Source organism: Cupressus sempervirens, chromosome 1 (assembly GCF_028749045.1).
Source record: "Cupressus sempervirens isolate cs-2001-9-10 chromosome 1, ASM2874904v1, whole genome shotgun sequence".
Lineage (NCBI taxonomy): Eukaryota > Viridiplantae > Streptophyta > Pinopsida > Cupressales > Cupressaceae > Cupressus > Cupressus sempervirens.
The window spans coordinates 870,837,104-870,909,192 of NC_143118.1; positions in this window are offsets into that span (position 1 = coordinate 870,837,104).

Sequence of the window (72,089 nt, forward strand, 5' to 3'; positions counted from 1 at the left end):
TCTTGATTCTTGATATATTATCCAACAATTGTGTTTGGATAATGTCACATAGATTAACATCTTCAACTTTTACTGCCAAGTAAGCTACATGAAGAAATCCTACAGATACTGAATCTATCCTAGATCCATGATTGAATTTGCATCCCAAAATTTTGCAAATCAATCTTACTCCATCATCCTGAATGTTGTTGACCTTCATGTTTCTGCCATCAAAACATGTGTTGAGATTTGTTTCAACTATCTTGTGCACATTCTTTATGTTCACTAGATTGCATCCTTCATTGTTTAAGCCTGTGACTTCGTGAATTAGGTCATTATCAATACATATGATAGAGTCTCTTAGCCATAGAAGATCATCATGTACTCTACTCAGAATTGTCATTGTCCATTCATGATTTTCAAAGTCAGTGTAGAACATATGCTTAACTAGGTTAAGTCGTTCTAGGAATCCATGTTCTGGTTTTAGTGACAAAACATTTTTACAGATTTTCTCCAATTCCTTATGAATTTTTGTATCACCTATTCTTTCAATTTTTTAATGAATATAACCTCTTATATCCTCAACATGAAGAACATTTTTCAAAACCTACAAAAATGCTCCAATAGGGTCATCAAGCAAAGAGACAAATGGGTGTTTCTTGAAATTGTATCTAGGGCTATTGCTCACATTAAAAACTTGTTGTCTTGCCATTTCTAAAATTTTATGCTCAACAAATTCAAAAAAATACCTTAACTTCACATATTAGGGTTTTCAACGAATTCACATGTTTGCAAACCTCTTTAACACTTCAAATCTTTCTTTGATCTTGCATTCAAGATTTTGCATAAACAAATGATGTTTGCAAATAAATTCATGTCCTTTAAATCTTTCACAATTTTTAGTTCACATTAAATGCAAATCTTCCACTAGTTTTATATACTATCTCTATATAACAGAGAGTTTATTCTTCTTATATATCCTTATCCTGATCATATTTAGTAGTGTGCACGTAGCTATAGACTTTTCTCAATATCTAGTACATACTATTAATTGTGCAACCTATGATATTCTTTCTAATGCCGATTATAAATAACTGACGCTCTACTTCATTTATAATGCTTAATTCTAGTATGAGGAGTCACAAATAATAAGTGATTTTACTATCTTGTTGGATACATTAGGATGAGCTTCTTCCTGAACTATGTGAGAGCTTCTACCTTCTCTTGCTTTTACAAATATTTCCTTAAATTCTTCTATCAGCTCCTTCATTTCTTCATTCAAATTGTCATCATTTCTTCTATTATTCCTTCTATAATTCTAATTCCTATTTAGGTTTCTCCTATCCATTTTGTAGAACTTTTTTGTGTATCCAAAGTTATTACATAATTGAGATATAGGTACATTTCTTCTTTGTTCATTATGTTGGTCATCAGGTGCTCTACAATTCCTTGCAATGTGTTCAAGATTGTTGCATCTATAACAAACAATTTGTCTTCTTTCTTCACTCTCATTACTATGAGATCTTTATCTATTGCTTACATGGTTAGTGTTCCTAGACATTTTACTATTTGCATCATCATTATCAATTTTAGGTTTCTTACAATCTACTGCATAATGTCCATATCCATGACAATAATTTTTTGAAATAGGTTTAAAAGACTTACCTTTGCAATCATCTCTAGTATGTTCAAGTTCATCACACCAGGCATGGGATTCCTTTCTTCTGATATCCTCATCTTGATCAAATTCTTTCAATTTCTTAGAGTGAGTAACATTCTCTTTGTCTTTAGATGTATCATCTATTTTGCTTATGCTTAGATCCTTTTTGACTTCAGGGGTATCGAGTTCTTTTCTCTCAATAGATTTCTTGGTGGATTGTCCAAGGAAGAATCCAAGTCCAATCTTGTCATAAATGGGTCTCTATATAGATACTTGTTCTTCAATCTTTTCACTACTAATATATAATTTCTCAAGTTGTTGTTTGTTTTGTACCAACTCACCTTTCACAATAGTTGTATTTTTCTAATTTTGCATGTTCTAACTTGATAGATTCCAATTCAGATGTTACCTTTCTTAACTGGGATATTAGATCTACATTTTCATCTTTTATATCAAAGTCATTCTTTCCTCCATTTTTCTTAAGACTTAACTTGAGTTCAACTATCTTTAACTAATGTTTTAGGACCTCATTTTCTTTCTTTAGATCTTCAATATCGTCATCACTAGTTTTCTCACAAGGACCTTTTAGCTTCAGATCACCTATCTTGTTCTTTAGTTTACCAATGTAAGCTTTTGCATCTTTGTATCTATCTTTAAGTCCATCTCTTTCATCAATAAAGATATCAATCTATTCAAGAGATTCTTCAAGATTCTTCTTCAAGTGTTCCATATCCATAGGGATCTTATTCAAGCTATTAAGCCTCTTCTGAATAAGTAGACTTTGATACCAATTGTTAGAAATAGATAATACTAAGGGGGGCAGGGGTGAATTAGTATTTTCAATCTTTTTACCCACAACTAAATTTAGTTAATTACTTTTCCACATGCATAAAAAAGAGAACCACTAGTGCTAAACAAAATAAACAAACATATAAGAAGAGAACTCATAACACCATATTTTGTTAACTAGGGAAACCCTGGCCAAGGGAAAACCCCGGTGCGGATGAAACCCACAAGATGATTCACTATATAAAGAACCCAATTAAGGATATTAACCCTATTAGGAGTCTATGAAGAATGTATAGTGTCTCAAGTCCCTGTTAGGAGACTACACCTTGTTAGAAGCCTCAACCCTATTAGAAGTTGCTTCAACCCTATTAGGAGTTGGTAGATCATATACAAATGTGTGCAAGAAGAGCCCACTACCCTAACATGCAACTATAAAAACAAGTTCTTCAAGAGAATAGATATACATACAAAACTAGATCACTTGGTGAAATTCACAAATCTTCTAAATGTCAGTAACTATGCATAACTAGATTACTTGCTATACTTCACAATTCTTTGGATTGTCAGTTCTTCACACAAAGGGTAACTGTGCATATATCAAATTGCATCATATCTCTCATCACATATCATTACTTTGCATGGTATTTTTTATTATTCGTATTGCACACTAACTTTGCAAATGAAATTCTTTATTTATACCAAACATATTGGTAAATTCTTCCTTAGTTAGCTCACATATCATTCTTAGAGTTGGCTCATCAAGGATTAATAATAAAATAATTATTCAAGTCGTTTAATAGATTCTACTGACATGATCTATTCTACATTGTATCATCACTACATGATTATTTCCTTCATAACTTAAACTTGGTTGGTTGTACAGACATGTACACTAGTATACATCATCAGTATGACATCATGCATCTCTAGTTAACTGTGCAAGAGAATATTCCACTATCATCAAATCTATCATGTTATTGTAACACTATCTAATACTTAGATAATTTTCCTTCACAAATAATTATGATTAATCTGCAAAACAAATATGTTTCCATAAATGAAAACCATATAACTTACCTTATCTAATTGATTGGTCATATTGGCAACAAAACATAAAGCCCATTTTGTGGCTAGAGGATTCTCTCAAAAGGAAGGAATAGACTTTGTAGAAACTTTTGCACCAGTTGCTAGATATATCCCAATCAGAGTTGTAATAGCCATTGTAGCAACCAAAGGTTTGAAAATTCATCAAATAGAAATGAAAACTTCCTTTCTAAATGGTACTATTAAGGAAGAAGTATACTTGGAGAAAATTGAAGGATTTTGGACTCATGATACTACCTCTTATGTGTTTAAATTAAAAAGGAATCTATATGGACTCAACAGGTTGCTTGAGCTTGGTATAAAAAGATTAACAAATATATAATAACTCTTGGATTCTCCAAGAATGATGTTGATGCAAATCTTTATTTTAAAGTAACTAAAGGTGATATGTTGATTCTAATCCTTTATGTTAATGACATATTGATTACTAGAGAATACCATCTCATTAATCAATGTAAGAAAGAATTGACTTCTAAATTTGACATGAAGGACTTAGGGATTATTTATTACTTCCTTGGATTAGAAGTTTGTCAGAAGTCAAGAAACATCTTCCTACATCAAAAGAGGTATATAATTGATATTCTAAAAATATTTGGAATGTGGAACTATCAACCTATGTCAACACCTATGGAAATAAACTTACAAAAGCTAAAGGAAATAACTGCTAAATCTAAACTTATCGATCCCACTTTATATAGATAGATTATTGAGTCTCTAATGTACCTTGTGAATACTCGACTTGATATTGGCTTTGTTTTGAATTCATCAAGTCAGTTCATGTGTGAACCTCAAGAAGTACATCTTGTTTCTTTGAAGCATATATTAAGATATATTCAAGGTACTATTAGTTATAAACTTAAATATGAGGATATCATCTTGTTGTTATATGGATATACTAATTCTGATTGGGCTAAAAATTTAAAAGACTGGAAAAGCACATCAAGATGTTGTTTTAGTTTAGGATTACAGTGCATGGACACCTAGGTGGGCTCATGAAGATCTAGGGCCTATGTTTGTTTAATTTTATAGTGGTTCTAGCCACACCACTAGGATAATAAAGGGATTATTCTACTCCTAAGTTAAGGTATGTGAAGTGTGGGAAGCCTTAGTATGCCTTAGTTGCTCCTAGTTGCATGATTAGGTAAATTAGGGAATTTTTGTGATTTGGAGAGTAGAATGGAAAAATAAGTGATATAAGGTCCTTCTTACATCTTTTAAGTCCTTTTAGATCTTTTGGTAGCCTTTGGAACAAGTTTGAGGGAAAAACTCATAAAGATGTAAAAGTTGCTAAAAAAATTGTAAATGTTCTCATTGACAACTATTTGTTGCAATCGAGAAACTCTGTGGGTGTGGCTTGGTAACTATCTGAAATAGTTAGTGATGCACTGGGAGGAGTATTTAATTCCATCCTCAACATTTTGAAAGGGTTGGAAGTCTTAGTTAATTTTTTTGTATGGACTAGACAATAAGAAGAGTTACAATTCTTGGTTTTTGAGAATTTTGTCATTTTATTGATTGAAAATGGAATTGTAGAATTTGGAAGTGTTAGGGAAATTCATTTTAAGGTTCTGTATAGTACTAGTTTGTGATTATTTAGGTTTCTAGTTGGTTAATAAAAAAAATTTGTTTCCTATCTATCTATTGTTTTGAATATGGAGGCATAGATCCTCTTCCCACCATGGAACTTGCATGGGCCTTTAGGATTAGGAAAATGACCAAGAGGGGCCCTAGGAAGCAAGGGAGAGATTTTTTTGCCGATGTCCTAGGCAAGCTAGAGATGCATGGCTAGGGATCATAGTATAGAACATGGGTGTTTGGAGGGATTGAAAGAAGAGATAATGTCAATGAAACTTTGGAATAGGGTAGAGTGTTGAAGTATCAACTACTAGGGAATGAAATGGTGGAAGATATTTGGAGGGAAAATCTTACATCTTATCAGATAGACATAGTCTCTATGCAAACCCTAAGTTTTAGGCATTGTTGTAGCCTGTATTGTACGAATGTTTTGGGGGCCTGAGACCTCAATAATCATTTAGTAATTTGAAAAGGGTATTTGAATCAATGGTTAGTTTAACCTATTATTAAGGAATTTTTTAGGCTCTTTAGGATTTTCATGAAATGGAGGGCTATTTGCTTGTAGCCTCATTGCAATCAATTTTGTACAATTTCATGTGATTCTTGGAACTCAATTAGGGTTTTAATACCATTTTTGGTAGTAAGTCTTAAAGGTGATCCTAGTGCATTATGAGATTCTCTTTCCTTCATTTGGAGTGATAGTCATGGTGTTGGGGCAGATTGTGGAGTTACTAACGAGATAGCAATAAAGGCCAAAGTAAGCATAGGAAGTAGAAAAAGGGTTATTGTTCTACCTAATTGGCGTTGACTAGTTTAATAGAGTATGTCCTTATACATAGGATCATAAGGAGAAGTAGGGTACAAAGAAACCCTATTAGGTTAAGAGAAAGACCTAAGAAGACCCTAGAAGAAGTTGGGGTAGGAGAAAGACTAGTTGCTACATCAGATCAGCTATGATCTCATGGATTTGCAAGAAGAAAGCTTTAGTCACTCATAGTTCAACTGAGGTAGAGTACATTGTAGTAGGAATGGGTGAAAGAGAAGTAGTGTGGCTTCAAAAATTTCTTGTGAGTTTATTTTGGGAGCCTTTGAAATCCACCACTATTCATTGTAATAACCAAAGTTTCATCATGTTATCTATGAATTTAATATTTCATGATAGATCAAAGCATATAGAAATCCCTTACCACTACATAAGAGACCATGGTGGAAAGAAGAGCTATCCAGTTGCAATATATTAATAAAAGTGATCAAATAGCTGACATTCTCACCAAGCCTCTTCCAAAGGTGAAAGTTTATCATTTCAGAAAGAAAATTGGTTTGGTTGAAATGTGAGTTTATGAGATTGAGTCTCAACTTTGTAAATTTTTTATTAATATAATTAAAGGTGTTTAAATTCTAAATTCTTTTGTCATATGTGTGACTCTATGACTTATGGGCCTATCTTATGTACATTATTCAAAGGTGATGATCTTTTATAAAGAAATGTTGACTCTAACATTATAAAGTGATGACTTTATAATGATTAGATTACTATCATAATTAATATCATGTGACTTGATAGTCATTTGGACAAGTCATGATAGTTAAAAGGACATATTGATAGATGTCATGTGATGTGATATTTATAGAAGATCATTATGCTGACTTATCATTGTGGATATTATGAGATGTAATATCTATGGATATAACATGATCTATTATGGTAGACATCACAAGACTTGATGTCTATGCACACACCATAACTAGAAAGAATATCATGAGAATTGACTTTTTTAAGCATATCACTTTTCAAAATAAGAACTTATATATATGTACTTTGTCTTCCCTAGCTAAGAGGGAGTGTTAAATTGTGTAGCTTTAGTCAGACAATATTTGTGATCAATGATACATACATACATACATACATACATACATACATACATACATACATATATATATATGTATATATATATGTGTGTATGTATATATACATATACATGTATATATAGATATATGTATACATACATACATACATACATACATATATATATATATATATATACACACACACATATGTATATATATACACATAGTGGCTCTAGTGGCTATATAAATCTCCAGTCTCGACTTGTAAGTAGGAGCAATGAAATTTCATAAAAAAATTTAATATAATGTTGCAAAAAATTTTGTTTAGTGAAACCATACATAAAAAACTGATGATATTAAGCAAAAATACAGGGCACAAAATTCAATGTGGAGGTCATAGATGAAGATACAAAAATTGGCCTTGAAGGAAGGGTATAAAGTCATGGCTGCACACCTACGCGAAGAATTTGTAAGCCTTGCCCAAGAATCCAATTCACCAAATGATATCTCACAGGTAAATTGGTCAAATGAAAAGTAAATGAAATTGAATAGTTGATCCTTTTCTTTTTTGGTATTAGTTTTGAACGTAAATTGACTACATAACAATGTGCATAATATTTTATTACAGCCTTCATATCCTACCATAGAACCTACTCGTGACAAAGGCCATAATGTGCATTATAGTGGTGGAGGTATTAATTTCCCATTGGAAATTAATTATGCAATTATGAATACAATTTAACCTCTTCAATTGCAATTTGATGTGTATCCTTTTTTTGAATATTTCAAACCATGTTGAACATCATGCCGAAGGAGTGGAGCATGTTCCAAGTGTTCAACATGTTGACATGGTGGCGGATCAAAATGTTAATGTACATGATGTGGCATTGTCAGGGAAGAAAAATGCATGTTATGTTGTTACTAGTACTTAATTATAGACTTGTAACAGTTAAAAAAAGAAAAAGAGTATGCCAATTTATCCCATTCACTTGTTCTTGCAACAGAGCCCCCTTTAGTGCAGCAACCTCCTGCTCCTCCAAAGAGAAGGAGCCATCATAATTTGACATTACACGTGCCAGAAGAGGAGGAGAATGATGCAGATATGGATGCTCCTATGAGCACTTTTCTTAAGAGAGCTCAGAAAACCAAAAAGAAGAAATGATGTTTTAAAAATCTTCTTTGATAAACCTTGTTGGGTAATGAAAGAACTTTTTTTTAAGTAATTATATATGAATGATGGGTATTAATATTGATTTTTATTTTATGTTAATGAATATTTTTATGTCTTAATGAAGTCTTGATTAGTATTGTGTATTAATGAATTTTATATCATATTAATGAACATTATGTGATTGTATTGATTGAATATTATAGTTCATAAATGGATGAATGAATGAGTGAAGTATGTAATTAGATGATAATGGGTACTTTAGATTGATGTTAGGCGAAGGGGGATGAGGCCAGATGGGCTTCCACCTTCATGTCGTTGGCCTTGTTAAGTAGAGAATATTATTGTATTCTTGAAACCAAGTGAAGCTCAAACTAACATAAAATGGACACTTTGCATGTGGTAGGTATAAAATGATCCATGACTACTGCTTCCCATAACATGAATTTGTGAAATACATTTTGATATCACCAATTTCAACACTCTATTCTAAGCATAGGAGTGCCCTATATTCTTAGCATGAATTTTGAGTAATGCCTCAATCCAGATTGCCTCAGAAGTGGCTAGAAGAAGCCTACATGAGTTTGAGACTATGAACTCTCCCTGCCTTGGCCAAAAACTTGCCAACTCTCTAGTAATAGGCCAAACTACAGAGTGGTGTGGCTAGTTTGCAACCAACCAATGAGGTCACAATTAAAGGAATAAGCCTTCCTTCACCAAGGATTGCCAAGAAACAATCTCAAGTGTACCAATTTGGTCAATGCTCCAATCCTTATTGAGAATCTTGTCCCAATCAATCTCTAGATGAAATAGGGACACAAAGTGACTAGTCAAATGGTGAATAACACCTAAATGTCTAACAATTTCATCCTTATATCTTCCAAGGTCACTCCAATGAATCCCAACCAGTTCCATTACTTCTTGTTGAGAAATCCCAACATTGACACCCAACCAAGATTGATCCCCAAGACCAATGCATCACATGAAGAAACTACATTCCCAAGTGCCATAACAAGAATAATGCACTCTTAGTCTATGATGCAGAGGTGGTGTGTGGTATCCATCTTCTTCATATCGGATAGAAAATCCATTCGTTTAGCAATGACTCTTTACTCCAATATCCCCTCAAGGACTTACCTTCCAAGCTACCCCAAGTGCACTTAGAGTTTCCCAAACACCATAACTTCTTCCAAGGCTTCAACCTTCATTCTTCCTTTGTGAATAATCTCCTCATCACCTTTCCACCATGTTCCATCCATCCATTCATTATGGACAACTAATCTCTTACCCAAAATTCATATCTAGCCTTAAAGCTAATAGCCCTCACCAGTCATTAATTTGGATTTCTCTCCAATAGTTCCCAAAAAACTAGGGAAACTAAACCCTAATTAATATACCCTTTTGGTATCTATACATCCTCCCTAAGTTTCAATATCAACTCTTTTGAACCATACCCAAGAACTGATACCCCTGGCCTATCCACACTAGGCCTAATTCTCCAATTTTACATAGCAACCCACAACTCCACTCAAACCTACGATTCCAAAGGGTGAAATAGTCCTTCTAGGGGTTGAGAAACAATAGATTTTCAAGATTTTAAGGTTCTACCCTTTACACAACACATTTTCCACCAAACCCTTAGTTTTGGGGTCACTATTCTAGGGCCTATTCAACAGAACCTCTAACCATATCACCAGAACAAACTAATTGCATAAACACTTCATAACTGATCCCCCATACGCATTTGATCACCAAAAATCTTCAGTCCCAAAGTAAATTACTTTTAATATGACTGGTGTAAATTACTATTGTTTGCTATTTTCAATGCATAATTGAATTTTAATCTTTTCTTGAGCATGCCAAGCTTCATTTTGGTTGTGTTTTTAACCTCTTGATCTCTATCTCATGTTTGCACTTAGTTGTCAGTTGGTTAAAAGAAGAGCTCAACATCTCTTATAATATGCCAATCAGGTATTTTGCATTTACATTTTTACGTGCTAAGAACTTGGTAGACTTTTTTATTAGCCTTATTTCAAGTTGCAGTATTCTGATTCAGTTTGCATGCACATTAAATATTTAGAGTATGGAAAGTCAGAACTAATAGATATGGTGTTGTTTTAAGTTGTTAGAAGACTAAATTCTTGGAGTGCCTTTATGTTTTGGCGAGAATCAGAGTTGGCCTAGAGGATTTGATTTTGTTTTGAATGATTTACATTTTCTTAGTTAGCATTGAAAGTGCTAGGTCTTTTTGTAGCCTAACCTTGCATGTGAGCATATTTGTTTAAGGGTATGTGCAAGATTATGGTGTACCAAACTATGGCCTTAAGTGGCAGTGAAAAATCAGCAAATCAGGTTTATGTCAACTTGACACATAATTTTGAAGTGGTTATGGACTTTATATCAAAAAGTTGTAAGAAAATAATTTGTAGAAAATTGAATGTAGTTTCTAAACTACTAGGCCTTATCAGGAGAAAAAAATAATTGATTGGTCAAAAGTTTGAATTTTAATGCAGCACTAAGAAAATTTCAGGGTGAAAATAAAAAGTATGTGTATGTCTGACCACCTTAATCAAAATCAAATCATAATATTTTTTTAATATAATTATAGATATGAAAACTAGACTCATGCCCGGATGTGATGCATATTTTTTGATATTTTTATTCCAAATAAATAATTAAATATGAATTTTCTACCAAAACTTGTTTGGATTAGAAAAAGTCCCATGTCTGACCACCCTAACTAATAGAAAATTTGATCAAATTTTTCTTTTTTGTTTTTTTCTTATACTAGGCGAAGTATAGAATGTGACGCAACTTCTAGATTTAAAAAATGTTATACCGTTTGAAAGTTATAGCTATTTTTCATTCAGTATGTCAATCAACACTTTACAATAATATTCATTGATAATTAACTAATAAATACTTATCAAATTCAGAATTTGAAAGAAATTATATTGATGGAATCTAGAGAGCGATATTAAAAAACCCATTTCGTTTCATTCAATTTCGATCAAAATAACATTGTCAGATGGCTACCCAAAGTCTGAGTATCACTAAAACTCTCTATAAACACGTCTTTGGGGTTGACCGGGCAGGCTTGGTAAATACCAAGCCTGATCAGATATCCGATTCAAAATTGGATATCCGATTTCAAATCGGATATCCGATTTGACATCGGATATCCAATATGGCTCGGTAGTCAAATTTCAAAAATCTTCAAATTTTGGAGAGAAATTCGACTTAAACGTTCTAGTTTTTTATTTTCAAATTATTTCACTTATATTAATATATAAAGGCATATTTTAATATATTATATATATATATAATAACGTAATGTAAACATACAAGATATAATCTAGTAATATATAATAATATCTTATGTTAATCTTATTACAATCTATAAATATAATATATATTATTATTATTTTTACTAAATATAATAACGTAATTTATATATATATAAAATACGTATTATATATTATTATATTAATATGTATAATAATATAATATTTATATAACAATGTAATATTTTTATTAAATATAATATATATTATAAATATTATTATATTAATATGTATGTTATTAATATATTTATATAATAACATAATATTTTCATTAAATATAATAATGTAATATGTATATATATATATATATAATTATTATATTGATATGTATATTATTAATATATATGTATATTATTAATATGTATATTATTAATATAAATGAGTCAAAGGGGGTCATAGGGTGACCTATAACCCTCTTTGACCCATTAAACGATGATATATGTCTCTAGGGGTCCTAGGACCCCTAGGGACATATGTCGTCCTTTAATGGGTCAAAGGGGGTCATAAGGTGACCTATGACCCCCTTTGACCCATTAAACAATGACATTGTCTCTAGGGGTCCCAGAACCCCTAGGGACATATTCGAATGGGTATTATGGGACAAAGGGGGTCATAGGGTGACCTATGACCCTCTTTGACCAATTAAATGATGACATATGTCCCTAGGGGTCCTAGAACAACTAGGGACATAGTCGAATCGTTCATATGGGTCAAAGGGGGTCATAGGGTGACATATGACCTCCTTTGACCCATTAAATGACGACATATGTCCCTAGGGGTCCTAGGACCCCCAGGGACATAGTCGAATCATTCATATGGGTCAAAGGGGGTCATAGGGTGACCTATGACCCATTTTGACCCATTAAACGACGACATATGTCCCTAGGGGTCCTAGGACCTCTAGGGACATATTCGAATGGGTAATATGGGTCAAAGGGGGTCATAGGGTGACCTATGACCCTCTTTGATCCATTAAATGACGACATATGTCCCTAGGGGTCCTACGACCCCTAGGGACATATTCCAATCGTTCATATGGGTCAAAGGGGGTCATAGGGTGACCTATGACCATCTTTGACCCATTAAACGATGATATATGTCTCTAGGGGTCCTAAGACCCCTAAGGACATATTCGAATGGGTAATATGGGTCAAAGGGGGTCATAGGGTGACCTATGACCCTCTCTAACTCATTAAACGATGACATATTTCTCTAAGGGTCGCTGGACCCCTAGGGACATATTCGAATTGTTCATATGGGTCAAAGGGGGTCATAGGGTGACCTATGACCCCCTTTGACCCATTAAACGATGGCATATGTCCCTATGGGTAATATGGGTCAAATGGGGTCATAGGGTAACCTATAACCCTCTTTGACCCATTAAACGATGACATATGTCCCTAGGGGTCCTCAGACCCCTAGGGACATATTCAAATCGTTCATATGGGTCAAAGAGGGTCATAGGTTGACCTATGACCCTCTTTGATCCATTAAACGATGACATATGTCCCTAGGGGTCCGAGGACCCCCTAGGGACATATTCGAATCGTTCATATGGGTCAAAGGCGGTCATAGGGTGACCTATGACCCTCTTTGACCCATTAAACGATGACATATGTCCCTAGGGACATATTTCATCGTTTAATGGGTCAAAGGGGGTCATAGGGTGACCTATGACCCCCTTTGACCCAGTAAACGATGACATATGTCTCTAGGGGTCCTAGGACCCCTAGCGACATATTCGAATGGGTATTATGGGTCAAAGGGGGTCATAGGGTGACCTATGACCCTCTTTGACCCATTAAACGATGACATATGTCCCTAGGGGTCCTTGGACCCCAAGAGACATATTCGAATGGGTAATATGGTTCAAAGGGGGTCATAGGGTGACCTATGACCCTCTTTGACCCATTAAACGATGATATATGTCTCTAAGGGTCCTAGGACCCCTATGCACATATTCGAATGGGTAATATGGGTCAAAGGGGGTCATAGGGTGACCTATGACCCTCTTTGACCCATTAAATGACGACATATGTCCCTATGGGTCCTCGGACCCCAAGGGACATATTCGAATGGGTAATATGGGTCAAAGGGGGTCATGACCCTCTTTGACCATTAAACGACGACATATGTCCCTAGGGGTCCTAGGACCCTAGGGACATATTCGAATCATTCATATGGGTCAAAGGGGGTCATAGGGTGACCTATGACCCCCTTTGGCTCATTAAACGATGACATGACATATTTGATTCATTCATATGAGTCAAAGGGAGTCGTAGGGTGACCTATAACCTCCTTTGACCCATTAAACGACGACATATGTCCCTAGGGGTCCTAGGACCCCTAGGGACATATTCGAATGGGTAATATGGGTCACAGGGTAACCTATGACCCTCTTTGACCCATTAAATGATGACATATGTCTCTGGGGGTCCTAGGACCCCTAGGGACATATTCGAATCGTTCATATGGGTCAAAGGGGGTCAGAGGGTGACCTGTGACCGTCTTGACCCATTAAACGATGATATATGTTCTAGGGGTCCTAGGAGCCCTAGGGACATATTCGAATGGGTAATATGGGTCAAAAAGGGTCATAGGGTGACCTATGACCCTCTTTGACCCATTAAACGACGGCATATGTCCCTAAGGGACCTAGGACCCCTAAGGACATATTCGAATAGGTAATATGGGTCAAAGGGAGTCATAGGGTGACCTATGACCCTCTTTGACCCATTAAACGAAGACATATGTCACTAGGGGTCATAGGACCCTAGGGACATATTCGAATGGTTCATATGGGTGAAAGGGGGTCATAGGGTGACCTATGACCTCCTTTGACCCATTAAATGACGACATATGTCCCTAGGGTTCCTAGGACCCCTAGGGACATATTTGAATCGTTCATATCAGTCAAAAGGGGGTCATAAGGTGACCTATGACCCACTTTGACCCATTAAATGACGACATGTCCCTAGGGGTCGTAGGACCCTAAGGACATATTTGAATTGTTCATATGGGTCAAAGTGGGTCATAGGGTGACCTATGACCCCTTTTGACCCATTAAATGATGACATATGTCCCTAGGGGTCCTGGGACCCCTAGGGACATATTTGAATCGTTCATATGAGTCAAAGGGGGTCATAGGGTGACCTATGACCCCCTTTGACCCATTAGATGATGACATATGTCACTAAGGGTCCTAGGACCCGTAGGGACATATTTGAATGGGTAATATGGGTCAAATGGGGTCATAGGGTAATCTATGACCCTCTTTGACCCATTAAACGACGACATATATCTTTAGGGGTCCTAGGACCCCTAGGGATATATTTGAATTGTTCATATGGGTCAAAGGGGGTCATAAGCTGACCTATGACCCTCTTGACCCATTAAACGATGATATATGTCTCTAGGGGTCTTCAGACCCCTAGGGACATTTTCGAATTGGTAATATGGGTCAGAGGGGGTCATAGGGTGACCTATGACCCTCTTTGACCATTAAACGACGACATATGTCCCTAGGGGTCCTAGGACCCTAAGGACATATTCGAATCGTTCATATGGGTCAAAAGGGGTCATAGGGTGACCTATGACCACTTTTGGCTCATTAAACGATGACATGACATATTTGATTCGTTCATATGAGTCAAAGGGAGTCGTAGGGTGACCTATAACCCCCTTTGACCTATTAAACAATGACATATGTCCCTAGGGGTCCTAGGACCCCTAGGGACATATTCGAATGGGTAATATGGGTCAAATGGGGTAACAGGGTAACCTATGACCCTCTTTGACCCATTAAATGACGACATATGTCTCTGGGGGTCCTAGGACCCCTAGGGACATATTCGAATCGTTCATATGGGTCAAAAGGGGTCAGAGGGTGACCTGTGACCCTCTTGACCCATTAAACGATGATATATGTCTTTAGGGGTCCTAGGACCCCTAGGGACATATTCAAATGGGTAATATGGGTCAAAAAGGGTCATAGGGTGACCTATGACCCTCTTTGACCCATTAAACGACGGCATATGTCCCTAGGGGACCTAGGACCCCTAAGGACATATTCGAATAGGTAATATGGGTCAAAGGGAGTCATAGGGTGACCTATGACCCTCTTTGACCCATTAAACGAAGACATATGTCACTAGGGGTCATAGGACGCTAGGAACATATTCGAATGGTTCATATGGGTCAAAGGGGGTCATAGGGTGAACTATGACCTCCTTTGACCCATTAAATGATGACATATGTCCCTAGGGTTCCTAGGACCCCTAGGGACATATTTGAATCGTTCATACTAGTCAAAAGGGGGTTATAGGGTGACCTATGAACCCCTTTGACCCATTAAATGATGACATGTCCCTAGGGGTCCTAGGACCCTAAGGACATATTTGAATTGTTCATATGGGTCAAAGTGAGTCATAGGATGACCTATGAACCCTTTTGACCCATTAAATGATGACATATGTTCCTAGGGGTCCTGGGACACCTAGGGACATATTTGAATCGTTCATATGACTCAAAGGGACCCATTAAATGACGACATATGTCACTAGGGGTCCTAGGACCCGTAGGGACATATTCGAATGGGTAATATTGGTCAAATGGGGTCATAGGGTAACCTATGACCTTCTTTGACCCATTAAACGATGACATATATCTTTAGGGGTCCTAGGACCCCTAGGGATATATTCAAATTGTTCATATGGGTCAAAGGGGGTCATAAGCTGACCTATGACCCTCTTGACCCATTAAATGATGATATATGTCTCTAGGGGTCGTCAAACCTTTAGGGACACATTCGAATTGGTAATATGGGTCAGAGGGGGTCATAGGGTGACCTATGACCCTCTTTGACCCATTAAACGATGACATATGTCCCTAAGGGTCCTAGGACCCCTAGGGACATATTCGAATGGGTAATATGGGTCAAATGGGGTCATAGGGTAACCTATGACCCTCTTTGTCCCATTAAATGATGACATATGTCTCTAGGTGTCCTATGACCCCTAGGGACATATTCAAATCATTCATATGGGTCAAAGGGGGTCATAGGGTGACCTATAACCCTCTTTGACCCATTAAACGACAACATACATCCCTAGGGGTCCTCAGACCCCAAGGGACATATTCGAATGGGTAATATGAGTCAAATGGGGTCATAGGGTAACTTATGACCCTCTTTCACCCATTAAATGACGACATATATCCCTAGGGGTCCTAGGACCCTAGGGACATATTTCAATCATTCATATGGGTCAAAGGGGGTCATAGGACCCATTAAACGACAACATATGAATCGTTCATATGAGTCAAAGGGGGTCATAGGGTGACCTATGACCCCCTTTGATGCATTAAACGATGACATATGTCCCTATTTGAATGGGTAATATGGTTCAAATGGGGTCATAGGGTAACCTATGACCCTCTTTGACCCTTTAAATGACGAAATATGTCTCTAGGGGTCCTACGACCCCTAGGGACATATTTGAATCGTACATATGGGTCAAAGGGGGTCATAGGTCACCCTATGACCCTCTTTGACCCATTAAACGATGATATATGTCTCCAGGGGTCTTAGGACCCCTAAAGACATATTCGAATGGGTAATATGGGTCAAACGGGGTCATAGGGTGACCTATGACCCTCTCTGACCCATTAAACGACAAGATATGTCACTAAGGGTCCTAGGACCCTTAGGGACATATTCGAATGGGTAATATGGGTCAAAGGGGGTCATAGGGTGACCTATGATCCTCTTTGACCCATTAAACGATGACATATGTCTTGAGGGGTCTTAGGACCCCTAGGGACATATTCGAATGGGTATTATGGGTCAAAGGGGGTCATAGAGTGACCTATGACCCTCTTTGACCCATTAAACAATGACATATGTCCCTAGGGGTCCTCAGACCCCAAGGGACATATTCGAATGGGTAATATGGGTCAAATGGGGTCATAGGGTGACCTATGACCCTCTTTGACCCATTAAACGATGACATATGTCCCTAGGGGTCCTAGGACCCTAGGGACATATTCCAATCGTTCATATGGGTCAAAGGGGGTCATAGGGTGACCTATGACCCCCTTTGACCTATTAAACAACAACATATGTCCCTAGGGGTCCTAGAACCCCTAGGGACATATTTGAATTGTTCATATGAGTCAAAGGGGGTCATAGGGTGACCTATGACCCCCTTTGATGCATTAAATGATGACATATGTTCCTAGGGGTCCTAGGACCCCTAGGGACATATTCGAATGGGTAATTTGGGTCAAATGGGGTCATAGGGTAACCTATGACCCTCTTTGACCCTTTAAATGACGACATATGTCTCGAGGGGTCCTGGGACCCCTAGGGACATATTCAAGTCGTACATATGGGTCAAAGGGGGTCATAGGGTGACCTATGACCCTCTTGACCTATTAAACGACGATATATGTCTCTAAGGGTCCTAGGACCCCTAGGGACATATTCGAATGGGTAATATGGGTTAAAGGGGTTCATAGGGTGACCTATGACCCTCTTTGACCCATTAAACGACAATATATGTCTCTAGGGGTCCTAGGACCCATAGGGACATATTCGAATGGGTAATATGGGTCAAAGGGGGTCATAGGGTGACCTATGACCCTCTCTGACCCATTAAATGACGAGATATGTCGCTAGGGGTCCTAAGACCCCTAGGGACATATTCGAATGGGTAATATGGGTCAAAGGGGGTCATAAGGTGACCTATGACCCCCTTTGACCCATTAATCGACGACATATGTCTCTAGGGGTCCTAGTACCCCTAGGGACATATTCAAATGGGTATTATGGGTCAAATTGGGTCATAGGGTGACCTATGACTCTCTTTGACCCATTAAACGATGACATATGTCCCTAGGGGTCCTTGGACCCCAAGGGACATATTCGAATGGGTAATATGGGTCAAAGGGGGTCATAGGGTGACCTATGACCCTCTTTGACGCATTAAATGACGACATATGTCCCTAGGGGTCCTAGGACCCCTAGGGACATATTTGAATTGGTCATATGTGTCAAAGGGGGTCATAGAGTGACCTATGACCCCCTTTGATCCATTAAACAATGACGTATGTCCCTAGGGGTCCTAGGACCCTTAGGGACATAGTCGAGTCGTTCACATGGGTCAAAGGGGGTCATAGGGTGACCTGTGACCCCTTTGACCCATTAAATGACAACCCTCTTTGTATTATATATTATTATATTAATCTGTATAATAATATTATATATATATATAACAACGTAATATTTTTATTAAATATAATATATATTATAAATATTATTATATTAATATATGTGTTATTAATATATCTATATAATAACGTAATATTTTAGGATATACTATTTATACTATTTTAGGATAATAATTATAATATAAATAAACACTAAATGTTAATATTATTATATGTATAGTAATAATAATAATACTATTATAGCTATAATAATAATATATATTAATACTAGATATTGTAGCTTAATATAAATAAACACTATATATTTACACTATTTTATCTATATTAATAATATTAATACTATTATAGGTATAATAATAATATTGATACTATAGGTATATTAATACTATTTTATATTAATATTATTGATATTTTATACTAATACTAATATACTATTAACTTAGTTATAAATTAAAGTCGTTTTCCTCCAAATATTTTCATAATATTAATATTATTGTGGCAAAGGAGGGAAACCTTAGCAAGTTTTCCCCCCAAAAGTCCTTTTCCTATATCGGATATCCGATTATACTGGCATCAATTTCAAATATTTGACTATCCCTACAGACCCGACAACATTACTTTTTTACCTCTTTTTTTACGAGATTTGTAAAAAGTCATGTTTTGGGACCCAACCAATCGAAAAGAATTCAAAAATATAACTTCAGGTGTTCGAATTTGTCATCTGAATGGGGAGCAGCAGTCGTCGAAAGAATAAACATAAAAGGAAGATATCCAATGAAGACATTACAGCATTCAGGGAAAAGGACAAAATGAAACACCGAAAAAAAAGACAAGGTATGCTAAATATCAATCAAGTTGACGATGAATTAATAGAAGGTGAAATCATAGAGTCAGATAATGAAAATTTACAGTTGGGGAATGAAAATGTACCTATTGAAAATGATAATGCGGAAATTGAAAATGTAGAGATTGAAAATTTTGAAGAAGAAATGCCACCAAGTCATAATCCAAATTGCATAATTGACCATGTCAAAGATGACAATGCACAGGAACTTAATGCACAAGAACCTTACATATCTCCTAATTATAATCGACATGAAGGTTCTAAAACACCAAAATGGATAATTCAAATTGATGAAACGATTATGACTAGTTTGGAAGGAAAAAAATCAGAAAGAACCATTCGGTTATGGGCTTCAAGACTATATCAGATGTTTTTCGGCAACAAGACAGTGGTAGAGCAATGTCAGCTTTTCATGCACTTATTAAAGATGCAAAAGATGAGACCAATGCTTTCCAAATTGAAAATTCGTGTCAATAAAAAGTTGGAAAGAAATGCCATTATTGTGAAGAATCTTTTCAGTGCTCTCAATAGTGTTGGGAAAAATAGTAGAGAGAAGGATAATAGAACTACTCGAAGGGTTATTACAACCTCTTTGGTAAGTCATCATTTGAGAAAGGGTAGATATATGAGACAAACTTGTATTGATTTGAATCTAAATAATACTACTTTGAGAAGAGCACTTAGTCGATGAGAGAAAATTGATGATCCTCTTCAAAATGAAACATGGGCATTTGGTGGGAGACTTCCACGTTTTGATAAGAAGCTATCCGACGATGTGAAGGAAGAAATTATACAATTTTGGCACTCTAACTCATGAGTATCACCCAATGCTAAAGATGTTTTAAAGTTGAGAATTGGCATCAGAGACCGCACGCCACATCCTAAACACTATTTGGAGGTAAGTCAAACTATGTTGTTCAAACAATTTAGAGAGAGTCATCCAAGTGTTCATATATCACAAAGGGCTTTTAAATCTTTGAAGCCATTTTATTGTGTGCCACTCAAAATTTGAAATACATGTTGTTGCAAATATCATGTTGAGTTTTCTATGCACCATGAACTATTATGCTCCATCCGTTCTACTTTGCATAGTAAAGAAATGTTGGAGGATTGTGGGGCTAGTGGGCTTCCAAAATCATCAAGAGACTTGTTAGATCAACTCTTATGTCGTAGAGTTGATGGTTGTTCCTTTTATAAAAATGCTTGCTTAAATGAGAAGTGTTCAAAATGTGGTGGCTTATCCAAGTTTGACACATGTTTCCATGAGGGGTGTGAACAAGATCTTGGAAAGACAATAGTGAAAAAAAGGGTCTATGAAATGGTGAAATAGACATTGAAGAGTGGGAGTGAGAGCTCTAGATGTGAATTGGTTGGAAAAGATATCAATGTGGCTAATTTTATTTCAGATTTCAAGGCAAATCTTTTTTACAAGTATGCAAGACATAGTCACAGGTCAAAGTGGTTGGATCAACAATTTAGAATGTGTAAGGAGACTTTTCCCATTGGCACTATTATATCAGTTGTTGATTTTGCTGAGAACTACACATTGCAACCTCAAAATGAGACACAATCTCAGTATTACAGCTCTATTTAGATTGCAATTTTTGTTCACATAACATATAGACATGCCCCTGATAGTGCGGAAGATAATTGAAAGATTATTAGAGAGTATCATTTTTATATGAGTGATGATAGATCTCACTCTCACGAGTTTGTGCAACATTGTTTCGAGAATTTTTTTTATTTCTTACATGAGCATGCAATTGCTATGGATAGACATATCATTTGGTCAGATAACTGCACAAGTCAATTCAAGAATGCTCGCATGTTTTATTGGTTGTGTAGGATGCACGTAGAGAGAGGGGTGCCTCATATTTGGAGTTTTTTTGAGTCTGGCCATGGAAAAGGGGAACATGATGGAGTAGGGGCATGTGTGAAGAGAGCTCTAGTTAAGGAGCAACTGAAGATTTCAACAACAGAGCTTCTTGATGCTCGTAGCATTGTTGATTGGTGTAGTTTAGCATTATCACAGGGGGGGACTCTTAATTCAGTGGTACACAGGTTCTTTTGGTTGGTTGAGGAAGGGTCCATAGGTGATAGATCAGATTGTGCTACAGTGACAGACTCATCAAAAATGCATTCATTTCGGAGCTTTAATTCTAGTACATGGACCATTTGGACATGACAACTAGCTTGTTTTTGTCGTACTTTTTTTCGGTGTGATTGAGATCACTGTGAGTCAAGTTTGTGGGTGGACACATGGGCTCCACATTATCTTACTCCATTGTCTATCATACCCTTTATCAAAAATGATGACATAGAAAGTTCACTTGAGCATAATCATCTATTAGATCTACTTCAGCCAGGACATGTCTTTGCATTGGCTGCACCACAGGGGAATGATGAGAAATCCAATTATTGGTTAGCACGTTGTGTAAGAGGAAAACAAAAACTTGCACAACTGATCACAGATGATGATGGATTCACGTATCCTACTGGTTCAGTGGTTGTTGCTGGAACATGGCTACGGACATACGTGCTTAGAAGGAACGGAATTCCTGCATTCGAAGACTATCAGAAGCACAAAGTAATTCTCATATATTCACATCTTATTATAGCAACAAATGTAAAGTTATTGAAGCATCAAGGAAGACCAAAAGTAAAAGAACTTTTTACTATTGCTAATGCTGATCATGAAGCCTTGTTGGAGACCCTAAAACAGAGAGAGGACCCTATTGGAATACTTGACTAGGTATATATACTTCTTATGTTATTTTCTTCATAATGATTTAATGAATTGATGATTATCTTGTTTAATACAATAAGTTACTAATTTTTGTATGATATTGGAATGTAGGTACATCATGAAGAGTTTGAGGGGGGTGGTATTGGGGAGAATTTCTAAAATTTATGATGTATTATGATGTAAAATGTGTAATTTTTTGTATATGGTTTTTGTATTTTGGTAGGTTCTTTGTAAGGAGTTATGAGAGGAAGATATTGAACAAGTTCTTCCAAATCATATTTGCATGTGATACAAGGCTATAACAACAATTTTAAGAGCATTTATAACTATATGAAAGATAATTGCATGCGGATATCTTATTACAAATTTGGTTTTTTCCTTATTTGACATAAAGCTGACATTATGATTATTAAAACTATTTTTATCAAACTAATCAAATAAGAAAAATCTATAAAGTACGGATGAACAATTAGAATACTTGATTTCTTCCATTTTACAACCAATCATAGCATTTGAAAGCATAAAGAGTCATAATATTGTATAATGTTTTGAAAGACTTTCATATTGAAAAGTTGTATGAAGCACATTTGGGATAAGCCATAAAATCCATGAAAGAAGATAGCATGTAGGATAAGCAATTAAAGCCAATAAGCAAGATAGCACATGCATACTCACATGATATGAAGTTGGATATGAAGGCTATGAGTGGATGAGTCATTAGAGGTATCAACAATCCCATCATAAATGAGATCTTGGATTTTATGTTTCAACACTATGGAATCTTTAGTTTTATGAAATTTTCTTCCATGGAGATTAATTTAAGAATGCCCCGTGTGTATGTAAAGGTCTTAAGGGAGATTAATTTAAGAATGCAATATTCTCCTCTAACCTTTTCTCAAGTTTAGAATTGATTTCTATCATGTGCTTAGAGAGATGAAGGTAAGAAAGATTATTTTTCTCTTCTAGCTCTTTGTATTGAACATATAGAAAGAGAGATGACAAGTGAACAAATTTAAGTGTAGTCAATAGATCAAGGAAACCATTTAGTGAAAGAAATTCTTAGTATGCATATCATAGACCATGAAGTTAGAAAATACCAATAGCTCTAAGACCAAAGAGCCATTTTAAGTATGTTCAAGCACTAGAGACATAGAAAATCAAAGTCAATTTATGAAACTCCCCTTAGCAAAAAATGCAAACAAATATTTGCATTTGACATTTTGACTTGGTTGAAAAAGTTTGACAATAATTGATAATATTGCAAGCTTGATGTTCAAAAGCAATTTTTTTTCCAAGAAAGATAGTGACACATGGAGTAGTCTTCAAACAATCATCCATCATTTGCAGCCACCCCGTACCGAGGAGTCTCCAAGGTGCTCTAAGTGCATTTGGAGGTCGATCTTTCAAGGGTCATAACTCAGAGCTCATGAGGGCTATTGATGAACTGTCAAATGCTACAGGATGATGATCCTGAGGCCTAAAATAACCTATCTCATTTTTGAGAGATCACATTCTGTTTGGATTCAGCATAGCGATCTTGATCGATGCCAAAACTCGCAGTGTGCCTCAGTTCATAGGTGCACCACAGCGTAACTTTGAAACCGTTGATCTTGGCATCGAATCATCAGTGCCATTAGCTCCGGATGGGTGGGTGAACCCTAGTCACACCCTTTTTCTGGCCACAAAGACCATCCATCATTTACGGCCACCCCGTACCGAGGAGTCTCCAAGGTGCTCTAAGTGCATTTTGAGGTCGATCTTTCGAGGGTCATAACTCAAATCTCGTGAGGGCTATCGATGAACTATTAAATGCTACAGGACGGTGATCCTGAGGCCTAAAATAACCTATCTCATTTTTGAGAGATCACATTCCATTTGGATTCAGCACAGCGATCTCGCTTGATGCCAAAACTCGCAATGTGCTTCAGTTCATAGGTGCACCACAGCGTAACTTTGAAACTACTGATCTTGGCATCGAATCGTTAGTGCCATTAGCTCTAGATGGGCGGTTGAACCCTAGTTACACCCTTGTTCTAGCCACAAATACCATCCATCATTTGTGGCCACCCCATACCGAGGAGTCTTCAAGGTGCTCTAAGTGCATTTTGAGGTCGATCCTTCGAGGGTCATAACTCATAGCTCGTGAGGGCTATTGACGAACTATCAAATGCTACAGGACGGTGATCCTGAGGCCTAAAATAACCTATCTCATTTTTGAGACATCACATTCCATTTGGATTCAGTACAACGATCTTGCTCGATGCCAAAACTCGCAGTGTGCCTCAGTTCATAGGTGCACCACAGCGTAACTTTGAAACCACTGATCTTGGCATCGAATCGTCAGTCCCATTAGCTCCAAATGAGTGGGTGAACCCTAGTCACACCTTTTTTCTAGCCACGAAGACCATCCATCATTTGTGGCCACCCCGTACCGAGGAGTCTTCAATGTGCTCTAAGTGCATTTTGAGGTCGATCCTTCGAGGGTCATAACTCAGAGCTCGTGAGGGCTATCGATGAACCGTTAGAGGAGACAAGTTCGTAAGGATGGAGTGGCTTAGTGTTTTTGCTAAAATAAGTTAGTGGGAAGGCTTTATTAGAGGGTCTTGGCCAAACTAGTGGGGTGTTTGCCAAAATTTCTTGTTTTATTTCTACTTGGTTTTGTTTTCTTGTTTTGTTCTTGAGTATTGTTATGGGATTGGGACTTGCACTCACCCTTGTGGGAAGGGAAGAGAAGTCCAGGGTGAAGGGCTTAAGTTGGGTTCAAAAAATGTATTGAGAACCTTGGAGTATGGGCTCCATTGTATGCCATAACATTTCATATCTTGCTGGGGGTGATAAGGAAAGTATGGTGTAGAAAGGAAGTTTGAGGAGTTACAGCTGATGGTAGTGGGTTTGGAGGAGGAAATGTGGAGGCCCCGAGAGGGCATGAAAAATTGTTTATTGCAAATATGGTTTGGTATGGCAAGTCTCCATTTTAGAACACACCTTCACCCTATGCTTATGGTTCCATCTGTGAAGCCATTGTGAAATAGTCTTGGGGGAAAATTGTTCAAGTTTGAAATGTAATGTTTATGCATTGAAAGATTGTATGTGTATCCCAGTTTGAGCCTTGTTCCCTAGTGCAGGGGTGGTCTCTTTGAGGCCTATGGTTGGGTGGAAAGCACCCATGGTCCTTGTTATTTTTTTGTGTTGCATATGTAGATTTTTGTCCAAGGGAGCAATGGAAATGGCTTGGAATGATCATCTTGCAGATTGATGTTGGATGAGAAAACTTGACATTGTGCCCTCATTTGTGAAGGAGGATTCACCAACTAGGTCATGTTCTCAACGATCATGTTGGACAATGTTCATGCTACTCATTGTCCATATCTTTCAATGTCCATGTTCCTGATGTTTCCCCATTGTGATGGAAGGAGATTGTATCATTGTTACCTAATGTATGTGTAGAAGAAAATATTGATAAGGTTGTATATGCATGTTTCATTTGGAGTTTATATTGTTATGAAAGCATTGGTACGAGTCACAGATTTTCTTTGACATCATTGTTATCATTTGAAAATGTGAAAGAAAGTTTTCTCCTTGTGGTATTGTAAATGACTAGTTGATAATAACAATCCATAGATGTTATGTGATACCATTGATTGTATAAATTTAAAACTTAGTAGATTGCTTACAATCTTGTTGTGCACTCAATAATTTGGTGAGGAAGCAATGTTGATAGATAATGAGGATATAGTAATATACTAATTGTCACATTAATATATATTGTAATGATTAATGAATGTGTGTACATTGGTAATGAGGATAATAAGTAATTCTGATCCCCTTCCCTTACATGCTAGAATCACGACCTAGTCCATATGATACAACTGATAGACCCTAATAGAATATTAGTATCAGAGGCTTGTTAGGATATGAATTACCTCACTAATTTATGAGTGTTGTATCTGTAGACACCTAAATTTGATTACACTTCTTTGGTAATCTAATTTAGCCATCTCTAAAGGCATCATTAATTAAATTCTTATTTAATTAATCCTTTGCCATCCCTAGTTGATTAATTTAATTAATCATCTATAGTCCTAATTGATAACCTAAATAATTTATTATTTATCAATTAAATCCTTTTCTCCTATCTAATTCCAAAAATCCCCATTTATTAAATAAATCTATTTGATAAATGAAATCCTCAAATTCAAAAACCCCTAACCTATCTCTAATCCTCCATTTAGCCTAATCCACCCCATCCACCCATACTAACCAAGCTTAGCCACTAACTCACCCACCCTCATTAATGCCATCCACTTGCACATCTCTAACATCCCTAATCTAATCCTAAACCCAAGCCTAATCCACCCCCTAATGTTGTCACATTCCTTAAACAAGTTTAAGACTTTCCTAATCCAAACCAAAGTCTCCCCTCAAAAAACCCAACCACTAAGTCATGAGTGCTCTTACAAAACATAAAAGACTCTTACAAGCCCACTCATGACTCTTACACCCATCTTCCACACTCTTCCCTCTTCCACACTCATTCCTCTTACATCCCTCTTACATACTCAACCCCACTCATCATGCCTTTAACCAACCCTTTACCCTACCCTCTCACACTCATCCTCCTTGTGACAAGTGTCACCTTCCCATTGGTACTAAACAAGCACAATCCATGTGCTCTCCTTTGAGTGCATCCTAGCCCTCCTTAAGCCTTCATCCATCCTTGCATCTAAGCCCTCCATCCCTCTACCCCTTAGCCTATAAATTGAATCCCATCCCAAGACATTTCATCAACAATCTTTGAGCTAAAGTTACCATGCTATTTTGAGAACCAAAGCCATCAATCTTACCGTTATAATGCCAAATTGAGAGCTCACAAAGCTACCAATTTGCCATTACCCATCTCCATTGAAGCAACTTTTGAGCATCTTGAGCATACATCCACAGCAAAAGGACACATCTACAAAATCCAGAAAGCATGGAGTGTTTTCTCTTGTGATGTTTGCACTTCTGGTTTGCTTTCTTTGTCTAAGCATATATGTGAATTTAGTTTTTGGTTTGTGAATGTTTACTTTATTTGTTAATGTTCTTTGCATACTGATTCTGGTTCTACAGTATCTTGAACTTACTCGTTTGACTCGTGATGCTAACTTGAACTAGACTGTCATCCAATCTATTTGAAAACCACCTGTGACTAAAATGTTAACACCTTCACACTATTCACATGAGTCTTGAACTCCTATTCAATGATAACCTTGTTTTACAATATGTAATTTCTTATGCTACTTCATAAGCTAAAAAAATAAAAATAAAAATTGTGTTTTTACTAGTAAAATTTAGGGCATGACACATGATCCACAATAAATTGAACAATACAAGATACTAAATTAATATGTATATCATTGTGCACGTAAATGATAAAAATATATATCAAAATACATGTATCCATAGACAAAATTTTACACAAATATATATAAAAGATCATGTATCCATAGACAAAGTACTCAAATATATATATATCAAAATACATAGATCCATATACAAAATGTGGCTGATCCCGCCATTAGAATGTGTATAATATCAATATTTCTATATACAATGTCGCATATGACATCTCAAAATGTCTCATGATGCATCCTATGAAAACTATACTATCCTAGGGTGCTGGTGGATGATCAAAATGCAGCCTCTTCACTGCACTAGGTGGATCGGATGCCTCCTACATAAACAAAAAAGGAAAACCCAAAGTTAGACTACTAAATTTATATGATTCTACGTATCTAACATTGAATTACTCAAATTCATAATGATCTTTTTCATATTGGATATTAATACTATCAAAATTTTATAATAAATACCTCTCTCATCAACCTCCTGCGCCGGTCAGGAGTCCTCTCGTATGCCCTCGGCAATGCTGGTACCTCTATGATTGTGGGCTGTATATGTTCAAATACCTTTGTCAGATGAATCTATAATTTAAACTATAACATTATAATTCATAGCATGCTAAATTTATAACATATTTAATAATGAATTAAAACTACAACTTACTATTGTAGGCTCCTCCTCAGGAGTGAGTGGTCACGTCATCAAATCTACATAACTGTCCCATCGAACCTCATGTGCACTAGGAGTCTCCTATGAGATACAAAATAGTAGTTGTTAATATCACGAAAATTAGTTTTGAATTTATTTATGAAGATAAGTGATGCAAGAGCATCCCATGCTCATCAGGGGAACATTGAAGATCCAAGGCATTACAGAGGTCATGGAACATCTCTTGAATTCAATTGGGCAATCCTTGCACCAATTATGGCTCATGGAAGCATACAAAGTTATAATGTTGGACTCATATGTGGAAGAAATTTGTAATTGGGCATGAGATAGGATTTTAGGATTTCATATGGTAGATGTGTCATTTGATAGGTTCATGTAGGTTGTCATGATCATATCTTGTCATTAGACAAGTCAGAACGTTCTAGAATTGATTTTTGGGGTTTGAACAAGCATGCCCTAGTTTTTAAGCCATTTTAAGGAGGGTTTTGAAGTTTGGGTGTTTAGGAGTGTGACCAAGACCTATAATCTTGAAAATCCTTAGTGTGTTGGTCCCTTTGTTGAAGCCTTGGTGTGTCTAATTCCTCCTTGTGTGTTCCCAGAGTTGAAAGGTACATAAATGGTGTCCAGAGATTTCTTGGTGAGGAAAGAAAGAGAATCAATGAGTTGGCCCTTGGGAAGGAAGAAAACTTGTTGTGAAAATGCCTCCTAAAAATCAAATGGCTAGAGAACTTGAAGAATTGAGAGAAGAGTTGGCAAAAGAGAAAAGAGAGAGGAGAGAACTTGAAGCATCTAGAGTGAGGGAAGAAAGATAGATGAGAAGAGATAGGCTGAAGCTTATTGCAAGGATAGAATCCTTAGAAAAGGAAAAGCAAGAACCTAGAGGAGAAGAGGTTAGAGGAAGAAATCATGGAGAGAACCATGAAGAAGAAGAGGTTGGTAATGCAAGGCAAGAGCATGAGACAATAGATGATCCTGAAGAAAGGAGATTTATGAGAATCATTAAGGCAGTACAAGGTAATGGTGGGAAGAACCATATTGATTTTCCAATATACCAGATTAAAATGGATAGTGAAGAAGTGCTAGGGTGGATAGAGGCCCTTGAGAACTACTTTGATCTTGAAGACATAGAGGAAGATAAGAAGGTAAAAGTAGCAACAAAAAGACTAAGAGGAACATCACTCACTTGGTGGACTAGTGTTCAGAATGAGAGAGAGGAAAGGTGGTGCAGGGCACCTAACCTATGTGGCAGGGGGGAACAAGTATCTCTGTTGCCGGACACCTTGCCACTCCATGAAAGCGAGGATTCAAGTAGATTAGGAAGTTGGAATAAAGGTTTGGTCCATGTTTTACAAGTTGGTCTATGTTTTGTAATAAAGGCACATGTAAGGCCCACAAGAATTTTGGTGTGGTTATAAACCAAGTGACTCCATGGGACCAAAAGGCCTTAGAATAGGGTATTTAGAGTCTAAACAGTATTAGCAAAAAGTGGTTGTTTGTTTGTGTTATGGTTGGGAACGCCTATATGTTTGTTCCAACGGTCATGTAGACCTTTATATATGTCATATGTGATCTCAGTTGAAAGGGGGAGATCAGAGTGTACGGTGGTTTGGAGAAAAAATAATAAAAACTTCAATTTTCTGGAAATTTACTTAGTTGCATTTAATAAATCCATATGACCAATTTTGAGTCAATGGAATAGTTTAGAAAGTTAGGGAATGCATAAAAACTATATTTTGAAATTTGAATTTCAAATTCAAATGGTCATATTAGTTTTGGAGGGAAAGTAGTAATTTAGTATTTGTTTGATTAAATAAACCTTTGTAACCAACTTGGTCGGTTGGACAGGTGCATATAAGCCTATTTAAGTTGTAATGAACATATGCAAGACATGAATCATTATTGGTATGGAAAAAATCATAGAAATTTTATAGAACAACAATCATACTTTCCTCTGCATCAATTAAAAAAATAAAAAATAAATGATACTTATACATACAATGGGGCTCTCTGTGCGAATGAAAATCCCTGATGATCTAGGATGCCGAATCTGTACAGGCTCATCGCCAGTAGTCACACCGTATATACAATAAATAATGTAATTAAATGAGATTACCACAAACATTTTACAAGAATGCATCAATATTTAATCAATTAGAAAACATCTAATTACCTTTCCTTTGTCAATGCATGCTGGCTCACCCCCCGCACTTTGTCCCTCTGGGGCAAGTGGTATCTGCAAGATAAAAGAAAGATTAGCAACCATATATGCTACAATATCAAATAGGAAAAAGAAATGCGAACACAACATAATGTACCGTAGATGTCTCAAGGCCAAATGAAATGGCCGAGAGTGTAGCATCATCTATCTGTCTGAGCTCCTCCTCGGTCATCAACTAAACATGAATGAAGATCACATACATGTAAAAGTCAGTATGGCTTAAAACTTAAAATTACTCTATTATAAATATAAACTTTAAATCACATATGTCAAAAAAAAAATTGTATACATGTACTGACACCGAATGAGTCCATGCCTCTACATTCCCCTCCTCTCTTGCATTAGGGACTGTAGCCTCTGCACGTGCATCTGGTGTATCCTCATCTAATACAAAATGATACTCAGGAAGATCACCTATGGGACCCAAGCAAATATTCTTGCATGTAATGCAAGTGTGAGGCACACAAACATGTGATGAGCTAGCCGATGATGAACTGGCACCAACATCATCAACACGAGGAGGCAAGACTGACCTAGCCTGAGATATCATTAGGCTACTCAGCCTATGAATGGCTCTGATGGTTTGAGAGCTAGCCTCTGCCATAATATCTGGATGCTGCACTCGAGGAGGGGGGGAGATATCAGGGGGGGGACAAAAGTGCCAAGTTTCTTCTGCTAGGAAGAGGGTCTATCTTGAGGAGCTCCTAGTCCTAAGCCCATGTTGGGCTTCATGCTCCAATAGTTCACTTTAAGTTTCAAAACAAATTCTGCATATAATTTTTTAAGGAAATAAAATGGTATCTCTAAATTGCCATGTGGAGGGATATCAAAGACCATCCACCAACGGTCCCAAAAATTTGCACGTATGGCATCATTTGTGCACCATTTAATCGATAGTTTGGTTTTTTTTGGGTCAACTGGTATACCCATTTTTGGGTTAGCAAAAAGGCTTGCCAAATCGTCTTTGGTTATGTTGAGGGCCACGACCTCATCATAATCCAAACCATCATCAAACATCTGGTGCATTTCATCATGCCAACGAAGAGCAGCATTTTTTTGGTTTGTAAGAGTTTCAATGTTATCCACTATGGTGTTTAACATGGATAACATAGGAGCCAGTGCAGGTACATTATTATATGTTCTATGCAAACCTCTCAACTTAGTGAGATTTTCATTTATCAAATCCTCGATTCGAGGAGGGTTTTGAGGAGGTAGAGGATCATTTGGTGGATGGTTTTGTGGGGATACTGGATCGTTTGGTGGTGGGTTGCGAGGAATATTATTCCCTGCCTCAATGTCATCATTTTGATCAGCCATTCCTATTGAATTGCAAAACGTAATATATATTAAAAAAAAATCTAAATTTTAACCATTTTTGTCAAAAAAACCCTAGATTCAACTAAAACAAACAAAATCTTGTTAAAATCTATTAAATTTAGGTTAAAAATGAGTCGGGGGGGGGGAACATACCTGATATTCGATATCCGATTTGCTATCTGATATCCGATTTATTATCTGATATCCGATCTGACTGGCCCAAATTCACATGAAAATAAGGGCCGCGGGTCTGTGATTTTGTGTTTAATCCATGCACAGGTATCGGATATTCGATATTATATCGGATATCCGATATTATAATATATATATAATATAGCATATATATTACATTTTATATATTTTTATATTATATTATATATTTATTATATTAATTTACTATATATTATAATATAAAATATTATTATTATACTATATTATTATAATTTATAATATATTATACTTTTTTATTATATATTATATTATAAGATATTACTTTTTATTATTATATTATATTATATATATATATATATTATATTACATTACTATATATTATAATATATGAAATAGTATATTATATTATTATAATATAATATGTTATTATAATATTATTATTATAGTATAATATTATACGATTATAATATAATAATATTATTATTATTATATTATAGTATAATAATTATAATAATATTATTATTATTATATTATAGTATAATAATAATTATAATAATATTATTATATTATAGTATAATAATTATTATAATATAATAGTATGATATATTATTTAATATTATTATTATTATTTTATATCAATAATAATAATATTAAATAATATATCATACTATTATATGATTTTAATTATTAGTCGGATATTGGATTTAAAATCGGATATCCGATATGATATCAGATATCTGATAAGGCTCTGCTTAGCCTTCCAGGTTTGGTTCCTAGATAGGTAAAAAAAAGTCAGAGCGGATTTTGAAGCACTTTTAGGCGTCTTCAAACTCTTTTTTTTTCACATCGCCACTTTTTGGCACACCATGATCCTGCACATACCCTTAAGTTGATTAAATGACTGAATAATAAGGACTAAGGACTTGATGTAGTCAGTGTATAATAATCTGATTACTAAATCTTGTTTTAGAATCCCCTTCAAATATAATCTTCTAGTCTTACTAATAGATCAAACTCTTTATAATGTTTTATGGAAAGAATTGTTCAGATATCTATGGATGGAACTATTAATTACTGACTCTTCCTCTGATATTTACTTGTATACTTGTAGTGGTGGTAGTTTATACCTATAATGTCCTTGCTCTATATATATTTGAAGAATAAGGGACTATTCACTCATGATTTGATTATAAGAGAATACTTCTAAACCAAAACTCTACTTATACCACAGTATCAATTGGTAGTTGATGACACTTATTGGGGAAATGTTGATCTTGATTAATATATTATATCCACTTGTGAATGAATGTCTTGATAATCATATTCAATGTGAGGTATTCATCTTTGTTTCTAGTACCTTGATAAATAATATTTTACAAGTCTTTCCAATACTATGGGGTAGCTAGTCCTAATGAAACTGTCCTAGTCTTTCAAATATGAATATGGAGCAAAATAAATCTTTTATATTCTTTGTTTTAGATTAAGGTAAAAGCAGGTTTTGAAGGGGCCTCAAAACCTTTTACATCATAAAGAAAGATTTACCATGAAGCTCTACCAGGTTTTAAATGGACATGAAACTAGTAGTACAACAAAACCGGGTTTAGGACCTGAAACCAATAGAAAAGTTTAGAAAGAAAAATTAGAGAGAAACCTAGAACCTAGAAAGACAGACTGGATAAACCAGAGAAACCTCCTAGACCAGAAAAGCAAGGACTAAGATTTTGATTTCACTCCCTTTTTATGAGAACACAAAATCGTATCAAATTGAGGGTGATACTTTTTAGATATTTTCATTTTTATAGGTATCCATCCCTCCTCAACCAACGCACTATGAACTATGATTTATTATTATTATTATTGATGCCCTCTTAACCTTCCCTTCATCCTATAGGATGGGGCTTGGATTTGAAAATAAAGATATAAATTTCATTCATTTCTTGGAAAGTTTTGGTTATGGACTTTATTCTTCTTAATTTTCTTAGGATTATTGATATAGAAGTGGTGGTTTCACACAAAAGCTTATTCAATTTCACAAGGTTTCACACTAGTTTCTAGGGCACTCCAAAGCCAAATACCCACAAAACACTAACTCTTGCCTCCAAATCTTCAAGATGGATGAAAAATATGTAAACAAGGTCAATCAAATAGGTTTCAATCACTTTTCACTTTTCAAGAAACTCCCAACAAGTAAATTCAACAAAACTGCCAATTAGGCCTTTTAGCCCCAATTAGCCCTCCAGTGGCTATTTTCTCAACTTTCCTCAAAACTTCTTCAAATGACTTCACAAAAAAAAAAAACTTTCCAAATACCCTTTTTTGAGTTCTATAACATACTCAAAAATCAATACTATGTTCTTTGGAAAATGTGCCCACAATCTTGACTATCTCAGTTTTTAAGGGGTAAAACATGAGGTTTTACAAAGAAACTATGCAAAATACATCTCCAAATTTCACCAAATTCATTGAATCATCATATTTCATGCCCAATTAGACAAATCACTCATCAATTTCACTCTATGAGGTGTTTAGATACAAAACCCCCAATTTCATGCTTCAAAACCCTCAAATCCTAGGGTATCACCAATCTAGGTCAATCACTCACTTGAAAAACTCCAAATTTAGGATCCACCACGAATTCATCATGTCTAAAAAGAATATTAAATAAAATATATACCTCATTCAGCCAGATGTATGACTATGTAACAGTTAGCACTCATTTGGGTACCCAAATCAATGCTTCCACCACTCAACCTTGCATATTCTTACTATTAGCCTATAAATCTTCATTCATCTTGCATAATAAAGGTTAGTTAGACATGTCAGCACTATAGGTTCCATACTATGGATCAGTTGTACACAAATAGGATGGAACTCTCATTTCTCCATGGATAATAATGCAAACTGTGTATTTCAATTTGATAGGAGTAATAAAGTCTGAGATTTGTTATTCAATGCACTAGAATTGATGTAAAATTTCACAAATATACCTTACAAACATAAATGAAGGATTGTCACATTCAAAAGCCTTCAAAATTGCAAGAAAACTTCATATTTTCATTCAAACATTGCTTGCCCGTACAAATTTCTGAGTTTTTCCATACCTTCATTGTGATTGTATGTACTTGTAACATATTTTTCAATATATTTGAATGATGTAAAAATAGTTTTTATCGTGCTAATTACATGTTTGTCTACAGATGTGGGTCATGTTATGCAACATAAATAACTTTGGATGAAAGTTTAATGTTTTTACCAGGATCAAGAGAAAAGAAGAAAATTTGTCATTGTAATATTTATAAGATTCTTTTCTAAATTAAAATTTTTTATTTCTATTCTATTTCTTCTAGATATAATAGCTGGGCTATATTACATATATTAAAAGAGTAAAGAAAAAACTCGGCACAAATGTAGTCTACTAGAGTGTGAACTCAATGCACAAGTCTTCCTGTCTTTTCTTAGCTCAATTTCACACAGGTCATGAGATGATATATTGGTTAGTCAAGTAAAGAAGCATTCATGAACAATACAATATACCTATGGTATCTGAGAATCACATGTAAAAGTGAACAATGTGGACTATACTGTCTTCAAATGGGGATCAGTTAAGGGAAACTACACCATGTTTGAATGGGGAATCAATAAAGGGAAATTGATTTTTTCTTCACAAGAGTTTAAAATTATGCACGGCTTACTCTAGCAGCAAGGTAAACTGCATGAACTATTTAACTTTCATAGTTATTTTATGAGATCAAATATTTATCTAGGAGACTGAAGCCTATAAATGATCATATCTTGGAAAATGTTTAAACGTTTTTAACATTCATATATTTTAGATTATGAAATGAAGTATAACACACAAAATGGCCATATAAAATAGTAATGTACAAGGATATGTTATAATTTCTCTCTGATATTCAGCAACCTATAGTCAAGCATCCCCCATGAATGCAAAAGATCATTTCCAATGGGGTTCCATTATTATAGTTTTAAACTACCTTTGTTGCATAGTCTTACTTTTAACTTTAGAGCGAAAGTAACTCAGAGAACTAAGAATAGTTGGAATTGGTATTTTAGGCTTGAATGAGGAAAATTTCCAATCAATGAAATTTTAGTGCATATATAAAAAATACATATGGCCTGGTTCCAATGATGTCGCATAATTTTTTGATAGGTTTTCTTATTTTGATAGCTTTTAAATTAAATATCTAAGTCATTAGATGTGTAGTGTTTTAAATGATTATTTTTTCTACTTTATAAAATTTAATCTTCCATTGTTAAAATAAATAGGAAAAGATGGATGCAACTTTGGAAGTGGCAAAAACATTCAATGAGAAGATCTTAAAATATTGTCAAGTCACGTTGAAGTCTTGTGCATATGCTAGCACAAGCAATGTTCTCAAGGTGCTTGTTGATCAGCTTGAACTTGGCAAGATAAAATAATGTATGCAGTATACCCATATTTCCCGCATTTAGATTTAAGCTTTAATTATCTTGTAAACTTTTTTTCTCCCATTAGGTACAAAGTCTTTTAGGACTACACAGAACACCTCAAGAAGGGCAAAAGTCATCAGGCACCAGCTATAATTGGAATTGCATTAGTTGCAATAGCTGAAGAACTAGGACTTGAAATGACCATTCATTCTTTGGAGCATCTCCTGCAGTATGGAGAGCAAAATATTAGAAGAGCAGTCCCATTCGCTCTAGGCCTATTGTCAATATCAAATCCAAAAGTAATGTTCATTGTTTTGTCCTTCTGTTTGCTTAAATACTCAATTCTTAGCCCCTTAATTTACTTGATTATTTATGTGATAGAAGTTTATTGTTGAAATCTGACATGTAAAAATTTATATTAGGTCAATGTGATGGATACTTTGAGTAGGCTTGGTCATGATACTGATTCAGAAGTTGCTATGGTGAGTGGTATTTGTTATAATATTTCTTTGTAATCTTTCCAATTTCCACCAGAAAGGTTTTTCTTATGAATTTTCTTAAAATTTGACAATCTAAATAACAATGTGTATTTATAGGCTGGAAGAGTGGCTCTAAGATTAATTGGTGCTAGAAAAAATAATGCCCGAATAGCTGGCATGCTACAAAATCTATCAAGCTATTATTATGAAGATTCTAGCCTTCTATTCTATGTATGCTATATTGCCAATTATTAATGTTGATGCTACAATTTTATTTTCTAGGTTTAACAATGTCTAAAAAATCTTAATTCAGGAAATATGACATAAATAGATATATTGCAGGTCTACGTTGCTCAAGGTTTGGTTCATTTAGGAAAAGGGTTGTTAATATTGAGTTCATATCATTTAGACCACTTTTTGTTGTCATAGTAAGTACCTACATATTGCATTCTTGAAGCAACATTTTAAAATTGTAAACTTTTGAACCCATCTTCTTGTATTCAATTTGCTTCACTCTTTGCACTTTTTTTATATTGATTTGAATATGTTGGGACTTTAGCAGCTTGTTATCTATATAATTGGCCTACTAGGTTCTTGGCACTCTTTTTCTATTTATTTGTTTCGTGTCTTGCTAATCAAAAATCTAAATTGACTTGTAGTAGCTGGTATTATAACTTTGCTTCATGCGTGTTTGGACATGAAGTCGATTATCTTAGGAGAATATCATTATGTTCTTTATTTCCTTGTATTGGCCATGCAAGTTTGTATCATGTATTGGATGCATGCTTTTTATAATTCTAACTTGGCATATAAACAAATTCTTAAAATAGAATTGTCTTATATTTGCATTGACACAATGTTGGCAATGAAATCATTGATTAACCTACATTGATTAATGTATGAAATTCTCTAAGTTAGATGAAGTTTTTGCAATGAAATCATAAGCATATTGGCTATATTCTTTACATCGCTGCTGAAGCATTGTGGTCTATGTGATAAGACCTAGTGAAATCCATGAATAACGCTAACAATAATAGCTAGCTTGAATTCTCCCTCTCACCCCATTTAGGGGGTAGGGATCCTCTTTCAAGGATAACTCATCATAGCTATGGACAAGGTGGAGGGGGTCCATTCTATACTACTATGCCCTTGAGGTCTGATGGTTCTCTCTCTATCATGGAGGTTCTCAACAAGTCCTAAACTGAAGGTAAAGAAATGGTAGCCAACAAGTCCATAACCAAAACCTATGGGTTATCTTCATGAATATCTAAGGCTCTTGAAAAAGCTATTAGGAATGAATAGTTCTTTTAAACATGAACTTGGATTAGTTTTAGGTTATAGAGTGATGATTTGGAGTTGGTTTTGTAAATATTATGTATTGCCAAAACCATTTTTTTTTTCCTTTCTTTTGGTTTTGTAGATTGGAATGATTTGAAGCCCCCTGGACTACAAGCAACAAGTCTTAAATTGACAAACATGGTGGACGAGAGGCTTTCAAGAGTACAGGCTAAACAATATGATGCAAAGGTAGTTCTTTGAAAGCACCAAACAAGTCTAAGCACCTTGGAGGTATCAAGAAAAATCAAGTTGCTACTCCAAATTTCCTTAACACCAATTGGTTATTCAGTGTTTGGCTCACATCAAAAGGGATTATATTGTTGTTTACCACTGTCCAATAGACTCCCTCCACACTCAACTTAAAAAAAAGTGGTTTCAACTCCCTCAAACCTTCTAACAATAACAAGGGCCTAGAAAACATCTAACAGAAGAAAACTATACCAAACAGTGATCAGATTTATGAGTAGCTTGACTGTTATCAACACCCAAATAAGAATGCAACATTTAGGCTTGTTTCACAAAGTAGAAAAAGTGGGATTTTGAGACTTCACAACTTCCAAACACCATAGATGGCTTAAGACACATTCATAATGATCCAAAAAAGGAATACCACTAATTAGAATCTCTGCAACCAACAAATAATGAACATTGATACCACAAACCTAGTAGGAAATTAGGTCTCTCAACACTGTTTTTCACCAACCACTTAATTTTGTTACAAAGGACTTGGAAATCTAAGACCAGTTTCAAATGCCCTTTTCAAAGTGCTAAAAGACTCCAAAGTTTGGAACCTTGACTCCACTCTAGCATGCATTAACCCAATCATGCACTCAGGCCTAATTAGCAAGTTTAGGCTTGGTCTACAAGGAAAATGGCCATGATATGGGTTCATGGATCAAACTCCCAACTTTAGGGTGTGCTTCTAGTCCAAATAAAGGCTCTTTGTCTTCACACCAAGTCCCAACTTCCCTCTTTCACACTAATTCATCAAATTGCATCAAATAAGGTCTAATACATGGGCATATTAGACCTAGGGCTTGCTCCCATAAATCCTTGCTACAACCTCCTACCTCCAAACCTTCAAAATATGGAAGTTCATTGCCCTAGCTTTCCCCATAAAAATTTGGAAGGATTTCCAAAGGTGGGAGTTCAAACTAGGACCATTTCTTTGGCCAAACCCTTGTTTTGAGGGTTTCACAGGTAGCGAGGAAGAAAAATGTGTAACTTTCAAATGGAGATTGATCTTCCTCCAAACCAATGCCAAAATTCTCTAAAATAAAACCTCCAACTGAACAATGCAAAACAACAACCTTACAACCATTAAAAATCCGTATAATACGAAAAAATAGTGTGAAAATGCTGTAACAATAGGTTCTCTATTAGATTTTGGAAGTAAAATACATTTGAAAACTTATCTTGCCCTCTCATTCGAGCATATAGGGCATATAAAGGCATTTTTGAATAGTTTTAACTAACCAATGATAGTTTTATGGTTATTTGCAAAAAGTTGCTAATTTGTTGCAAAAATTGCTAATGCAATTTTGCAATTTTTATGCATTTTTGGAATTCCAACTAACGAACAACCTAAATGGGTTCTAACCATTCCAAGTGATCATTCTAAGACTCAAAACTACTAAACCAACCTAGAAAACAAAATCTAAATCAAATTCCACCTTTGGACCAATCGATGCCCAGGTTCATATTGTCACCTTGGGGTCTTGTGTCCATCACAAATGGTGGATGGCCTTGAGGACATTTTTGTCAATGCTAAGGCCTTATTACATTGCATAATTTTTTTTAAAAAAATTGATTAGGTGCTCTGCACCACAATATGGCATGTCTCAAAAGAATTCAGGAGAGCATGTGAGCCCTAAACTGGAGGACTTCTTAGGATAGTACTCCACCAACAAGGATTCAGTGCCTTTGAGCATGGAGGGAATGTATTATGAGTGACATAATAAAAATACCATCTTGGTTTTGATAGGGATTCATTCAATTTGAGGATCAATGTTAACCAACTTCCACTTTCTAGGCCCATGAAAGTCCCAACTGCTTGGAACAACACCACCACCACCTATGAAACTTAGCCTAATATGTTGTTTCAGGCTACATTGGAGCATGATGAGGATGAATGATCCAAGGAGAGTATGTTTATAGATTGTAGTCTTTAGTTCAATTATGAAATCTGAAAGTAGCAAGTCAAAAGAGCAATGCAAGTGAGCAATCTATATGATTTTTTATAATCATCATAAAATACCTGAATTGGTGATTAATGGGAAGGATTACTTGACTTATAATACTTATTATATAGATATTATTTTAGTTACCAGATGCTTTCCTGGACCTCCCAAATGCAGATGAGTGCAGATGTTGGTGTTCTCTTGGTGCCCATAGGAAGCCCATCCTAAAAAAATGCCCAAAAGCAAAAAAAATTTGCCATTTTTCATTTAAAATGTTTATGCAGAGGTTTTCCCTTTACAAGCTACTATGTACTAAACTTCAATATACTTAGACTATCTCTAGATGAATCATCCACCCTCTGGTGATCAGGTGTTGCTGGAACCACAGGGACATATAAATCTACCATAGAGAGTTCCATTTATGGTGTATTAATATGCATGCCCAGAATTGTAGATGACATTCATTTGTAGAACCTAAGATGACCTCATTAATAAAAATTTCAGCTATTTACTTTGCTGGATTTGATTCATCGGGGTTGAAAATGCATGGGGGGGAAGAATGCATTTTGAAAAGCTACTTGCCAAGGTTAGTTGTGTGGTCACTGGTGCATACTTAATCATTGATAGAAATTTTGATTTTTTCTGCCAATGTCAGATTTTGAACCATTGGCATTAACTATTTGATTGTGTGTTTTTTAGCGTCATCATTTCAGATCACTCTCTATAATCCATCATCAGCTGGATGAGAGAGTGCAGGATGCATGCAAAATGTCATATCATACGCAAAGCATGTGAACTGTTTTATAGAATGCCTGAAAAAAAAATTACACTCAGGCATTGGTAGAAATTTCTACCTTCATTGGTCAAAATTTCTATCTTTCTTGGTCAACATTTTCTACCATCATTGGTCAAAATTTCTACCTTTCTTGGTCAACATTATCTACCTTCAATGGTCAAAATTTCTACCTTTATTGGTCAAAATTTCCACCTTTCTTGGTTAATTTTTTTACCTACATTGGTCAAAATTTGTACTTTTATTGGTCAAAATTTATATCTTCATTGCTCAAAATTTTGACCAATGGGTGAACCCACAATAGTGGGTTACACTTTTTTGGAGGAAGAAACTCCTCCAAAATCGCGAAAGTCAAATTTTTTGCCAAAAAACTTTCGATAGAATGTAATCATCTAGTTTCGATAGAAACTATAAAAGTTTCTATCGAAACTACTTTTGATGGTAGTTTCGATCAAAACTAACTATGCAAAAAATAATAATCCTAAATAGTAAATTCCAGGCAAAACTTGCACTATGGTTATGGGATTTTTTTGACCAAAGTATTCATCAAAATTTCTACCAACCAGCAAGTTGGTTGAAATTTTGACCAAAATTTTTTTGACCAATGAGTTGGTTGAAGTTAGTCAAAGTTTGGTCAAAAATTGGGTCAAAATTTCAACCAATAATGGTCGAAAAATGGCCTCAAATGTAGTAGTGACTGAACCCAAATGCTCGTAATAGTCACTAAATGCCAAAGGGCAGTGATCTTTGATGGGACATATCTTAGAGCTCGTGTGAGGTATGGATGTGATTCTAGGTCCTATAGGACCATATTGTGGAGACCTAAAATAACCTATCTCTCTTTTTGGAGATCTTACTTCATTTTAATTTTGCAACACCATCTCGGGTCATGTTGAAACTCGTAGTGTTAGCCAGTACAAAGTTGCCAACAACCAAATCTCCCTCACCATTTTTTGTGGGATTGAACTATCTATTTTGTTAGCTCTGGGTGGCTAGGTAAAACCTAGCTTCAAGCTCATCCTATCTCATTGAGTTCTCGAACATTCTCAGGCATGCCAAATTGAAATGTCCCTAAGGGTCACTAAATGCCATAGGGAAACAATCTTTGATAGGACATATCTTAGAGATCATGTAAGGTATGGATGCAATTCTAGGTCCTATAGAACCATGTTGTAGATACCTACAATAAGCTCTCTTTCTTTTTGGAGATCTTACTCTATTTTGATTTTGTGATGCCATCTTGGGTGATGCTGAAACTTGTAGTGTTGACCAGTACAAAGTTGCCAACTATCAAATCTCCCTCACCACTCATCGTGGGATCGAACTGTCTATTTTGTTAGTTTTGGGTGGTTCGTAAACCCTATCCCCAACTCATCCCATTTTTTTGAGTACTCAAACATTCTTAGGATGCTGAACCCAAACGTTTGTAACAGTCACTAAATGCCAAAGGGCAGTGATCTTTGATGGGGCATATCTTAGAGCTTGTGTGAGGTCTGGATGTGATTCTAGGTCCTATAGGACCATATTGTGGAGACCTAAAATAACCTCTCTCTCTTTTTGGAGATTTTACTTCATTTTAATTTTGCAACACCATCTTGGGTGATGTTGAAACTCATAGTGTTAGCTAGTACAAAGTTTCCAATAGCCAAATCTCCCTCACCATTCATTGTGGGATTGAACTGTCTATTTTGTTAGCTCTGGGTGACTAGGTAAAACCTAGCTCCAAGCTCATCCTATCTCATTGAGTATTCGAACATTCTCAAGCATGCCAAACCAAAACTTCCCTAAGGGTCACTAAATGCCATAGGGAAACAATCTTTGATAGGACATATCTTAGAGCTCATGTGAGGTATGGATGCAATTCTAGGTCCTATAGGACCATGTTGTAGATACCTACAATAACCTATCTTGCTTTTTGGAGATCTTAGTATCTTACTCCATTTTGATTTTGTGATGCCATCTTGGGTGATGCTGAAACTCGTAGTGTTGGCTAGTATAAAGTTACCAACTGCCAAATCTCCCTCATCATTCATCGTGGGATTAAAATTTCTATTTTTTTAGCTTTAGGTAGTTAGGTAAATCCTAGCGCCGAGCTCATCTCATCCCATTGAGTGCTCAAACATTCTCAGGCATGCTGAACTAAAACATCCCTAAGGGTCACTAAATGCCATAGGGAAGTGATCTTTGACAGGCCATATCTTAGAGCTCGTGCAAGGTATGGTTGTGATTCTAGCTTCTATAGGAAAATGTTGTGGAGATCTATAATAAACTCTCTCACTTTTTGGAGATCCTACTCCATTTTGATTTTGTGGTGCCATCTCGAGTGATGCTAAAACTCATAGTGTTGGCTAGTACAAAGTTGCCAACTACCAAATCTCCCTCACCATTCAGCATGGGATCAAACTATCTATTCTGTTAGCTCCAACTAGGTAAACCTTATCCCCAAGCTCATCCCATCCCCTTGAGCGCTCAAACTTTCTTGGGCACACCGAACAGAAATGTCCCTAAGGGTCACTAAATACCATAGGGTAGCGATCTTTTATGGGGCATATCTCATAGCTCGTGCAAGGTATGGTTGTAATTCTAGGTCCTACAGGACCATGTTGTAGAGATGTACAATAACCTCTCTTAATTTTTGGAGATCTTACTCTATTTTGATTTTGTGATGCCATCTCGGGTGATGCTGAAACTCATAGTGTTGGCCAATACAAAGTTTCCAATTGCCAAATCTCCCTCACTATTCGTCATGGGATTGAACTATCTATTATATTAGCTCTAGGTGGCTAGGTAAACCCTAGTCCCAAGCTTTTCCCATCCCGTTGAGCACTTGAACATTCTCGAGTATGCTAAATTGAAACATCCCTAAGGGTCACTAAATGCCATAGGGTAGTAATCTTTGATGGGGCATATCTCAGAGCTCATGTAAGGTATGGATGTGATTCTAGGTCCTATAGAACTATGTTGTGGAGACCTACAATAACCTCTCTCACTTTTTGGAGATCTTACTCCATTTTGATTTTTGCGATGTCATCTTGGGTGATGTTCAAACTCATAGTGTTGGCTAGTACAAAGTTGCCAACTACCAAATCTCCCTCACCATTCATCATGGGATAAAACTATCTATTCCATTAGCTTTGAGTAGCCAAGTAAACCCTAGCTCCAAGCTCATCCTATCCTGTTGAGTGATTGAACATTCCCAAGCACACCAAACTGAAATGTCCCTAATAGTTACTAAATGCCATATGGAAATGATCTTTTATAGGGCATATCTCAAAGCTCATGCAAGGTATGGATTAAATTCTAGGTCCTATAGGACTATGTTACAAAGAACTACAATAAGCTCTCTCACTTTTTGGAGATCTTACTTAGTTTTTATTTTGCGATGCCATCTCGGGTGATGCTAAAACTCATAGTGTTGGCTAGTACAAAGTTGCCAACTGCCAAATCTCCCTCACCGTTTGTCATGGGATTAAACTGTCTATTCTATTAGCTCCAAGTGGCTGAGTAAACCCTAATCCGAAGCTCATTTTGTTTCATTAAGCACTCAAAAATTCTCGAGCATGCCAAATTGAAACATCCCTAAGGGTCATTAAATGCCATAAGGCAGTGATCTTTGACAGAGCATATCTTGGAGCTCATGTAAGGTATGGATGTGATTCTAGGTCCTATAGGATCATGTTATGGAGACCTACAATAAACTCTCTCATTTTTTGGAGATCTTACTCCATTTTGATTTTGTGACATCATCTCAGGTGATGTTGAAACTCATAGTGTTGGCTAGTACAAAGTTGCCAACTACCAAATCTCCCTCACCATTTGTCATGGGATCAAACTGTTTGTTACATTAGCTCTAGGTAGTTGGGTAAACCCTAGCCCCAAGTTCATCCCATCCTATTGAGCACTTGAACATTCTCAGGAATGCCAAATTGAAACATTTGTAAGGGTCACTAAATGCCATAGGGCAATGATCTTTGATAGGGTATATCTTGAAACTCATGCAAGGTATGGATGAGATTCTAAGTCATATAGGACTGTGTTGTGGAGACCTATAATAACCTCTCTTTATTTTTGGTGATCTTACTCCATTTTGATTTTTTGATTCCATCTTTGGTGATGCTGAAACTTGTAGTGTTGGCTAGTACAAAGCTGCCAATTGCCAAATCTCTCTCACCTTTCATTATGGGATCAAACTATCTATTTTCTTAGCTCTGGGTGGCTAGGTAAACAATAGCCCCAAGATCATTTTATCCTATTGAGCCCTTGAACATTCTTAGGCATGCAAAACTGAATCATACCTAAGAGTCACTAAATGTCATAGGGCAGTGATCTTTGACTATGGCACCTGGATATGTCATCTCATCCAACGATGGAGACTCGTGATAGAAAGTAAAGGTGTGATAATACACATCATTTTGAATGTGTTATTTTTTTCATGGTAACAAGGCAATATTTTTTTGTAAGGTTAAGGAACTTGAGGTCACCTATAAACCCAAATTGCCTTAGTCCTAACAATTTTTCTTTTTTTGTTCTTTTTGTTAATAAGTTGACTCAATAAGTGTTTTGAGAGTCATTACACCTTATATAGTTGCATGTTATCACTGAATGGAGTTAGTGGAAGATGTTAATGATCTTCTTGGTTGTTTTAATAGTCATTTCATGGGTTTGAAACATAACCACTTCCCTTTGTGAAGAGTTGTCTGAAAATCAACAAATTACATGTTGTTGCAAAGAAAATACAATCATAGGATGTTGAAGAATCTCTTGGAAGGTGGTGCAAGAGCACCCTTTCAAGGCTCCCACCATATCATTTTTGGTGTGATGAACTTCTCTGAAGAAGTATGTGAATACAATAAGGGCATTTAGCTCATGCTTGTGTGTTCAAGCTAGGATAGGTCTTAAAGTTTCCTCTTTGGTCTTTATTGAGAATGGTACCTTGACTTTGGGTTGGTATCCTTCTTAGCTCTTTGTTAGGGGAAGGATGATTTAGGAGTTTTTATTGCATTATAGGCATGGGTATGCATTAAAAGAACCTTCCAAGGTGGACTACTTGTTTAGAAGACCAAAGTGCATGAACAATGCAATGTTATGTAAATATACCACCTTATGGAAGGGATGTTATTATGAATTTGGGGATTCTTAGGTGAAGCAAGATAGTGAAATTTTCACTCCCAAGGATGTTTTGGGAAGGCATCACATGGTCTTGAAATGTGATTCAAAACAAGACTACTCGAGAAATAAAAATTGCCCCAAAATTGCTATGCAACTTTTTCCAATTGTTTCTAAAAGACCTACTTTGTAAAGAAGCTTTGAAAAAGCCCTAAAACCTATCTCTAACCTAAGGAGCAACCTATTTATTCTTGAAGGAACCCTATTCAAGGGTTGGAATCTCATTTCAAGGCTATATACAGTAATGTATTATATTATGCAAGCAAGGGCCCTGAAAGTGAGTGCAAACAATTCTTTGACCAAGCCCTAGGGGATCTAGGCAATGCCCAGCTAAGGATTGTCAACAAAGAAAGAGCTCTCAAGAGTAAAGATTCAAGAATGAAGACTTTACCTTCTGATGGATTGAAGAGGGGTATGAGGAGGTTCTAACTTGTGGAGTTAGGAGTCTTGATGAAGTGTGTGTCTTAAAAGTGGGGACAACAGGCAACCAAGAAAACCCTACCAAACACTCAATTTTTCTATTTTGGAGGTATAACCTGTAGGCACCCTAAGACCCTAAAAATCCTTGAGCATGGGTCCTATTTATCAATTTCTCATAAGGCTAAAGGTTTTGAAACTCAAAGACAAAGGAGTTATTGGCCCTAGAAATTTGGGTGGAGGCCTAATTAGGGGCTCTCCTTGTAGCCCTTTTGTGAAGAAATCTTGAAATTGGGTACAAACCCATTGCTGTTATCCATTCAATCATAGTAAAAGTGTTCCAATAACACCTTAAGATATCATAAAAACCTTGGTTGTATTGGGAAGTTCTATGGTACCATAGTAGACCTATAAAACCTTTGGAGGGATAGTGTTCCTAGAATAGTAAGGGAGTGATGCTGCAAGTTTGGATCAATTAACCTAGTGAGGAGGTTGGGCAAGGTTAGGGGATGTTCTAAGTAGCAAAAAATCCTATTAACCACATAGGTGTAGAGAAAATGCCAAGATCCACATATAATATACAAGGTTGCACGGGGACAAGCATACTTGGGGTACTTAGGGTACAAATACAAGTACAAGTACAACTATTTTTTATAATAGGGGATGTGGGTATTTGGGTATGTCAAACTTTATTTTTAACTATAATTTTATATTTATAGAAAACCTGAATTTATGAGTCATGACAATAATTTTTCAAATCAAGAATAGTGATAAAGTTTGCAAATGTAATGTATTGTATTCAATTTTAGATTTGTTATATGTTTCTAATAATAATTTATGATAAATGTTTAGATGCATAACATAGAAGGCAGGCTTTAAACATGAATAAGAATATCATAAATTATATGACAATGAAATATTGAAAATGATAAATTTCTAGCTTTAACACTGATAAAGTTTATTATTGATCAATATTGTGTCAAAGTTTCAAACTGATTAGGTATTGAATTAAGCTTGATAAATAGATAACAATGAAGGAAAACTTTAAACATGAACAAGATCATAAATCATATGATGATGACATATCGGAAATGATAAACTTATGCTTGAACAGTGATAAAGTTTATTGTTAATCAATATTCTATCGAAGTTTTGAATTGATTAGGTATTGAATTAAGCTTGATAAACAACGAGCTAATACACAAACAAAAAATTGAAAAAAATAATTTGAAATCTCAATCAAGGTCATTAGCTATGATGGTCTCCACTGAGTACCTAGTACTTGGGATACGTGTACCCAGTACTTGGGTATGTGGATATGAGTACCAAGGGTGTGAGTACAAGTACCAATGCAACTTCATAATATATTATGATAACCAATAACGTCATACACAAACAAACATATAATATAAAATAATAACCAATAATGTCATACATTAACAAACACATAATATATTATGATAACCAATAATATCATACATGAAGAAACATATCATATATTATCCAATAATGTCATGCATCAAATAAATGTCATACATCAAATATAAAATGTCATATATACATCAAATGTATATTGAATATGTTCACTGACATAAAATCCAACATATATTTCTGTTGATGCCTATATATGTGTGTCTATCAAATATATCTTCTCCTTCCCATGAGGGGAAGGAAACAAATCTCTAGAGGTCTTTGGTCATCATGTGGAGGGAGATGATGGGGTCTTCCTCACACGCTCGCTCATCCTCTTATTTAGGCTCTTCTCTAACTCGAGCTGGTACAAATAAAGTAGATATGAATCAATAATTATTATACATTGAAATCAAATATATGTACACACAAAATTAATTATTTTATTACTGCCATCGAATAGTCACTCTACAAGTCCACCTCAAAGGCTCATGGGTGATTGGGTGTAACAAGACCCTACAGAAATTCAATCAATATAATTACTTATAAATAACATTAGAAATTTTGATATTAATTATTATAAACAACAAATAAAATAAGAAAAATTCTTTCATACTTTAGTTAATGGCTTTGAACTAGCCATAGTTGCAGCCACTCCACGATTGATGGACTTCCAAAGATGAGCAGGAGTCTTAGATTTCAAGAGCTCCATGTCATACAATACACATTACATGTAACATGAAACATGAAACAAACATAATCAAATAATCTAAATTAACATGAAACAAATGTACCTCTATGAAGCTTGTATCACATCTAGGCTTGGAGTCCCTAGTGAATGTTGACAATCTTATAGAGAACTGATGCAAATGCATAATTTTTTTTGTCAATCCTTCATATGATTACTTAATAAATATATGTATTAATTTAAATGATTAAATTGATACATACCTCTAGACTCGTTGATAGGATGAAAAATGGGGTTGGGGGATTGCTACTAGGGCCACCAACACTCTCACCTTGAATTTTGAACAATGTCAATACATGTTAATTAATTAGTCATTCATTATTCATATGAAATGTGATAAAACTAGTTTATTATAATTGTAATTTACCTGTGTGTCAATGCCAAATGTCTCATTCAGGAACTGATCAGTGACTAGCCCATCATCAACGCTATCTCTAGCATGACTACAAAATGTGCATAAGGATCCACATGATGTACGCATTTGACCACCACACACAAAAGGCTCCTCCTTAATTAATGGACTTGTGTAATGAATGAGGGTCTACGTCAAAGAATTAATAGTCCTTGGAGTGATGGCCTCTACATGTTCCTTCACAACTAAAGGAATAGTAATATACTCACCCTATGGCTTGACAATAGGTGCCCTAACTACATTAGGGTCACAACATGCCCCCAGCCTCTCAAATGATGATCCCCCACCTCTACCCTAAGATTATAATATATCAAAATAAATGGGGATCTCCCCAAGGACAAACTCACAATATAATTTCTTTAGAAATACATTGGGAACTTGTGATTATTGTAGGGAGGGGCATCAAGAACCATCCACCATCTATCCCAAAAAATTATTTCTAATACCATCATGTATGCACCAATGGATGGGGAACCATTTAGTTGTCTCTCTAAAAATCTTTTGTTTACCAGGATTTCTAAACAATGCACAAATGCTACCTTTTGAGATATACATATATATATATACATCTTGATATGATAATATTTTTGCATAATATCTTTTTTTTTCTTCTCTCTTAACCTTCCAAATATCCAACTAACCACTAACAAAAGCTATGTGGGTCATAATGGACTCGAGGGAGGATACAAATTGAGCTCTCATTGAATTGGTTTGTCCAGAAGATTTCAACCTACCAATGAGTGCTTCTAATTCATTTTGGCCTCTTTCTATTTCATTTATTATGTTGTTTTATGTATCAAGAGGAGGTCTTCCAATTGGTGCAGGTTACAAAATTTCTTGTTCTTGTTGTGGAGGGTTTTGATTATCATTTTGTGGAGGGTTTTCATTTGGATCTTGTTGAGGGTTTTGGTTTTCATCTTGTTGGGGATTTTTCAGTTCATTAATCACATTTCCTAATAAGAAACCAATTTCAATCTAAATAAATAAAAAAATTTAAAGAAAAATTGAAAAAAAATCTACAAAACAACACAAAAACATATAAAACAATACAAAAATAAGGCTAGGAAACATAGACGTGATCACAATCTCGAACTTCAATGACAAGGAGGGAAATTGAGGAGGCAGGTGGCAAAAATCTTCAATTTTCTCAATTTGCATACGTGCTATGAAGAGAAGTTGCAAAATGAGGTAAAAATGAATGGGTTGCAGGTTTACAACCCATTTATAAAAATTTTGGATTTTAAAAAGTGCATGCGCGCTATGGCTTGGGTATCCCAAGCCATAGCACATATGCACTTTCTAAAGCTAGAAAAAAAAAATGGTGTCATCTTTTTGGGACCACAACTTGGTGCACTTACCCTAGTCCAAACAGACCTAAGTAAATCTCTTAACAAAGTCCTTACTTCATTGTAAGTGTAAAATCCTTTAATCAAGGTATATCTAATAGTCTTGTAAAGATCTTAACATGGAAGACCTCTCATGGGGTAGATCATAAGAAGTGATCAAATTTATAGCCCTAATAGACAAAATTTGTTACTGCAGTAGTGAAGATTTGTGGGTGTCATCCCTACCCTAGTTTTACCTTCACCTTGGAGGGTTTCTAGGTAACCAAAATCTTATGTGTTATGTGTTTCCATTTTCATGTTGATGGTTGTGATATATAGATAGATTTATTTCAATATTTAAAGTTTTAAGTTGTGTTATGTATGATCTAGAATTGAAATGGATTATGTGGTGATTACAACTAAGTTGTTTTGGAGGTTAAAAGTTTTTGTGATACTTATTCACCCTGCCTCAATATCTCACCTTCCTAATAAACTTCCAACAAAAGGATGTCATTTCAAGTAATGGAATGGTCAAAGATGCATACTTTGTGAAGTCTCCATAGATTTTTGAGAAAATGTAATTGCTTGTTGTCAAGTGAAAATCTCATAGACTTTATGTAATGTTAAAGTTTAGAGTCATCTAATAGGAATTTAGTGAAAACTGTACAATCATAGTTGTAGAGTTTGACACTCTAGTGGTTTCTTCATTGGAGGTGCCACCATTAAAAAATTTCTCATGTGAAGAGGGAGCAATATCCCACACATGGTATGAAAAGTATTTGACATGATACTTGAAATAATATAAATACATGTTGAGGTTTGAAGTAATTGTAGAGATGTTCCATGACATAAGAATAAAAGAATTGTTCAAAAGGCTTTATAAAACTTCCCAATCATTTCATCAATAATATTTCTTCCATTATAAAATTCTTGTGATGTAAGTTAAGTCATATCTTGAACAAATTCCAAAAAAAAAAAGATCTATCACACAAGGTAAAGCTCACAATAATGGTTATCCACATTATATGTAATGGGATTATTATTGGTGTTATAAACAATCTAGAATTTATGCAAAGAGTAATTAATGATTACACAAAAACAATATTTCTTTTCTCATGGATTAATGAATAGAAGATATAGAAGTTATTGGCTCTCAAAAGACCTCTCTCTCATTGTCAACTAGAATGATTATAATATGTGTAAGCTCAAAGGTTGTGGGAGCAGTCGAGAGTGCATGTTTAGTTGCACAACTCTACGAATTGAAAATAAATACCATGGAAAAATAATAGAAGATGGGAATTCTTCTAATAAGATGGTACCTTAATAAAATTGAATGGACATGTCAAAGATAAAACTTTATTTCGACAAGTCTAAGATACTAGCAAAGTTCTTGCTTCAAAGATGTTGAGGATAACATTAGCATTCTCTTTGTTGTACTTAGACAAGAATTTTTTTAAGGTGATGTCTTTTCCTTTGGTCAAAGGTTAAGGATTTGATATTTTAGGTTAATTTATTAGAGGTTAATTAACCTCACCAAAATCACATGATTGGGAGATGGTTATTAACCACAGAAAAGTAGTTCTTAAGCTCAAATCTATACAAAGGATCATTTTGGCTTTATATAGGGACTTTTTGGACTTTCAAGTTAGGAAACACTTATGCTAGAATTTCAATGATAAGATAATTTTTGAAAGTGCGTATAGAGTTTGTCTTTGTCATCAAAAATTCCTCTTATGTTCTTAGTGCAATAAAATAAAGGAAAGTACATTCAGAGTTCTCTTTCTAAAAATTTTAATTGTTGAAGCATGAAGGTGTTGTTTCTCTTTGTACTAAGTGAATTTTCATGGTATTATAAAAATGTTCATGAATCTTGAATCAATGTTTTTCTAATGATCATTTTTAACCATAGCTCTTGATTGTCTTTATTAGTAGTTTATGTCAATCTAAGAAAGCTTTGAAGTCATTTGGTGCATTCATCATCAACAACCTTCTCTTTATCCTTCAAGTTCAAAAACATATTTATTGAAAAATCAAAACTTATATCATACAAGAGAGTTGCCCCTCTCAAACATAGAGGAAGATTCTAATATGATAGTGATAGGTTGCAATCTCTCCAACTATCAGCATAGTTATCACTATTCAAAGGCCGAACAAGGTTAGTTTCAGAGATAACTTCATGGTGACAAATTTGTTTACCAACAAAACTATATAAATCTTAAGAAATAGATACCAAATAATTAAATAAAAATATATTTATTTATTACAATAGCAACAAGATGTAATATAAACTTGACAAACAATAAGCTTAAAATTCGATCAATTTTTTTTAATTCCCTAAAATGCTTGTATTTTTGAGTATTGCAAAATCTATCACAAGGTCCCACATTACATCAACAAATAAATATTCAACCTAATAATGAAGAAATTTAAATATCCTTTATAACATTTATTACTTATTCTTCTTTTATATACATCATGTGCTAAGCATATTGATTAAAAATCTCATGAAACATTATTAAAAAAAATTGAAGATATTTTTAAAGGATCATTTTCTTAATTGGTTTTATTTTGTGTCATTAGATGGTACAAGGTTTTAATCACATGGGGAAAATAAATATACAACAATAATGAAAATGTGATTTTCATTTAAGTTATATCGAAAGATCAAAGAAGAAGAAGATGGACAATCAAAAATTCACAAAACTTTATTCTCATATTTAAATAATTGAAATAACTAAAGTGAAATATGTTAGTGTAGTTTTTTATTTTTCCTATTTTGCTAAGTTTTTCCTACACTTTTAATAATCTCTCTTAGGTTAATAAAGCATGTCTTATTAGGTGAATGGTTGTGAGGTGTCACCTTCCTACATGTGAGCTTCCATTAGCTATCTTGGGAAGATACTTTGCTATCTTTAGTCTAATAGATGGTTGCTCCTCATTGGTTGGTGTTGCCACCTCCATCCTCTTCCTAGCCTATATAAGCATGCTACCTAGCTTGTATTTGCATCTCTTGTTTTTTGCATCCTCTTAATGTTATTTTGCTTCTAGCATTTGTATTACTCTCTTGAAGACTAACTCTATGTTGCTATTTTGATTTTGTATCATTTGCATTCATAGTTTAGATATTTATTCTTTGCACTAATTTTTTGGGTTATTAATCTTTTCAAATTCTAACATGGTATTAGAGCTTTTCTATGTGCAAGAGTAGATTTTAGTTTCCTTATTTGAGAGATTCGGGGGGGGCTAATAAATTTTATTGTATTTTTTTGAAAAATGGAGTATTATCTTCTCTTTCATCTTTGAATGATCTTGAGAATCAGAAAAGTTTTGACCAAAATAGTTTTTCTCTGGGGTTACAATCTCAAATCTAACAACCAACTTGCATATTTGGAGTTTTCAATCAGTATTGCAGGTTCCAACATGCAATTGATGGACTTAGGAAGCTGATCTAGAATTTGCATGTCATATTTTGGTTGCTGGGGTCATTTCTTGATTTTTGGAGCCATTTTTTTACTGTTAAAGGCGTTTGATTTACAGTATAACAACATCTTTTGTACATCAGCAAGAAAAATGCTTTCTGGGTTTTGTTTGTAGCCCTGAAAAACCATTTGGGTATTTTTTTAGATTTTGCATGAAATCTATATATTTTGCAGGATCGAGTGTGGAAAGCTCCAGCTATACCATTCTCCGTTGGCAGTTGCAAATTTGAACGCAGTTTTCAAATGTCTTGTCCTTGCTCATACAAACTCCAATTTTGATGATTCTTATTATGACCTTGGCTTATTTTTTGTGCTCTATACATTAGTGGAGTTGTTTTTTGATTTTCATGCATAAATTTTTCAAAAATTGCAGATTCTTGGTCATAACTATGCACAGTTCTCGTTTTGCAAATGTTAGAGGATCATAACTTTCTCATATGACCTCATATCAAGGTGATTTTTTTTTTGAAAGTGCATGATTTTTTGAGTAGATCACAATGGTGCTATTTTTTTCCTTCATTATTGTGCCTAAGTTTCACTTTCAACATATGCTCTTCATGAGGGTTTGTAATGCATTGAAATCAAGACCACTAAGTATTTATTTCTAGTAGTAGTTGTAAACGCATGAAAATAAAGTGTCAAATCATATTAATTTTGGGGGGGTTTTCTTTGATTGAGTAAAAAGGGGGGGCATTGTCGTGGTTGGGTTCTCTTCTTTTTAGCATTTCTTCTTTGCATTTCTTCATCATGGATCAAACAAATATGCCCATCCTAACTCCATACAATTACTTTGAGTGAAAATCACACATGAAAATTCACTTAAGGAAAGTGGGATTAAATAGGATAACTGTGGGACTTGAAACTAAACCTAATAAAGATGAAGATAAGCCTAAGTGGTTTAACAAATGTGATGAGGCATATGGAACATTGTGTTTTTCTATTTCTCCTGACTTGCTATTTCACATTGAGTCTTTGGATACACCAAATGAAGTATGGACAAAGCTAGAAACACTATTTGGCACACAAGATTCAATGAGGGGTCATATGTTGGAAAATGAATTAATTAGTTTAAGTCCAGAAAATTTCAACACAATCCAAGATTTTTTCACCAAATTGAAATCACTAAGGCTACAGTTAAAACAATGTGGAATTGAAAAGAAAGATGAACAACTGATTCTTAGTATTCTCTCTAAGCTAAGTTTAGAATATTTTGTGTTTGTCTCTACCTTCTATGCTACTAAGGGTGCACTTGGTACTCAATTCACCATGCCATATCTAGATGATTTTGCTATCAATCTCACTCGAAAATAGGACAAGCTAATCTAGATGGGCACTCTCAAGTCCTCTAAGTCACATGCCTTAGCAACCAACCAAGGCACAAAAGAACAAAAAGGACAAAGTAGTAACAACAATAGTAAGGATGAGAAAAAAAATAATAGTGAGGAAAAGAAGGATCAAATACCAATTTCTTCAAAAGTAACTATTGATACCTCATCCTCTAAGGGCGATAAGCCTAAGAAAGAAAGGGTCAAATGTGCCTATTGTAAAAGACCCGATCATGATGAACATAAATGTTTGAAGAAACAAATTGATCACTTGAAATACATTCTTGAGAAGAATAATATTAGTGTTCTTGAGTCTATCAAACAAAGTTCTAATGAAGAGTCTAACAAGGTAAAAGAAAACAACAAGGGGAAAGGAAAGGGCAAGGCTCTTATTGCAGTTGCTTCCTCACCATCCACTTGGGTTCTTGATTCGGGTGCTTCGCACCACATGGCTTCATCTAAGGAAGAACTTGCATCCTTGGAACCATGTACTATGCCTTCTATTTTAATGGGTGATGACACTCCTATTGAGGTGTGTGGGAGAGGGTCTGTTGATGTGGGGGATGGCACATTTCATGATGTTCTTTGTGTACCCTCATTATCAACTAATCTCCTATCAATATACCATATCACTCACACAGGTTTAGGCAAGCAGGTTGAGTACACTCCTGATTTTGTGGAGATAGATGAGTTGCATAGTGATTCTATAGTTGTAGTTGGGAGAGCAAATCATCAGTCATGACTTTGTCTATTTTCTCACTTTGTTCCTGATCCTCCTTCATCTATTTTGCTCACTCACTCTAACGATGTGAGTAAATTATGGCATGAGCGATTTGGCCATCTTAACTTCTGCTATTTGCATCAGCTCAACTAGAAAAACATGGTCATAGGGTTGCCTTCAATTCACTTCTTAGGAGGTGTTTGCCAAGGTTGCATTCTTGGTAAGAATCCTAAGGAAAAGTTTCACAAAAGTAAGGCATGGAGAGCTTCATAGATACTAGAGTTAGTTCACAGTGATTTGGCTGGTCCATTTCAACATCCTTCTTTTAGTAGGGCCCGATATGTCTTCACATTTATTGATGACCTTTCTCAATATACATGGGTGTACTTTCTCAAACAGAAGTCAGAGGTATTTGATCATTTTCAAGACTTCAAAAATTTTGTAGAAAAGAAATCTAGAAAAGCCATCAAGGTTTTGTGCATAGACAATGGTGGTGAGTATGTCAACCATCAATTTCAAAGATTTTGCACTTCAAAGGGGATTGATTTACAGCATTTAGTTCCATACAATCCTCAGCAAAATGGTGTTGTAGAATGGAAGAATAGATCCTTGAAGGAAATGGAAAACTGTACGATTCACTCTAGATCTCTTGTACCACAATATTGGGTAGAAGCCATTAAATTTGCTTTTTATATCCAAAACCATGTTCCTCACTAAGCCTTGAAGGGAGTCACTCCTTTTGAATCTTGGAGTAGTCAAAAACCATTAGTTAAGCACTTTTGATTTTTTGGCTCCCCTACATGGGCCCACATTCGTACAAAGAAATGTAAGGCCTTGGATCCGCAAAGTAGACCTTGCATATTTGTAGGTTATCCTAATGGTGTGAAGGGTTATCGGTTGCTCCACCCTACTACACATGAGTTATTCATTGAGAGGAGTGTTCAGTTTGAGGAGGGATCTTCAAGCTCACTTTCTATCACTTCTCCAACTCCTTCTACCTTGACATTAGAGTCACTTGGAATACATGAAAGATCTTCTGATGAGTCAAATTCACCTTAACAGTCTTCTACCTCTACTTCTAATGTAGAAAGTGATTCAAAGAACTCACCTCCTTCCTCTCCTAGTCATCATTTAGAGGTTAATGATTCCCCTCCATATTCTCCATCTTCCTATCCACTTTGGGCTAGACAAACCTTGTAATCTGCAGGTGATAGGGTTGGGGATCCATCAGACACCAAGCGAACTCATTCACAATTCTAGGATGCTCCACATGTCTTCATTGCTACTACCTTAGATCCACAGTCCTTTCATGAGGCTTTTGGTATTCCTGAGTGGGATACAACTATGTAGGAAGAGTATAGTTCCTTGATGAGGAACCACACTTGGAATCTTGTCCCTCTTCCTAAAGGAAGAAAACTTGTTCGATGTAAGTGGATCTATCAGACAAAATTTGTAGCAGATGGGTTAGTTGACAAACACAAGGCTCGCTTGGTTGCCAAAGGATTCTCCCAAGTTCCTAGGATTGACTACTCTGAGACTTTTGCACCATTTTCTCGAATGAATTCCATTCGAATTGTTCTTGCCATTACTATAGCTAATCATTGGGAAGTACATCAGATGGATGTGAAGAGTGCTTTTCTTCATGGTGACCTTCACAAGGAGATCTATATGGAGCAGCCATAGGGCTTTCTTTAGGATTCTTCACTTGTGTGCCATCTTTGAAAGTCTCTCTATGGCCTCAAATAGGCTCCTTGGGCCTGGTATACCAAGATGGACTCCTTCCTTCTATCAGTTGGGTTCACTCAATGCCATTCTGATCCTAATGTCTACATTTTGCAATAGTGTGATTCACTTCTATTTTTGGTTTTGTATGTTGATGACTTGCTGTTCACAAGAAGTTCTTCACCCACCATTAAGGTTGTCAAAGTGGCCCTTCAGGATAGTCTTTTGATGACTAACTTGGGCTTGTTGCATTAATTTCTTGGGATTGAGATCCTTCAGTCTCCTTTTGGGATCACCATCACATAATTCAAGTATGCTCTAGATTTACTCTCGAGGTTTCATATGGCTGATTGTAAGCCTGCTTCGACTCCCTTCCTTTTTGGAGTCAAACTTGAGGCTTAATGTTCTTCTCCACTTGTTGATGGCACTTTGTACCACCAACTTCTTGGGAGTCTCATTTATCTGACTCATATGAGACCTGACATCTCCTATGCTATAGGCATGGTCTCTTGATTCATGCAGGAGCCCCATGAGTTGCACTGGAAAGTAGCCAAATGGATCCTTCACTACATTCAAGGTTCTCATAGTTGTGGGATTCACTATGCAGTAGGTATTGAGCTTGATTTGGTGGGCTACACAGATTCAGATTGGGCAGGTGATTTTGAGGATCGCAAGTCTACTTCAAGGTATAGCTTCTCACTTAGGTCAGGTCCTGTTTGTTGGTCGAGCAAAAAGTAGTCTGCTATTGCTCTATCTTCTATTGAGGTTGAGTATCAGGGGGCTTTAAATGCTACCACTAAGGCCATTTGGCTTCAACATCTTCTCACTAAGTTTGGTATCCAAATTAGATGGCCATCAATCATATTTTGTGACAACTAGAGTGCCATTCAGATCTCACAGAATCTGGTTCATCATCAGTGAACCAAACACATAGACGTCCACATGCATTACATCGGAGAGCTCATTCATGGTCATGTCATTGACCTTCGCTATTGTCTGACTTCCAAGAAAGTTGCTAATATCCTCACCAAACCCTTCACAGAGAGCAAGTTCCTTCATTTGTGAGCTTTGTTAGGGGTGTGGGATGCCTCATCTTTTGGGGGGGGCTCTTCCTCCCACTCAGAGTCCTGACTTTTTTTGGGGGTCTCTTTTCTCTCTTTTTTGGGAAATCTTATGTACATGGGTACCTCATTAGGCTTGACTTGTTGGGACCCATTTCTACATCCACCTAAGCTTCACTTATGGGGGGGTGTTAGTGTAGTTTTTTATTTTTCATATTTTGCTAGGTTTTTCCTACACTTATAATAATCTTGCTTAGGTTAATAAAGCATGTCTTATTAGGTGAATGGTTGCGAGGTGTCACCTTCTTACATGTGAGCATCCATTAGCTATTTTGGGAAGATACTTTGCTATCTTTAGTCCAATAGATGGTTGCTCCTCATTGGTTGGTGTTGCCACCTCCTCCCTCTTCCTAGCCTATATAAGCATGCTACCTAGCTTGTATTTGCATCTCTTGTTTTTTGCATCCTCTTAATGCTATTTTGCTTCTAGCATTTGGATTACTCTCTTGGAGACTAACTCTATGTTGCTATTTTGGTTTTTGTATCATTTGCATTCATAGTTTAGATATTTATTCTTTGCACTAGTTTTCTGGGTTATTAATCTTTTCAGATTCTATGAAAATATAAAAAGTTTAGTTTTAATTTCAAATATAAAATGACTATTTTTCATAATAGTTTGTAATTATCTTTTAGTGTTTAAAAAGAGTATCTATTAAAATATTCAGTCATTATTGTTCAATTTAAACAATATGAACTTTCATACATTCTAAAAATTATTAACAATCAATTAGAAAATGATAAAATGTCAGTAACTAAAATGTAATAAAATATTTGCTAATGTGCATTCTATCAAATGTACAAATTTCTTGAGATAAAAAGAAGGAAAATGCATGATGACATAAACCAATAAAATAAAAATAGGAGAATGCTTTTGCAACAACTTCAAGTTTAGATGCTATTCTCATCATTTTTGTCATGATAAATCTGTTCAAAATTTTGAAAACTTAGAATGAATTAGAAAATGCTAATTAATCACAGAGGCTACTACACAAAAAATCATATTTGATCTTAAATGAAATGCTTGTAGTAGAATTTAACTTATAATTAGAAATTTCTAAAAGTTATTTTTTCCCACCATCTAAAAATCAATCAAAAAATCTAAAAACCAATGTGTCTTACAACATTTCTATCCATGAGTAAAGATCCCACAATAAGCCTATGAACTTAATTACATAGTTGTACACAACATGATTCTATAAGTAAACTAGGAGAATTGAGAAATGATTCAAAAAAAATAGGGTCCCTCATTGCATGAGTTATTCACTCTTAATATTTTTAAAGAGAAATAATGTATAATTCAAATATTACTATCTTTACTTGACAAGATAGAAATCTAGGGAAATTTGAGGGAAAAAATGTTTGAAAGGAAAGAAAAGTAAGTAGAAATATAGAGCACTCGAGTCGATTTTGGTTTTCCCAACTGATTTTCAATGAAAGGGAGAAAAAATTTTAGATCATGAAAACCATGCCTCTTTGTGCTTCCATACATTGCATCCTTGCCTCCTTGTTCAACTTCCTTCATTTCCTTTACACATATTATAGTCAATCAACTCAAGGGATTCTAAGGTCATGTATTCAAAAAGAAATCTCTCATAGCACCATAGGAGGATATGCATTCAAAGTGAAAAATACAACGATGTTAGTGATTGATGGACCTAAATATTTCATCACAAACTATCAAGTACATTGGAAAGTTTCTAAGTTTTCGATAGGATGCACTATAAAAATAAAAGATGTTCTATTTTTCTTTGAAAATCTATGAAAGTGTAGAATTTTTTCTTCTTCCAAATGTTTTGTTGTTTTCTATCATAACTAATATAAATTATCAAATAGGTCAATAGCACATTCACTTGGGAGATTAACTTTATTTCTTATAATCTATAAATGAATATGAGAGGAAGGGCCATCACTATTTAACACTTTTATGTTGGAAATACAATAGGAAAAGTAAATTTTGAGGGGGGAGGGAGGGTGGGGGTGAATCAATTCTTTAAAACTTTAGCTGTAAAATCATTCACCACACATCCATCTCATAATTTTCATGTAAACTGAAATAACTAGCTAAACATATTCATCCATAACATGAAAACAAATAACATTCAACACATATATGACACAAGATATTTGGTTACCCAAAAATCCTCCAATGAGAAGGTAGAATTGGGGTGGTGATGACATCCACAAATCTTCACTACTGTAGTTGTAAAGTATATCTAATGAAGGTTACAATGTTTGATCATAAACTATGATCTACCCTGTGAAAGGTCTACCCTATACAAGGTTTACAAGATTGTTAGATCTTACCTTGTTGAAGGATTTCAACACCTTCTTAGAAGTTTTCCTAATTAAAGGACTTACTTACAATGAAGTAAGCACCTTGTTAAAGGATTTATAATAGCCTATTAGGATTACTCTGTTAAGAGATATAACTGATTTACCTATTACAATGTCTTAGCAATGATCTTGTAGTTAGCACTTTTCTACTAGATAAAAAATCACCTCTTTCCATGTATCCTTAATCCTCTCTGATTATATGTATCACTTCTATCCTCTAACTTCTTTCCTCTATTCTCCTCTAACTAATTCTACAATTTATATCTCAATTCACAACTCCTTAGGCACCATGAATGCACTATCTACACATGTAAACTTCTCTCTTCTCACATATAATGTTTTTAGGGGTTTCCTTCCTTAAGAAGACCTAGGTTACTTAGGGTTAGGTATGAATCAATGATTGTGATTCATCCATTGTGTCACTTAATTCATCCCTTTAACTAATTGGTTGCATGTATTGCATAGTGATCCTTAATATATATTCATTTTTATCACCTAGAATTGCCAAAAAATCCTTAAGTCAGCTCAAAAATGATTTACATAGAATTTTGTGCCATTAAAAACAACTATGTCCAAACCATTTTACTTGGCACTTGAAGTCTCTAATGCTCGACATCCACTATATCTTCAATGTTACAACTCAACCTCTAAATGACTCAGCATCCATTGATCACTCGACATCTAAATCACTCAACATCAATTTTCTTCTCGATACTTGAGTGACTTGACACTTACTAGTTACTTGTCACATACTATATATCTTGCTCGGCATACACTATCTAACAACTTATGCTTGGTATATATTACTTGTTTGGCATGAACTAAGTTCTATCTAGTAAATGACTTAAGTGTATTGTCACTCATATGCCAAAACTAATCTGAGATTAATATTTTATTCTAAGAATTAAGCCTTGTTATATGATGTTTTAAAATTCATCAAGAGAGGAAGCTATCACAAGTGATATCATGTAGTTTTGAGAAGTGCTTGATTCAGTGATATTGGACACTCGTACAGTTATTTATCTCAACCATGATTACTTTCTACCTATCAACTTATTATTTTTGAATGAGCACCTTTAAAATTTGCATGATTGTATTCCTACACATGCAAAAGCATTTCCTTTCATTTGTGGCACATATGAATGAAACATTTTAATCATCTCAGGTTAGCTTCTCACTCTGAGACAATGTTTTTCTTTAGGAGAAATTTTGATTATTTGGTTTCTTATTTATTATTGTTATTGCTAACATCTTTGAAGACACATGTATTGTGAAGTCTAATTTGTGGAGGCAGGTAAGTGTTTTTTTGTAGAGTTCAAGATGGATCATTGTTGAGTAGCTTTGGAGGTTGTGATTAGGGAATTATTGAAGGAGAACTCAAAAATATTAGATAGGAGCTACACCTTCCCAAGAGTTATGAGACAACTAGATAGAATTCCACTGGATTTAGGATTTGTTTCTTCAATAAATAATTTTACAATAATGTGTGTATACATCTCAATTTTAAAAAAATTTAAAATGTAAATATTAAGAGGAGATTCCTTACAAGATGAATTGTATATTTTGGAAATATAGTTGTAAGAAAAATATAATAAGAGGAAAATGTTAGTATAATGTATTACATTGTTTTAGGTATACATTTAGGGAGATAGTTTCACATAATTAAACTATTTGATTTATTTTTGTCATCTCCACTACTTTATAAATACCTATCAAATATAATATCAATATACATTAAAAATATATATATATTCCATCTATTTTCATAACAACACTAAGACTCTCTATTATCAGATGGATTACCAAAATTTTGTGTAAAGGGGTATAGTTGTTGTGTGACCTACTCTCATTGGAAATAAAGAGGTAGGTATATTTTTGGGGGAGTTGGGAGGATAATTTAAAGCCCAATAATGACTTGCAATCAAACATTGTGAGGGGAAATGTACACACCCTTGTATCTGCATGTGCAAAACTTGACTCTAAATCTTTAGATGTTTGTAAATACTTGGATGAGATGGGCCATATACGTATTCTTGTTGAGGATGTGCAAAAACTCATCTTGAAATATATGACTATGAATCCCTAGCTGAGCCTATAATCTTGGCTTACCAGAATAATAGATATTCTTTTTTGGTCCAGTTGTGTTCAAATATAACCCAATTTGCAATAAAGTGGATATTCAACAAAACCAAACAAATATGTTCCTTAAAAACCTATCATCTTACATCACATTGGTTGTTAGAAGATCATGATATTTATTTTTTAGTTGATGATGATGATTATAGGTGGGAGGAAGATGTAAAGATCTTGACATTCATGTCTTATTATAGAAAGGAGGAGCAAGATTAGTTGATAATAGCTAATATTCTTTCACTCCTTTAGAGGAGGCTTTCCTTACTCTCTCTCATAAGAAATCATATAGTTTCATATTAGGTTTCTTTAAAATAGCTGAATATAAGTGTATTAGATTGCTAGAGAGATCACAATGATGCCCACAAAAGCTAAAGTAGAGCTTAAATGATTTTAAAGAGGAGTTATTTTTACATGATATGTCAAATTGTGATATTGCTATTAGGATTTAATTGTGTACTTTTTGAGTCATACTCATTGACTCATGTTTCATGAGTAGTATTTTACATGAATCCATTTCTCATGACAATAAATGGAACACTTAGCACTCACTGGATATAGGTGATTCTCCTAGAGGTGAAGCACTGAGAGTTCCCAAGAGGTCACCCATCCTAGTACTACTACAACTCAATTGTGCTTAACTATAGAGTTTCCTTCATGGTCAAACCAACTTTTCTTGCAACCCCATTTGCATGAAAAGTGGGTTTAACCATGGAAGAAACTTTTTTGTTAAGCATGCTTGAGATGGAGTAGTAGTGGGATGGGTGACCTCCCAGGAAGTCTTGGTGCTTCACCCCTATGAGTATCACCTAGATCCAATGAGTGTTAAGTGTTCCATTTATTTTCATGAGAGATGGATTCATGTATATCACTATTCATGAAACATGAGTTAATGGGTTTGATTAAAAAACTAAATAGTTAAATCTTGATAGCAATATCTCAATTTTAAAGAGGTTATGTGTCTTCTTAATTAAGGAAGTGTGTGTATTGAATTACATTTCACATCATTGCATTTAAGCTAGATCTTTTACATAGTCCTATGAAGGGAGTCTATTATGTTTTAGGAAAAGTTTGAAAATCCATATGATGAAATAAAATAACATAGATGACTAGTACATATTTAAAAGAAAAATGAATTTGTATATAGATCATGTACATCTTTTTTTTTTATGGTATTACTTTTTTTCTTGTACTATTGTTAATATTGTAATTTTTGGATATGGTGATCTACAACTAAAAGATTATATTACTTAATATCAAGAGATAATGTCATTATCTTGTAGTTGATCTAGGTTAAAACATATTTATTCAAAATTATAACATAAATATTAATACAATATTTATTATAAACTAGTAAAAGTAGTTGAGTGTTTGAGTGATGACTATTTGGGCTTAATCATTACACACTAAGCATCAACTATTTTAGGTTGCTACTATAAGTCTAGCTAACTCATCCCATTTCAATTTTCCATTAATAAAAGTGATTTTCTTTATAAGAAAATATAGAATTTTTTTATAGTTTAGATATTATTTATGTATTTTTTAGTCTACGTATACTGACAGAAATATGGGACTACTCTTTACTTATTGAAGTGATGCAGGAGCATCCTAGGTTGCTATACTATCATTCTCATCTTTCTTCATTTTGTAGTGTTGGCTGAGTTACTATTTTGGTCAACTTCTTGTAGCTTCCTAGTTCCTTTCACATGTTGAGTGAGCTTCATGGTTTCTTCAGATAATTAGTTCCTTCTTTAATTGAGGTTGTTTGTCTACATTCTTAATGAGATCCAACTTGTTAATTTATTTCAAATTGTAAATTTAATGTAAGGACCATGCATTAGAATGTGTGTAGACCATTATGAGGTTAACCTTCTCTAATGTGAAGATATAGAATATTCTATAACATTTTGGCAAGTATAAGTAGTGAGTCCTTTTTAGGTTTAAAAAAAAGAAAATAAGTAGAAGAATTATAGAAGTTAGCAAGCTAGAATCAGGATATTTGATCACAATTGTATCATGTTCAATGCATTTTGATGTATATATGATCATTTTATTGTACGTAACTTGAAAGGCCTCATAGATGGGCTATTGGATACTATTGTTTAATTGTGTGTTGTCTTTGATGTTACAAAAATGTCATATCAATTGGCAGATAGTGCTTACCGAGCTCAGTTGGTCAACAAAGAAAATTATAGAGTCTACCTAGCATTCTTGGAAATTACTCTGTGGAAATAGTATCTACCAAGCTCACTCAAGTGTTGAAGGATTTTGTGGTAGAAATAAGTGTTAACCGAGCTCACATGGTTAACGAAGGAAAGTTAGTGTTTATTGAGTTCACTTGGTCTACAAAGGATTTTGCAAGATTTTTGCAGTGTTAACCGAGCTTCTATTGGTTAACACTGGAAATCAGTTCAGGAACAATGTTTACCGAGTAGGGTCGGCTAATGAAGGATTTTATTAATTTGAGGAATAAATTTTAATTGTTTCAAGTAATGATTGTAGCTAACTGAGATAATGATTATTGGTAATTAAGTTGTAAATGAGCCAACTTGCTAATCTAATATATGAAAGGTCAAGTTGATAATTCTAAAGTGCAATGAGCAAGCATGCACATGTGTTGATTGTGTGAAGAAGAAAGTGTGAGTGAAATTTGAAGGATGATCAGATATCCTTGAGGAGTAGCAAAGTTTTATTTGATCAAAGAGGATCTAGTGAAGTACAATAGAGATCTATATCAAAAATTCAATTGCATCTCATTCAAGTCATTTCATTGTTACTTTCTCACCATTGTAGCAGTGATTTCTAAATCTCTTAACAAAGTTGGTTTAACAAACATTTGTAAATCCTCTAACAAGTTGATAGTTCTATTGAATTGTTCTAAAGAAATCTTACAAGGCCACTCCTAACAGGGTGATTAAATACTCTAACAAGGTCACACCTAATAGTGTGTTTTGTAACCTTTAACCAGGTTGGCTTCTAACAGTGCTCACTTCAGAAGAGTGAAAATGAGTAGCTAGTTACTTAGTGGCTTTTTCCATATTGGGTTTCCACATTCAATTTGGTGTCTCATGTTTTCTTGTTAATTATTTTATGGTTGCATGTTAATTAATGTGAATGCTTAAAAATTTGTTCAAATTAACATGCACTACATCTAACGAGATATAACATTTTTCTATATGTTTATCGAGTGGCAATAGTAACTAGCTTTATCAAATATCTAAGGGATTTGTGGATTTGTTTTTGTAGTAACTGATTCACCCCCCCTCTTAGTTATTCCATCTATATTTCCAATAATTGGTATCAAAGCTTTTGGTTCTTATAGGAAGGATTTCAAGGATCTAAGCTAAATATCAGGATGTCTTACAAGAGGGAAATTCTAAGGCTTAACAGGGATAACTTTTCAGCATAGAAGGGACTAATGAGACTTCATATGGCTTCTATTGGAGGAACATAATTGAAATATCTTGATGAAGAATATACAACTCCTTCTAGTACATTATCTATTAATGACATTGCTGATAAGAAGACACATGACACCATGATGGTAGACATTACATCAGCCCTAAGCTATGAATAATTTGATGATATCATGGATTGCAAAACTACCTTTGAAATGTGGAATAAACTGAATGATATCTATGGAGGTGATAACAATGTGAGGACAGATAAAGCAAAAATTCTAAGAGGAAAATTTGATCAAATGAGAATGAGAGAGAATGAAAACATTGCCAAATATGTTGAAATAGTCAAAGCACGTGTCAGTACAATCAAAGCCTTTGGAGGAGATATCAAGGAGGAAAAAATTGTAAGTAAAGTTCTTGAAATATTGCTTCCCATTTATGCAATTAGAGTATCTACAATTCAAGAAAGAAGATGTGAAGCAAATCATAAGATAAATTTGGGCACCATAGTAGGAAGGTTGACAATATTTGAGCTAGATAACCATGACAATAATGTTCCAGCTTCAAAGAACATTGAATCAACATTTGAAGCCAAGATTTCACTAAAAGAAAAAAGCAAGAAAATAAAGGATTCTCAATCAAAATGAATAAGAATCAAAAGAAGGTTCTAATAGTGATCTTGAAGTTGTTGAGGCTCTACTTGAAAGGAAATATTCTAGAGGCAAAGGAAAATACAAAGGTAAAGTTCCCCTAATCTATTTTTCATGTGAGGAAATTGGTCATATTGCAACTAGGTGCCCAAACAAGAAAAGAAAGGATGAGAAGAAAGGTCATAAGTGAAATGGTAAGAAAGACTTAAAATAATTCAAGGAAAAAGGTAATAAAACATGTTTTATGGCTAAGGACTCTAAGGATTCTAATAATAGTGAAGATGAAATTGTTTACATTACTATGAAAGATGAATCTCATAATGATGAGGAAGATAAGATGGCACTTATCTCTCATGTAAGGAAAAATGATACATAGATCATAGACAGTGGTTGTTCTCATCATATGATTGGTGACAAAACAAAGTTTGAACATTTTGAAGACTATGATGGTGGTAGTGTAAGGTTTGGTAATAATGAACCTTGTTGCATTAAAGGAAGAGGTCAAATCTCATTAACCAAAGAACTTGTATGTGATAATGCCTATTGGGTTGAAGGACTAAAATATAATCTATTGATTCTGGCACAACTAATCAATATTGGATTCAAGGTGGAATTCATGCATGGAAAGGCAAGACTACTAGATGACAAAGGAAAGCTGATTGGATTAGGCATACAAACAAAAGGTAAGTTGTTTTATCTTGAACTTGGTGAGTGATCATTTTTTATTGCTCAAGTTGAAGAAAGTTGGTTATGGCACATAAGGTTATGTCATGTGAATTTTGATAACATGGTAAAGGTAAGAAAATTTAGAAAAGTAAGAGGTATTCCTAGTATAAAGAAACTTGATGTTGGTCTATGCAAGAATTATCAGATTGGTAAGATGGGAAAGACTAGCTTTAAAAGTAAAATCTATCAGTCTGAAGAAAATTTGGAAATTGTGCATACTAATTTGTGTGAACCTATTGGAATTGAGAGTTATACTGGAGAAAAATTTCTTCATTCTTTTTGTTGATGACTACTCTAGAATGCTAATTGTTATGTATCTAAGAGAGAAGTTAGAAGCATTTGAGAAGTTCAAATGGTATTTGGCTAGTGTAGAGAAGGAAAAAGGGAAAAAATTGAAATGCTTAAGATACGAAAAATGTGGTGAGTTCATTTCCAATTAATTCAATAACTATTGCATTGAAAGAGGAATCAAAAGATAGGTATCAGCTCTTGGAACTCCTAAGAAGAATGGAATAGCTAAAAGGAAGAACAGATCTATCATGGATTGTGTAAGGACTCTAATGATTGAAAATAACATTGCTATCAAATACTGTAAGGAAGCTATCAGTATTGTAGTTCATACCTTGAACCTAGTATAGATGAAGGACTCATTCAAAACCCCCTATGAGTTATGGTATGGCTATAAACCCAATGTAAGTTACCTGAAAGTATTTGTAAGTAATTGTTATATCTTGAAAGAATCTAGAAAAGGAAAATTTGATGTGAAGGGTGATGAAGAAATATTTTTGGGATATTCTTGCAAGAGTAAGGCATATAGATGTTTGAATTTGTCTACTCACAAAATCATAGAAAGTGCACATGTAAAAGTTGATGAGTTTGCAGAAAGAACTAAAGAAGAAAGCAAAAAGGAACCAGAAGATTATAGGAGATTTTTTTTCATTGAACCTGATATAGTGTCAGATATATTTATCAATCAAGAGACTTCTACTCCTGAGTCTTTAGTCACTAAGTTGCAAGAAGTTCAAACCAAGTTGTAAGAACCTGAGTCACATTCTCAAGCTACTGATCTAATGCCTAGTGAGTTTGAGTAGCCAAAACCTAAAGTTGAAGTGCAAGAGGATGATAATGCAATTCATTCAAAAGGCAAGGAATCTATATTGGCCAAGTATGTTAGGAGACATCATGCACCAGATCAGATTATTGGAGACAAGTTCGAAGGTAGTATGATAAGAAGTAAGCTAAAAGGTACTTGTTTACTTGCTGATTTTGAACCTAGAAATGTCAAATACACATTGGAAAATGAAAGTTGGATTGAGGCTATGAATGAAGAGATAGAGAAAATTGAGAAGAACAAAACATGGACTCTTGTACCTAGGCCTAATGAAAAAAATGTGATTGGAACAAAGTGGCAGAATAAGTTGAATGAAGATGGTAAAGTATCAAGAAATAAAGCTAGATTGGTATGTAAAGGATACTCTCAATAAGAAGGAATTGATTATGGTGAGACTTTTTCTCTTATTGCACAATTGGAATTTTTTAGGACCTTACTTATATATGCTGCATACAAAGGATTTAAGGTATATCAGATGGATGTCAAATCAACATTTCTCAATGTTATTCTGGATGAAGAAGTCTACATTGAGCAACTTGAAGGTTTTTTTGATCCAAAAAAGAAGGACATGGTTTGCAAATTACACAAAGCACTATATGGTCTGAAACAAGCCCCTAGAGCATGGTATAAGAGATTGCATAACTATCTTATTCAGATTGGTTTTCAGAGAACTAATGATAATAGTAGTTTGTACATCAAGGAAGGACTAGATAACAAGATTGTTTTGGCAGAAATATTTGTGGATGATACTTTGTTTACAAGGAATGATGATCTATACAAAGATTTTTCAGAGAAAATGAACAAGGAATTTGAAATGTCTATGTTTGGTGAGATTAAGTTGTTTGTTGGTCTTTAGATTCAGTAGAGAAAAAATGGTATATATGTCACTTAGTCTATGTATATCAAGGAGATACACAAAAAGTTTGGTATGGAAGATTCAAAACTAGTTGGAACTCCCATGTGTACTGGACTAAATCTTACCAAAGATGACGATTCAAAAGAGGTAGATCAGACCTTATATAGATCAATAATTGAAAAATTGCAGTATGTAGTTTATACAAGCCCTGATATTTCTCTTGAAATTGGTATAGTGGCAAGATTTTCAGCAAAACCCAAAGAAAATCACATGATGGCAATCAAGAGAATCTTGAGATACTTGAAAGCCACTAAAGATTATGGATTGTGGTATAAATTTGCAGGTAATCTAGACTTAAAAGTGTTTATTGTTGTGGTGTCCACAACACACGCCCCATTCCTCACTAGGAATGGGGACTCTCTACTTTTTTTGACTCTCAAACTCACAACTCGAGTCAGGAGAAGAATTTTTGTTTGAAAGTTGAGTCCAAAAATTACAAAAAAAAATCAAAAAATTGAATAACACAAAAAAATCAAAAAATCAAAAAACACAAAAAAATATAAAAAATTTGAAAATAAATAAATAAATAAATAAAATTTCAAACACGCATCTGAGGGTGTACGCGTACCTTCGCCAAGGAAGGCGCTCACCCCTAAAGGTAGCACACGCATCCCTAAAGGTAGTGCGTGTGCCACCAAGGGCCGTACACATGCCCCTAAAGGTAGTGCGTGCTACTAAGGGGAGCATGTGCATGACCAAAGGGCCATGCGCGCGCCCCTAAAGGTAGTGCATGTCGCCAAGGGGAGCACGCGTGCGACCAAAGGGCCATGCACGCTCCAAGGGTTGTGTGCCTAAAGTATGCGTGTGTGCACGATCAAGGTGTCTTGTGCACATTCACACCATTGCACTCCTAAGGCACCATGTGCCCTTGCCAAGCTGCCCTTTCACCTCCAATTAAAATATATCGTTAAAGTATAAGTTGACATCTATTTAATTCCTTATACTTAAGATATATTTTAATATATGCAATGAATCTTTTGAGATAGGTTTCAAACCTCGCCGAGATAAGGTAAAGATTCTAAGAAATTTTAGGGCTTCAAAAATGCAAACTTAGCCAAATTTCAGGGCTTTAGGAATCCAGACTTAGCCAAATTTTAGGGCTTCAGGATTTCAAACTTAACCAAATTTCAAGATTCACCTCCAGTTTTGTTTGAGTAGCTAGTGTTTTTGCTATTCATTGTTAACTCTACGAACTAATGTTTGCTTTTTTTGTAGGTAAAAATTGCATCCTCAACTTGTCGAGATCATAACTTTTAACTCGGGCCTTATACTTAAGATATATTTTAATATATGCGATGAATCTTTTAAGATAGGTTTCAAACCTCCCCGAGATAAGGTAAAGATTCTAAGGAATTTCAGGGCTTCAAAAATCCAGACTTAGCCAATTTCAGGGCTTCAGGAATCTAGACTTTGCCAAATTTTAGGGCTTCAAGATTTCAAACTTAACCAAATTTCAAGATTCGCCTCTAGTTTTGTTTGAGTAGCTAGTGTTTTTGCTATTCATTGTTAACTATATGGACTAATGTTTTCTTCTTTTGTAGGTAAAAATTGCATCCTTAACTTGTCAAGATCATAACTTTTAACTCGGGCCTCAAAATTCAGAACTACTTACACCATTGCAAAGAAGAACTAAAGATATAATTTTAGTCCCTAAAATAGTGAGCCTTTGGCTACCCAATTTTAGGGACCGACAAAGGTTTTGACTTGAAATTT